General features: G+C 42.1%; 2 protein-coding genes and 1 long non-coding RNA gene across 14 annotated transcripts in view; 1 reads left to right on the forward strand and 2 right to left on the reverse strand.

Moving 5' to 3' along the window:
* Nucleotides 1–9638: 9638 nt before the first annotated feature.
* On the reverse strand, nucleotides 9639–21354 carry LOC129855676 (uncharacterized). Of its 2 annotated transcripts, XR_008759536.1 has the most exons (3): nucleotides 21141–21354; nucleotides 12016–16833; nucleotides 9639–11800 (listed from the first exon to the last, which is right to left on the reverse strand). It is a non-coding gene; the product is annotated as an uncharacterized LOC129855676 (long non-coding RNA). The 2 variants fall into 2 exon arrangements; XR_008759537.1 differs by having other exon boundaries at nucleotides 9639–16833.
* LOC129855675 (apoptosis regulator BAX-like) lies at nucleotides 19795–28552 on the forward strand. Of its 4 annotated transcripts, XM_055923587.1 has the most exons (7): nucleotides 21411–21696; nucleotides 21858–21888; nucleotides 22216–22368; nucleotides 24324–24491; nucleotides 25099–25243; nucleotides 25340–25444; nucleotides 25711–28552. In XM_055923587.1, exons 4-7 carry the CDS (start codon nucleotides 24328–24330, stop codon nucleotides 25852–25854), a joined length of 558 nt encoding a protein of 185 aa, XP_055779562.1. In that variant the 5' UTR covers nucleotides 21411–21696; nucleotides 21858–21888; nucleotides 22216–22368; nucleotides 24324–24327; the 3' UTR covers nucleotides 25855–28552. The 4 variants fall into 4 exon arrangements, with proteins under 4 accessions (XP_055779561.1, XP_055779562.1, XP_055779559.1 ...); XM_055923586.1 differs by lacking the exons at nucleotides 21411–21696; nucleotides 22216–22368 and adding an exon at nucleotides 19795–20179; XM_055923584.1 differs by lacking the exon at nucleotides 22216–22368.
* Nucleotides 28553–29963: 1411 nt separating this feature from the next.
* Nucleotides 29964–72089, reverse strand: part of LOC129855672 (potassium voltage-gated channel subfamily C member 1-like) — a 116279-nt gene continuing 74153 nt past the window's right edge. The window contains exons 3-5 of one of the 8 annotated variants that reach the window (XM_055923577.1): nucleotides 71253–71456; nucleotides 68236–68361; nucleotides 29964–34463 (exon numbers count right to left, since the gene is read on the reverse strand). In XM_055923577.1, the coding sequence (XP_055779552.1) occupies nucleotides 68246–68361; nucleotides 71253–71456 (320 nt within the window). In that variant the 3' untranslated portion in view covers nucleotides 29964–34463; nucleotides 68236–68245. Of the gene's footprint in view, nucleotides 34464–40687; nucleotides 41046–41882; nucleotides 43105–62202; nucleotides 65217–68235; nucleotides 68362–71252; nucleotides 71457–72089 lie in introns of those variants that run through there. The other 7 variants (XR_008759535.1, XM_055923582.1, XM_055923578.1 and 4 more) reach the window with 7 other exon arrangements.

Consider the following 72089-nt stretch of genomic DNA (forward strand, 5'->3'; position numbering starts at 1 on the left):
CTCAGGGGTGCGTGCTCAGGCCCCTCCTGTACTCCTTGTTCACTCATGACTGCATGGCCTGGCCAGGCACGACTCCAACACCATTAAATTTGCTGATGACACAACAGTGGTAGGCCTGATCCCCGACAACAATGAGACAGCCTATAGGGAGGAGGTCAGAGACCTGGCCGTGTGGTGCAAGGACAACAACCTCTCCCTCAACGTGATCAAGACAAAGGAGATGATTATAAACTACAGTAAAAGGAGGACCGAGCACTCCCCCATTCTCATCGACAGAGCAGATTGAGAGCTTCAAGTTCCTTGGTGTCCACTTTACCAACAAACTATCATGGTCCAAGCACACCAAGACAGTAGTGAAGAGGGCACGACAAAACCTATTCCCCCTCGGGAGACTGAAAAGATTTGGCATAGGTCCTCAAATCCTCAAAAGGTTTTACAGCTGCACCATCGAGAGCATCCTGACTGGTTGCATCACTGCTTGGTATGGCAACTGCTCGGCCTCTGACCGCAAGGTACTACAGAGGGTAGTGCGTACGGCCCAGTACATCACTGGGGTCAAGCTTCCTGCCATTCAGGACCTCTATACCAGGCGGTGTCAGAGGAAGGCCCGACAAACTGTCAAAGACTCCAGCCACCCTAGTCATAGATTTTTCTCTCTGCTACAGCACGGCAAGCGGTGCCAGAACACCAAGTCTAGGTCCAAAAGGCTTCTCAACAGCTTCTACCCCCAAGCCATATGACTCCTGAACAGCTAATCAAATGGCTACCCGGACTATTTGTATTTGGGCGATTGTTGTTGGGCGATTAGGCCTGGCTCGCAGTCAACGTTCCAATTCATCTCAAAGGTGTTCGATGGGGTTGAGGTCAGGGCTCTGTGCAGGCTAGTCAAGCTCTTCTACAGCGATCTCGACAAACCAATTTTCTGTATGGATCTCGCTTTGTGCATTGTCATGCTGAAACAGGAAAGGGCCTTCCCCAAACTGTTTCCACAAAGTTGGAAGCACAGAATTGTCTAGAATTTCATTGTATTCTGAAGCGTTAACATTTCCGTTCACTGGAACTACGGGGCCTAGCCCGAACCATGAAAAACAGCGACAGACCATTATGCTTCCTCCACCTTGGCACTATGAGTTCGGGCAGGTAGCGTTCTCCCCGATTTGTCCATTGAACTGCATCTATTTTCTGTTATTTATTTCATTTCCATGATCATTGCAGAATAAATGTGCACCTTTTCTGACCATGATGAGATCATATTACCAAAGTAGCCATACAACAACCATGGCATTCTCATTTAATTGCGCCTATTAGATTGGCTATTATAAGTTTTTTTCTCTATTATAAGTTTTTGCATCCGAAAGGGAGCGCGAGTTTATAACATAACAGTAGATTTTAACGGGTGAACAGACAATTGATATTTTGCATGGAAGTGCATAGGCTACCACTGAAAGTAGGACTATACTGTATTAAAAAAACAAAAAACATTTTGTAGACAATGTTTCATTATTCCCAATAAGCCAGTCAGTTGCGTTGTGACAAGGTAGAGGCGGTATACAGAAGATAGCCCTATTTGGTAAAATACAGAGTCCATATTATGTCAAGAACAGCTAAAATAAGCAAAGAGAAATGACTGTCCATCATTACTTTAAGACATGAAGGTCAGTCAATGCGGAAAATTTCAAGAACTTTGAACGTTTCTTCAAGTGCAGTCGCAAAAACCATCAAGCGCTATGATGAAACTGGCTCCCATGAGGACTGCCACAGGAAAGGAAGACCCAGAGTTATCTCTGCTGCAGAGGATAAATACATTAGAGTTAACTGCACCTCAGATTGCATCTCAAATAAATGCTTCTCAGAGTTCAAGTAACAGACACATCTCAATATCAACTGTTCAGAGGAGACTGCGTGATTCAGGCCTTCATGGTCGAATCGCTGCAAAGAAACTACTACTAAAGGACACCAATAATAAGAAGAGACTTGCTTAGTCCAAGAAACACAAGCAATGGACATTAGATCAGTGGAAATCTGTCCTTTGGTCTGATAAGTCCATAATTTAGATTTTTATTTCCAACCACCGTGTCTTTGTGAGACGCAGAGTAGGTGAACGGAGGATCTCTGCATGTGTGGTTCCCACCGTGAAGCATAGAGGAGGAGGTGTGATGGTGTGCTTTGCTGGTGACACTGTCAGTGATTTATTTAAAATTCAATGCACACTTCACCAGCATGGCTACCACAGCATTCTGCAGCGATACGCCATCCCATCTCGTTTACACTTAGTGGGACTATCATTTGTTTTTCAAGAGGACAATGATCCAACACACCTTCAGGCTGTGTAAGGGCTATTTGACCAAGAAGTAGAGTGATGGAGTGGTGCATCAGATGACCTGGCCTCCACAGTCACCCAACCTCAACCCAAATGAAATGGTTTGGGATGAGTTGGACCGCAGAGTTAAGGAAAAGCAGCCAACAAGTGCTCAGCAAATGTGGGAACTGCTTCAAGACTGTTGAAAAAGCATTCCTAGTGAAGCTGGTTAAGAGAATTTCAAGAGAGTGCAAAGCTGTCATCAAGGCAAAGGGTGGCTACTTTGAAGAATATAAAATATATTTTTATTTAACACTTTTTTTTGGTTACTACATGATTCCATTTGTGTTATTTCATAATTTTAATAGCTTCACTATTTCTACAATATAGAAAATGGTAAAAATTAAGAAACACCCTTGAACGTGTCATGCATTTCCCCGGTACTGCTACTCATTCCGTGCACCAGTTCTGGAGGTCTGCGTCACTGGCGTCTCTAAACTGTTTCATTACGCGCACCTGGTTCCCATTTCCCCTGATTAGTAGTTGTATATATGTGACCTCTGTTCACCATTGTCTTGTCCATTGGTCTTGTGAGTACCTGTGCTTTGTTGTTTTGGCTTTCGTGCCGCGTGTATTGTGTACTCGTTATTACTGATCTCGTCCTGTGTATTTATTAAAGGTTTAACCTCACTCTTTTGTTTGGGTTACATCCCTGTTGTATACATGATTGTTTTGGGCTTCATCCCCGTGCCTTTTCATAGCATGTTGTATTTTTGGGTTGAGTATTTAAACCTCATACTACGTATTCCTGCGCCTGTCTCCAATCATTTATACAATGTGACAAAATGAGTAGATATGTCAACTTCTGACTGGTACATCATTACTTATTTTAAGGTTGTTTTGATTAGTATGTGGGTTATAATAAATTGAGATATTTGTAGGGGGTTGATGCATTTTCATCAGGGAAAATCAGGTTTGTGATAGAAATTTCAAACTTCAGTCATGTGTCAGCTGAGCTGTTGTGTCCTCAGCTTTTGGTCTGGTAATTTCTGGGTGAAGTTAGAAAGTTGGATGTCAGAAGTATTACAATGGAAATGTACTTTTAATCTGTCTGTCAGCATATTTCAAGATATTTTATGAGGTTGCAGTGTGATACCCGATTGGTTTTCTTGAGAAAACATATTCTTAACTGGAAATCAACCAATCCTCTGTCATTAACACATTGGAAAGGTAAAATCTAAATGTTGAAAGTGAGTGGGTGACAGAGAGAAACAAAATGGTGTGGTTAGAGGCCATGTGTTGGAGGGAGATGCTGGAGATGTTTGCGTGAGCATGTGCGTCTGAGCAGTGGCGTAGTTATGTTTTTGTGAAGTTGTCGTTTGTATGTGTGTTTTGTATTGTTAAAAAAAATATCGCAAAAAAATATTGGAAAAATTACTTGCAACACAAATCTGATTATTCATTATGACTAGGATTTATTTCGTTTAAATTCTTTATTGTGACCACAATGTCACAAGTAATTGAACACACACCCATGAGCAGATTAACTTGGTCAAAATCAGAAAGAATATTGGTGCTTATCTATTTTGATCCAAAGCAACTCAGCTTTATGCTGACAAATATTGCTTTGTGGCAAAATAGCCTGCTAAATAGGCCAAGCCTAAACGTAGACATTAAATTGCCTAAATGAAATATTAAATGTATCAAACCGCAAGTCTTGAAAATATGGGCAACCTTTTTCCATCTGTATCTTCACTGGACTCATTCAGTTTCTTCATATCAGCGAAGGACTCCATGGGTGTTTCTCAATATGCATACTACCGTGCTCGTCTCATGTTCCAAGTGCATTCTCCGACGACGTTCTCTTGAGTTCGTTCTTGTGAGGACGAGAGCGTGGTGTGAATGCAGAAAACATTACATTTGAGAAGCCCTCGCACTCCCTCTACTTTATTACCTCACGCTTCACCTCCCCATTCACTGAACCTTTGTCCAGCCAGGAGAATGGCAACAATAGATGAAACAAAATATACGCAAAGCAACATTTTTTCTTCATAATTATCAGCTAGATATGTGAATTGTAATAATCTACCTAACCAGATATATTATTTTTGGCTAGCTAGCCACTTATCCCTATTGACCTACAGTGGTTCCTCCTTTAAAAGTTGCGAGCTTACACCGCGGGACTTAGAGGTACCCAGCGTCACAGCTTCATTGCTCCAAACCACCACAAGGGGGAGTTAGAGCACTCATTATGCGTTTGGGTCCCAAGGTTTTTATATGACCAATCATATCGAGTGGTTCCAATGACGAATTTGACGCGAGCCACCCGTCCCTGTTGACTTTCTTCAGCAAAGATGGCTGACAAAACATTACGGTGGAACCTAATGTAAGTAATGATAATGTCATAACGAGTCAAGCAAAACATTTACAATTGAGAGGAATGTTAATGTAGAGGCAAATGATTGTGCATATTTTTTTGTCAAAGTTCATTTACGAAAATTGCTATTTAGCAAGTTAGCTAACATTAGCCAGCTAGCTAGCTGGTGTTATGGCATGAGTATGACATTGCAATTCGTGCAATTTGCTATGATTGGTTAAGACCACCCAAATGGTTAGGTCATGGTCAGTTTGATCCTGGTTGGCGATATGTGAACATGCCAGTTATAGCTAGCTAATAAAGAGCTACGTTAAGAAATATCCTGTAGTACTGCATTTTATTATTTTGTACAAAGTGTGCAAAACAAGACACTAGTGAGGGAGATAAGTGTTTTCAGTTTCAGAGATTTTTGTAGTTCATTCCAGTCATTGGCAGCAGAGAACTGGAAGGAGAGGCGGCCAAAGGAAGAATTGGTTTTTGGGGGTGACCAGAGAGATATACCTGTTGGAGCTCGTGCTACAGGTGGCTGCTGCTATGGTGACCAGTGAGGTGAGATAAGGGGGGACTTTACCTAGCAGGGTCTTGTAGATGACCTGGAGCCAGTGGGTTTGGCGACGAGTATGAAACGAGGGCCAGCCAACGAGAGCGTACAGGTCGCAGTGGTGGGGAGTATATGGGGCTTTGGTGACAAAACGAATGGCACTGTGATAGACTGCATCCAATTTATTGAGTAGGGTATTGGAGGCTATTTTGTAAATGACATCGTCAAGGATCGGTAGGATGGTCAGTTTTACAAGGGTATGTTTGGCAGCATGAGTGAAGGATGCTTTGTTGCGAAATAGGAAGCCAATTCTATATTTAATTTTGGATGGGAGATGTTTGATGTGAGTCTGGAAGGAGAGTTTACAGTCTAACCAGATACCTAGGTATTTGTAGTTGCCCACATATTCTACGTCAGAACCGTCCAGAGTAGTGATGTTGGACGGGCGGGCAGGTGCAGGTAGCGATCGGTTGAAGTGCATGCATTTAGTTTTACTTGTATTTAAGAGCAATTGGCGGCCACGGAAGGAGAGTTGTATGGCATTGAAGCTCGTCTGGAGGGTTGTTAACACAGTGTCCAAAGAAGAGCCAGAAGTATACAGAATGGTGTCATCTGCGTAGAGGTGGATCAGAGACTCACCAGCAGCAAGAGTAACATCATTGATGTATACAGAGAAGAGAGTCGGTCCAATAATTGAACCCTGTGGCACCCCCATAGAGACTTCCAGAGGCCCGGACAACAGGCCCTCCGATTTGACACACTGAACTCTATCAGAGAAGTAGTTGGTGAACCAGGCGAGGCAATCATTTGAGAAACCAAGGCTATCGAGTCTGCCGATGAGGATGTGGTGATTGACAGAGTCGAAAGCCTTGGCCAGGTCAATGAATACAGCTGCACAGTATTGTTTCTATCGATGGCGGTTAAGATATCGTTTAGGACCTTGAGCGTGGCTGAGGTGCACCCATGACCAGCTCTGAAACCAGATTGCATAGCGGAGAAGGTATGGTGGGATTCGAAATGGTCGGTAATCTGTTTGTTGACTTGGCTTTCGAAGACCTTAGAAAGGCAGGGTAGGATAGATATAGATCTGTAGCAGTTTGGGTCAAGAGTGTTCCCCCCTTTGAAGAAGGGGATGACCGCAGCTGCTTTCCAATCTTTGGGAACCTCAGACGACACGAAAGATAGGTTGAACAGGCTAGTAATAGGGGTTGCAACAATTTCGGCAGATAATTTTAGAAAGAAAGGGTCCAGATTGTCTAGCCCGGCTGATTTGTTGGGGTCCAGATTTTGCAGCTCTTTCAGAACATCAGCTGACTGGATTTGGGAGAAGGAGAAATGGGGAAGGCTTGGGCGAGTTGCTGTGGGGGGTGCAGTGCTGTTGACCGGGGTAGGGGTAGCCAGGTGGAAAGCATGGCCAGCCGTAGAGAAATGCTTTTTGAAATTCTCAATTATAGTGGATTTATCGGTGGTGACAGTGTTTCCTATCCTCAGTGCAGTGGGCAGCTGGGAGGAGCTGTTATTATTCTCCATGGACTTTACAGTGTCCCAGAACTTTTTTGAGTTTGTTGCAGGAAGCAAACTTTTGCTTGAAAAAGATAGCCTTGGCTTTTCTAACTGCCTGTGTATATTGGTTTCTAGCTTCCCTGAAAAGTTGCATATCACGGGGGCTGTTCGATGCTAATGCAGAACGCCATAGGATGTTTTTGTGTTGGTTAAGGGCAGTCAGGTCCCGGCACAGCCAGAAGAGGACTGGCCACCCCTCATAGCCTGGTTCCTCTCTAGGTTTCTTCCTAGGTTTTGGCCTTTCTTGGGAGTTTTTCCTAGCCACCGTGCTTCTACACCTGCATTGCTTGCTGTTTGGGGTTTTAGGCTGGGTTTCTGTACAGCACTTCGAGATATTAGCTGATGTACGAAGGGCTATATAAAATAAACTTGAGAGAACCAAGGGCTATATCTGTTCCTGGTTCTACATTTCTTGAATGGGGCATACTTATTTAAGATGGTGAGGAAGGCATTTAAAAAAATAACCAGGCATCCTCTACTGACGGGATGAGGTCAATATCCTTCTAGGTTACCCCGGCTAGGTCGATTAGAAAGGCCTGCTCGCTGAAGTGTTTCAGGGAGCGTTTGACAGTGATGAGTGGAGGTCGTTTGACCGCTGACCCATTACGGATGCAGGCAATGAGGCTGAGATCTTGATTGAAAACAGCAGAGGTGTATTTAGAGGGCAAGTTAGTTAGGATGAGGGTGCCCGTGTTTATGGCTTTGGGGTGGTACCTGGTAGGTTCATTGATAATTTGTGTGAGATTGAGGGCATCAAGCTTAGATTGTAGGATGGCTGGGGTGTTAAGCATGTTCCAGTTTACGTTGCCTAGCAGCATGAGCTCTGAAGATAGATGGGGGGCAATCAGTTCACATATGGTGTCCAGAGCACAGCTGGGGGCAGAGGGTGGTCTATAGCAGGTGGCAAAGGTGAGAGACTTGTTTTTAGAGAAGTAGAAGTTCAAATTGTTTGGGTACAGACCTGGATAGTAGGACAGAACTCTGCAGGCTATCTCTGCAGTAGATTGCAACACCGCCCCCTTTGGCCGTTCTATCTTGTCTGAAAATGTTGTAGTTAGGGATGGAGATTTCAGAATTTTTGGTGGTCTTCCTAAGCCAGGATTCAGACACGGCTAGAACATCCGAGTTGGCAGAGTGTGCTAAAGCAGTGAATAAATCTAACTTAGGGAGGAGGCTTCTAATGGTAACATGCATGAAACCAAGGCTATTACGGTTACAGAAGTCATCAAAAGAGAGCGCCTGGGGAATAGGATGGAGCTAGGCACTGCAGGGCCTGGATTCACCTCTATATCACCAGAAGAACAGAGGAGGAGTAGGATAAGGGTACGGCTAAAAGCGATGAGAATTGGTCGTCTAGAACGCCCGGAACAGAGAGCAAAAGGAGGTTTCTGAGGGCGATAAAATAACTTCAAGGTATAATGTACAGACAAAGGTATGGTAGGATGTGTGGTGGTAAACCTAGGTATTGAGTGATGATGAGAGAGATATTGTCTCTCGAAACATCATTGAAAGCAGGTGATGTCATTGCATGTGTGGGTGGTGGAACTGAAAGGTTGGATAAGGTATAATGAGCAGGGCTAGAGGCTCTACAGCGAAATGAACCAATAAACACTAACCAGAATAGCAATGGACAAGGCATATTGACATTAAGGAGAGGCATGCTTAGTCGAGTGATCATAAGGGTCCAGTTAATAGTGAGGTTGGTTGGGGTAACGGCGATTCAGACAGCTAGCCGGGCCATCGGTAGCAAGCTAGCATAGGATGGAGGTCTGTTTTTAGCTACCTCGTGCGTTTCCGTCGGTAGATTAGTGGGGTTCCTTGTGGTAGAGGGGATCAATCCAATTGGAAAAATAGATATAGTTATAGTGACCCAAGAAATAAATTGTCCGATAGACCTATTCAGATAGTAGCCGATAAGACAGCTAACGGTTAGCGGGCCGCAGATGGGCGTTCAGGTAACGTCGCAACGGGGGGGCCAGTTGGATAACTCCCTCGTGCAGATAACGTCGGTAGTCCAGTCGTGAAGGCCCGGTGGGGCTCCGCATTGGCAGTAAAACGGGTCCGGATAGGTGATTGTAGCCCAGGAGTGGCTGATGGAACTCTTCAGCTGGCTAGCTCCGGAACAATTGATGTTTGCTCCGGGATCGACGTAAGCCAATAGTCACACGGATAGCAGCTAGCTGCGAGATCCAGGTGTTAATGTCCAGAGCTTTCGGTTGAAATCCGGGGATATGGAGAGAAAAATAGGTCCGGTATGTTCTGGTCTGAGTTGCGTTGTACAAAACTGGCGTTAGCTTTTCGAGCTAAAGGATAGCTGATGACCGCCAACCGTGGTTAGCTGAATACTAACATTAGCCAGTAAACTGGTTAGCTTCTGGCTGGCTTCTGGCTAGCTTCTGGCTAGCTTCTGGCTAGCTTCTATTGTGGATTTCAGATTTGAGGTAAGTAATACTTTCTTTTTTTTTTTTTATTGGTGAGGCGGGTTGCAGGAGAGTGTTTTGAAGTTGAGTTTTTTGGAAAAAAAAATATATAAAAGATATGCAAAGAAAGTTGAAAATATATATATACACGGGACACGACAAGACGAGGACGTCTGACTGCTATGCCATCTTGTTATACAATGTATGTATTACAATTATACACTTCAGTGTTTACTTCTCCTGGGACATCAATGATTACACATTGTAACTATGCAATAGACTAGAAACATATAGACTAGAAACATGATTTACGTAAAGGCTGATTTGTAATTCATATATACAGAAATACACCTATGCATTTCTAACTCCCTTCATCTGCATTAATCTGAGGACACAGGATAGGTGTATTATTCCAATGAAATACTTAATTTCAACCAGTGGAGAATGTGAGACACTTTATTGAAAGTTCATTATCCAGGTGTTATAAATACATAATACATGCATTATAAATAATTGTAATATTATATTATAAATACAAGTTCAATCTGTACTTCAATGCACATATGGTGTGCATTATAAAGAAAGAAGAGGTGGGTAGTGAGGTGTAGAAGACAGAAAAGGAGAGGTAAAACAGAGGAGCAGGGAAGACAGCATATGATTAACTTCTCTAGGGTAGGGGGCAGCATTCGGAATTTTGGATGAAAAGCATGCTCAAATTAAACTGCTTGCTACTCGGGCCCTGGAGATATGATTTGCATATAACTGGTAGATCTGGATAGAAAACACTCTAAAGTTTCCAAAACTGTTAAAAGAGTGTCTGTGAGTATAACAGAACTGATTTGGCAGGCAAAAACCTGAGAAAAATACATTCAGGAAGTAGTTTTTTGTTTTTGTAGTTTTCTATTCAATGCCATTACAGTATCCATTGACTTAGGACTCAAATTGCAGTTCCTATGCCTACCACTAGATGTCAACAGTCTTTAGAAATTGTTTCAGGCTTGTATTTTGAAAAATGAGGAAGTAAGAGCAGTCGGAATGAGTGGACCCTAAAGTGTCACAGAGCTTTTTCATGCGCGCGACCGAGAGAGTACCTTTCTTGTTTACTTTTTATATTGACGACGTTATTGTCCGGTTGAAATATTATCGATTATTTAGGCTAAAAACAACCTGAGGATTGAATATAAACGTCGTTTGACATGTTTCTATGAACTTTACGGATACAATTTGGATTGTTTGTCTGCCTGTTTTGACTGCGTTTGAGCCTGTGGATTACTGAAGAAAACGCGCAAACAAAACGGAGCATTTTGGATATAAAGAGACTTTATCGAACAAAAGGAACATTTATTGAGTAAATGAATGTCTGCTGAGTGCAACCATATGAAGATCATCAAAGGTAAGGGATTCATTTTATCTCTATTTCGGACTTGTGTAACTCTTCTACTTGGCTGGTTAGTTTGTAATGATTTGTCTGCTGGGCCAGGTTCTCAAATAATCGTAAGGTATGCTTTCGCCATAAAGCATTTTTTAAATCTGACACCGTGGTTGGATTCACAAGAAGTTAGTCTTTAAACCTATGTAAAATATGTTTTGTTTTCGGAATTTTTATAATGAGTATTTCTGTATTTGAATTTGGCGCCCTGCAGTTTCACTGGCTGTTGAAGAGGTGGGATGCTACCGTCTAACGTACTCTAGAGAAGTTTTAATGAATTACAGTGTTACCCTAATATTCTCTCAGTTCATAACAATTACATAGTGTCTCTAGTGGTGTCTCCTAACCAGCCTTGGGCTCCCAGTCAGCCCGAAGGTTATCTTAAGAGCGGGTGAGGTGGCAATGACGGGACTGGTTTCCTCTCTCACATCAAAACATACCTGCAGACGAGAGACAGATGGATAGAGAGAGAGCATGATCACTTTTTTTTAAAATTCTAACAGTCAGTCATCATAATCATCAGGAAGTGAAATGCGAAACTGACCTTGGATCATTAACTCTGGGACTACTACATCTCTATCTGTATTTCAATGTAAAGCATATCTTTAATAATACTTCCTGTATAGTATAATTGTAATATCCCTTATAACAAATCATGATAACATTAGATAGACCCCTTTGAGTCCCCAGGAACAGGACTGAGAACTGTTGCTCTTCATTGGGCCCTCTTAATCTGCAGACAGGCTTTCACAGCTCTCTGTATCTGAGGACAGAACCTCACAAATAGACTACACAAATATAGACTACACAAGTACCTGCTCTATCCAGAATAGCCTACTCTCTCACTTTGACACCTGGGCCTGCTATCCTTTCATTCTCCTCCAAAAAATACAAATGTTTGCCATTATCAAGAGTGGCACTGGAGCTAAAACAATATCCTACATAGTGTGGGAGGACTGCACCTAAAAAGGCTGGAGACTCATAACTAATTGAAGAGCATGTATGTGCATGTCCTGACCAAAAGATGAGGAGTCAGTAGTAGGGTTCATTTGACATTGCAGCACAGCAAGATTCTCAGTAGACAGGGGGCATGGGATGTCAGGAACAATAACCCCATTGTCAGTGTTTCCAGATTATCCTCTTGATAACGCAGGTCCTCCACCTGCTGATTCTGGAATGCTCAAAAGAAAGAAATCTGTATTAGTGACGATACATTTGGCAGCAACGGGCTTGATAGTCCAGTGAAAAATGGCTGAGTTTGTGGTGTAAATCTTAAAATTAGCAGCTGATATCTTAAGGATTTTTAAATTAATGCATGTGAGACAGGTTCCACGTACAACAAGACAGGCAGAGAAGAAAAGAGAGAAATAACACAGAACAGTTTACCTCTGGTTATGGACACTTGCCAGCAATAAAGCTTCCATTTTCTGCTCCCCGGACAGTGAACATACATCTGACAAAATCTACATTTTCAACCCCTTGATTAGCTCGCACTCTGAAAGTAAAGAAAATTGCTTATTTTTTGTAGATTTTAGCAGCCAGTTTCGTTTATTAGGTACACCCATCTAGTACTGGGTCGGAGCATTCTACAAGGTGTCGTAAATGTTCCACACGAATGTTGGTCCATGCTGACGCGTTGGCATTGCGCAGTTGCTGCAGATCGGTCGGTAGTACATTCATGCTGCGAACATCCCGTTTCATCTCATTCCAAAGATGCACAATTGGGTTGAGGTCTGGGGACTTCGCAGGCCACTGAAATGAACTGAACTCGCTGTAATGTACCAGGCAATGTTTTTTTGTTGGTGATCCGGTGCCCACTGGAGCCGCTTCTTCTTTTTATTCTTAGCTGATAGGAGTGGAACCCGGTGTGGTCGTCTTCTGCAATAGCCCATCCGTGACAAGGATCGACGAGTTGTGCATTCCGAGATGCCGTTCTGTACTGCACTGTTATTTGTCTGTGGCACGCCTGTTAGCTTGCACGATTCTTGCCCTTGTCCTTCGACCTCTCTCATCAACAAGCTGTTTTCGCCCACAGGACTGCCACTTGACTGGTAGTTTTTTTGATTGTCACACTTTCTTTGTAAACCCTAGACACTGTCGTACGTGAAAAGCTCAGGAGGGTGGCTGTTTTTGAGATACTGGATCCGGCGCACCTAGCATCAGCGATCATAACACGTTCAAAGTCGCATAGGTCACTCGTTTTACCCATTCTAACGTTCAACCAAACAGTAACGGAATGCCTTGACACCTATCGGTCTGCTTTATATAACAAGCCAAGGCTACGTGCCTACGTGTAGGAGCAATCCATTTTCATGAATGGGTTGGTGTACCTAATAAACTGGCTAGTGAGTATACTTCAATTGTCTAATTGGACATGACAAATTAAGACAACAACATGACGACTACTCGTGCTGAAACAGAAGGCCTAACCTATCTGGCACGATTGAAGATTCCACAAAACAAGGCAACTACAGTATACATAGGCCACAAAATAGCTGAGGAATGCTCAACTCTGTTCTCTTATATCGAGGCGGAGTTCAGTATTGATAACTGGTTGCCCGATTTGCTAGCAAAAACATTGAGCTACCGTCAGTCAAATATTATTTCTGAAAATGCTTACCTGTACCTATATTTGTCCTGTAAGACTGTGGTCCTTACGCGGGGTGCTGAAAGTTATACTCTTAATAAAAACTTTTATCAAATACAACCAATTCTTTCCTTATTTGTGTAGCTCAACTGGAGAGGTAGCAGCCTTGACATACTAACGTAAACTCACGTAAACTCGTACATCGCCTTGGTCCGTACAGTTTACCTTATTTTAGTGCCCCCAAAACGTAATACTTCCAGATCAACTGTAATTCCAATACCATTGTAAAGCACAATTTCTCCCCTTTCCAACAGAATTCATGCCGAGACCTTCACGCTGCCCGTTTCTGCATAATTCAAGAAGGCAATGAGCTCCTTCAGGTCTTTTTAAAAATGGCGGGTGGGGAAGCGAAACTAATGCGTTATAGTGAGAAGGACAGATGTCGTGTGGGAAAATTGCTTTTTTCACTCAATCTGTCCAACTTATCACCTTATCGCCTCTAAAATGTAAATAAAACACTATAAAGAGTTTATATAATGTGTCATTACATACCTATTTGAAGCTTTGTGTCGAATTTGAAATCGGGTTTTTAGGGCGGTGCTAAAGTGATCTTAGAAGTATACAGCGGCTTTGAGAATGATGATCGCATGCAATGATGACGAAAAAAATGACTGGGTATCCCCCCTTACCCCCGTCACTGTCCATTTGTTTTTAAACGATGAGAGAAGTGCTACACCTCGTGGAGAGAGATTGTAAGACAGAAATAGTTGCTTTATGCGTGCTGTACGTTACGACATGACACGTCAAGATGTAACGGAGGGTCAGTTTTTTTCAACTTTTCTCCAATACTATAGAGCCATTACCATGTCGATCAAAGCTTGAATAGAAACCTAGTTCACACCCCCGATTTAAGTCAACACAGTCGCATTAGTTTTCTTTGTAGCCTCGTTTGAATGTCGCAGTCACGCATATTTGTACGGAATGGGGTGAGTTTACGTTACTTAAGCAGAAATACCGCATTCACGCGGAGCTGAGGGGGGGAAAAAGTCGGTTGTATTCAATATTAGTTTTTATTTAAAAGCGTGAATTTCAGCACCACGCAGAAGGACCACAGATGTACAGGTAAGCATTTTCAGAATTGACATTTTACAAGTATCGATTGATGGCGAGTGTTGACTCAATGTTGTTGCTAGCAAATTGCGTGACCAGTTATCGATACTTATATACTGTTGAGGTGGAGTTAAGGGAACGGAGTAGAGCATTCCTCGACGAGCCACAATACAATATTATTATACTCGTTACAGAATACTTTATCAAAATGAGGTGATGAGGACATTGTTGGCATACCATTTGTCATTACCGTCACAAAAGGTCTAGAGGACATATTGCCCATCTGCTCTCCTTATAAGCCTTGCTCAACTTTTTTTCCTTTCACACAAGAGGAACTCCTGCCGCAGGACTGGGCCCAAACAAAGCATAATTGGGGGTGCAAACATAAAATGAGGAATTTAGTAGCACTGTGCAGTGTAAAGAAAGCCAGTAGCTGCCTGGCGCTTTACAGTGGGGAAAGAATTTAGAATCAATCAAATTCATGGTACATTATTGAGGGGGTCAAAGACCCCCCAGCAGGTTACTCGCATAAGTCTCTTAAAAAAAAAAAAAGAGCACATGATATGATATTTCATTTTTAAGGACCACGGGGATGTCCAGAAAGCAGAAAAGAATGTCAGGGAAAAGGCTTCGTGTGTGGTTTCTAGGAGTAAAGAGATAAATGGAAATAGAATCAAACATGAAAATCGTACATAATAGACTATACAAGGATTGTGTATTCAGACCCCTTGACTTTTTCCACATTTTGTTATGTTACAGCCTTATTCTAAAATGGATTTTTTTTAAATTCTCTCCCCTCAATCTACTCACAATACCCCATGACAAACTAAAAATAGGTTTTTATAAAAATGCTTTTTTAAATCACATTTACATAAGTATTCAGAACCTTTACTCAGTAGTATTTAGAACCTTTGCAGCACCTTTGGCAGTGATTACAGCCTCGAGTCTTCTTGGGTATGACGCTACAAGCTTGGCACACCTGTATTTGGGGAGTTTCTCCCATTCTTCTCTGCAGATCCTCTCAAGCTCGGTCAGGTTGGATGGGGAGTGTCGCTGCACAGCTATTTTCAGGTCTCTCCAGAGATGTTCGATCTGGTTCAAGTTCGGGCTCTTGCTGGGCCACTCAAGGACATTGAGACTTGTCCCAAAGCCACTCTTGCGTTCTCTTAGCTGTGTGCTTAGGGTCATTGTCCTGTTAGAAGGTTAACCTTCGCCCCAGTCTGTCCTGGGCGCTCTGGAGCAGGTTTTCATCAAGGATCTCTCTGTACTTTGCTCCATTCATCATTCCCTCGATCCTGACTAGTCTCACAGTCCCTGCCGCTGAAAAACATCCCCACCGCATGATGCTGCCACCACCATGCTTCACTCTAGGGATGGTACCAGGTTTCCAGATGTGACGCTTGGCATTCAGGCCAAAGAGTTGGCTTGGCATTCAGGCCAAAGAGTTGAATCTTGGTTTCATCAGACTAGAGAATCTTGTTTCTCATGGTCTGAGAGTCCTTTAGGTGGCTTTTGGCAAACTCTAAGCAGGCTGTCATGCCTTTTACTGAGTAGTGGCTTCTGTCTGTCCACTCTACCATAAAGTCCTGATTGGTGGAGTGCTGCAGAGATGCTTGTCCTCCTGGAAGATTCTCCCATCTCCACAGCGGAGCTCTGTCAGAGTGACCATCAGGTTCTTGGCATCTCCCTGACCAAGGCCCTTCTCCCCCGATTGCTCAGTTTGGCCGAGCGGCCAGCTCTAGGAAGCGTCTTGGTGGTTCTAAACTTCTTCCATTTAAGAATTTAAGGTCACTGTGTTCTTGGGGACCTTCAATTCTGCGGATTTGTTTGCTGTTGGTACCCTTCCCGAGATCTGTGCCGACACAATCCTGCCTCAGAGCTCTACAAACAATTCCTTTGACCTCATGGCTTGTCAACTGTGGGACCTTATATAGACAGGTGTGTGCCTTTAAAAATAAAGTCCAATCATTTGAATTTACCACAGGTGGACTCCAATCAAGGGTCTGAATACTTTCTGAAAGCACTAATTGCACACAAGTTACTAAATATAAATGGTTCTTAACTGCACACAAGGCCTAGATTCAATCAGATCAAGTGTTAGTCGGCGATAGCAGAACTGAGCATAGCGGATGTTTAGGCAGTTTCGGGGGTGGAATGTTGCTGGAGCCATCAAATCAGTAGCGGCTCTTGCGATCAACGTTACGAAGCCACACCTGCCCCACCCGTTAAGTTCAGAACAAGAAAGTGTAGGCTATATAGAAATTATATTTTTATTACCCTAATCAAGGTGTACATTACATCTCACATTCCAGTGTGAGAGAGAGCGAGAGAGCGAGAGAGCGAGAGAGAGACCAGAACAAGGTAGCACGTCCGGTGAACAGGTCAGGGTTCCATAGCCGCAGGCAGAACAGTTAAAACTAGAGCAGCAGCATGACCAGGTGGACTGGGGACAGCCAGGAGTCATCAGGCCAGCTAGTCCTGAGGCATGGTCCTAGGGCTCAGGTCCTCTGGAAAGGGAGCGGGAGAGAATTAGAGGGATCATACTTAAATTCACACAGGAGAATTACACCAGATATAACAGACTGACCCTAGCCCCCCGGCACAGACTATTGCAGCATATATACTAGAGGCTGAGACAGGAGTGGTCGGGGGACACTGTGGCCCCGTCCGACGATACCCCCGGACAGGGCCAACCAGGCAGGATATAACCCCACCCACTTTGCAAAAGTACAGCCCCCACACTACTAAAGGGATATCAACAGACCACCAACTTACTACCCTGAGACAAGGCTAAGTAGATGGCTATGAAGAGCTCCACCGCACAAGCCCGAGGGGGCGCAAAACCAAGTTCAGTCAAAATCAGGCCAGTGGTGGAGATATCACGTGGGTTAGCTAGACTCATATCCCTGAGCATGTGTGCCAAATTTCATCACTGAGTCAGATCAAGATCAAGAGATCAAGAGATACAAAAATGTCTCCGTTATAGCACCACCATGTGGTCAATGAGTTCTTGCATATGTTGAGTCTTGACAGTATTTGCAACATGTGTACCAAATGTAGTTACAAAACGAATATCCTTGACTGATTTATTTGCATTTATGTGCCACACCACGCAGACGTGAATGTTTATTGGCCAATAGCATCCATGTTGTTTTAGGTACTAGTCTGGGAAAAATTGCAAGAGACCTGTGTCCATAGATGCCGCAGATCGGTCATTCGGTGACAGAAGAGTACCGTTTTAAGTGTTTATCAAATTCAAAATGACAATCCATCAGGGCGGACCTTATGGGTCACTGAGGCAAATTTGTTTCTTGAGGAGATTGATGCATGTACCAAATTTTTTCATGACTGTAGGTCAAATGGGGTGAAGGGCGTGACCTTTGAAATTTGCATTTTCAATCTCTTGTTATAGCGCCACCATCTGGCCAATCAGTGTAATTTAGTAAATGTCAAAACTCTATTGCATCATTCACTTAAGTTTCGTAAACAATTGTCCGGTGCTGTCAGATATCGCGTGTGACTATCGTACTAACGGACGAAAACTGATCCACAGTCCCCTCCCCGATTTCATTGTGGAGGACTACAAGGCTGCATGGGATTAATGTTAATGCGACTCCGTGTAGTAAATGGCAATGTCCGCTTTAGTTATAATGCCAGTTGCACCAACACAGTTCAACCTCTGACACTGCCAAAACAACTGCTATGCGAATGTCAGCTAAAGAGGATCTGATTGAAGAGCCCTAAAGCTAAACCTACATGAAGCTAAACATGCATGATTGCAGTGCCTGAATCACATACCAATATACCAACATGGATGGCTAAATTGTAAGCAGGTCCAGATAGAGGCTGAAGATGGCCTGATGGCATACCTGACATGGCTAATGTTATGATAAAGCAATAGGCCTGGAAATGACCAACGTGGGAAAGGCACTGCCTTGTAGCATACAAATCTAAACAGTAAATTAAGCACTATCAGCACAATAATGAAATGTGAGAGAAGGACATTAGACAAGGGGGTCTGCATGTAGCCTCAGCATTAAGTACATAGAGGATGAGGGCACAGAAGCCAACAGTTCAGATGAGCTCCAGCAAGCTGTTTTTACCAGATTTCAGAGCCCAACAGTTTTTACATGCCTCGAGAGGAATAGGCCACAATACAATATTATATTCGTTATAGAATACTATATAAAAATTAGGTGACGAGGACATTGTTGGCATACCATATTTCCTTGTTACCGTCACAAAAGGGAAAAGAGTGAAGACATATTGTGCCTCTGTTCTCCCTACAAGGCTTGTTCACCTTTTTTCCCCTTCACAAACCAAACTTCTACCTCTGGACCAGGACCAACCAAAAGCATAATTGGCAGCAGAGAGTTTCAAACGTAAAATGAGGAATTGAGCACACACACATACAAATGTAGAATTGAGTAGCATTGTGTGGTGTAAAGCCACAGAAAGCCAGTAGCTGCGTGGCACTTTACAGTAGGGAAATAATTTCTAATTAAAGACACACATATAATGAGTGTACCAAATATTAGGAGCACCTTCCTAATATTGAGTTGCAACCCAGCCCCCGCCCTTTTTGCTCTCAGAACAGCCTTATTTCATCGGGGCACTGACTCTACAAGGTGTCAAAGCGTTCCACAGGGATGCTGGCCCATGTTGACTAAACTGTTGTCCTTTGGGTGGTGGACCATTCTTGATGCACATGGGAAACGGTTGAGTGTGAAAAACTCAGTGTTGCAGTTCTTGACACAAACAGGTGCACCTGGCACCTACTACCATACCCCATTCAAAGGCACTTACATTTTATGTCTTGCCCATATGTAAACATTAAAGTGGCATTATTAAAGTGACTAGTGTTCCATTTATTAAAGACGACGTCGTCGATGCACTTATTGATGAAGCCAGTGACTGATGTGGTGTACTCCTCAATGACATCGGAGGAATCCCGGAACATATTCCAGTCTGTGCTAGCAAAACAGTCCCGTAGCTTAGCATCTGCTTCATCAGACCACCAAGTCACTGGTTCTTCCTGCTTTAATTTTTGCTTGTAAGCAGGAATCAGGAGGATAGAATTATGGTCCTATTTGCCAAATGGAGGACAAGGGAGAACTTTGTATGAGTGTCTTTGTGTGGAGTAAAGGTGGTCCAGAGTTTTTCCCCCTCTGGTTGCACATTTAACATGCTGATAGAAATTTGGTAAGACGGATTTAAGTTTCCCTTCATTAAAGTCCCCGGCTACTAGGAGCGCCGCCTCTTGTTTGCTTATGGCGGAATACAGCTCATTCAATGCGGTCTTAGTGCCAGCATCGGTCTGTGGTGGTATGTCGACAGCTACGAAAAATACAGATAAATTGTCTAGGTAGATAGTGTGGTCTACAGCTTATCATGAAATACTCTACCTCAGGTGAGCAATAGCTCGAGACCTCCTTAGATATCATACATCAGCTGTTATTTACAAAAATACATAGTCCACTGCCCCTTGTCTTACCAGACGCCGCTGATCTATCCTGCCGGTACAGCGTATAACCAGCCAGCTGTATGTTGATAGTGTTGTCGTTCAGCCACGACTCCATGACGCATAAGATATTACAGTTTTGAATGTCCCGTTGGTAATTTAATCTTCAGCGTAGGTCATCTATTTTATTTTCCAAAGATCGCACGTTTGCTAGCAGAATGGAAGGAAGTGAGGTTTATTCTATCGTCTACGAATTCTCAGAAGGCAGCCCGCCCTCTTGCCCCTTTTTCTCTGCCTTCTCTTCATGTAAATGACGGGGATCTGGGCTTGTTCCGCAGTATATCATTCACATCGGGCTTGTTAAAGGAAAAAAAGGATTCTGCCAGTCCGTGGTGAGTAATCGCAGTTCTGATGTACAGAAGTTATTTTCAGTCATAAGAGACTGTAGCGGCAACGTTATGTACAACAACTTAAAAAACAAACAACCAACGCAAAGAAACAAAAAAAACACAAAAAAAACTTTTGTTAGTTACACTGATCCGTTACATCAGCTATTGACAGAGTAGTGAGGTCAGGGTACATTTTTCAGGGTGGGTATAATTTGTGGAACATTCCAACAGGAATGTGTTCCAAAAACTTTGTAAATAACAATGTTGCCAACAAACAACACATACAAAGTTGAATAGCGGGCAAATAAGATACCGGGTAGGGAGTGGGCTATTTCATTAAATTTTCACTCACGTTAAATACGAAAAATGTCTGTCCTCACTTTGGTAACCTATGGACAAACATTAAGAATAAACTACGTGGTGAGTTGATGACTATTCGGCAGCTAGTTAGCTAGGTGAATTGATCGCGCTATTTTGTATGCTTTGTTTGTTGGCAACCTTGTACTTTACGAAGTTATTGGAACAGATCCCATTTGGAACGTAACACAAATTATACCCACCCCACTTTTCACCAGTTCCAAGCACATCCTACAGCACATAATCTAGCAAAATATATATTTTTAAAATATAATCTGGACATGTTAGGTGGTTAGCTGTTGAAAGAGTCAGACTGCTGTTCTTTACAGTAGATCCCAACCGACTTGACCCAAGGCGTGTCTGCCTCCTGAGTTAGTTACAGTAATAAAGTTCACATGGTAATATTCTGCTAACATAAGTCCTATTATCTAAGACATGGTGTAAAGCGTGATGTGAAAGAGAAATGTTATATCATTACATGGCTGATATTCTAACACAGTGTTGTTTCATTTCGAGATTTCACCTCAAAATGTATTTTTTGTCATACTTAAACATATGCAACGAATATCTAGACACTTGTGCAACAAATACATGTTTTTGTTTTTACCTGAGCAGTAACAGTGCTGGAACTACTCGGTCCGTACTCCATTGACTGAAAGATATTGTGTTGGTGGTGCTTTTAACTTGTTGAAGTAACTTTTAACTTGTGTTGATCATCAGCATGATATTATGTATCAGACACCCCCACCACCTTCACTAGCCGGACAAAATCAACTAGCTATCAGCTAGCATGTTGTGTACGGTAGTCAGTTTCCACACGGACACATTAGCGTGTGGACCCATATTGACAATGCGCACGCGCGGAATGTCTGTCCGCTGCTCTCGGCTTTTATTCGACTGTCCAGACTTGTTGTCGTCTGTGGCCGTTCCTAATTTTTTGTGTTTATAGATTCTGCATATTATCTCAAAGGAATGTCATATTTTCTTAATAGAGATAAAACAGCAGCGACGATCGCCTGTCAAATAGAGCTAGAATAGTTGTATCCTGTTATAAGAGAATAACTACAATTACTATACTGAAGTTTTCTGAAGTTACAGCTCGCAAGCTAACGTTATCGTTCGGGCTGGGTGTGGACTGCCAATGGCGTGTGTAGAGACATCAGGTAGCTAGGTCTGCCAGTGCAATTTCTCATCACTGCAACAATGTAACCAAGTTATCAGTACATTGTTATTGCTAGCTATCAAGATTCTGTTCTATTTGACATTTAGAATTATTTTTATGTTGACTAGACCTAAGCTGATTTTTTATTTATTTGTTCTACAGATGACAGAGTAGGAGAGGTCCTGCTGAAAAGGTGAGTTCACTTTCACAGATACTCAAAACTAACCAAAGATGCATCATATGGACACACCTACACTACCGGTCAAAAGTTTTAGAACACCTACTCATTAAAGGGTTTTTCGTTTTTCTTTATTTTTTACTAGTTTCTACATTGTAGAATAGTAGTGAAGACAACTATGAAATAACACATGTAATCATGTAGTAACCAAAAAAGTGTTAAACAAATCCAAATATATTTTATATTTGAGATTCTTCAAATAGCCACCCTTTACCTTGATGACAGCTTTGCACACTCTTGGCATTCTGTCAACCAGCTTCACCTGGAATGCTTTTCCAACAGACTTGAAGGAGTTCCCACATATGCCAAACACTTGTTGGCTGCTTTTCCTTCACTCTGCGGTCCGACTCATCCCAAACCATCTTAATTTGGTTGAAGACGGGGGATTGTGGAGGCCAGGTCATCTGATGCAGCACTCCATCACTCTCCTTCTTGGTAAAATAGCCCTTACACAGCCTGGAGGTGTTATGGGTCATTGCCCTGTTGAAAAACAAATGATAGTCCCACTAAGCCCAACCCAGATGGAATGGCATATCGCTGCAGAATGCTGTGCTAGCCATGCTGGTTACGTGTGCCTTGAATTCTAAATAAATCACAGACATTGTCATCAGAAAAGCACCCCTACACCATAACACTTCCTCCTCCTTGCTTCACGTTAGGAAAAACACATGTGGAGATCATCCGTTCACCCACACCGTGTCTCACAAAGACACAGTGGTTAGAACCAAAAATCTACAATTTGGACTGCAGACCAAAGGACAAATTTCCACCGGTCTAATGTCCATTGCTCATGTTTCTTGGCCCAAACAAGTCTCTTCTTCATATTGGTGTCCTTTAGTAGTGGTTTCTTTGCAGCAATTTGACCATGAAGGCCTGATTCACACAGTCTCCTCTGAACAGTTGATGTTGAGATGTGTCTGTTACTTAAACTCTGTGAAGCATTTATTTGGGCTGCAATTTCTGAGGCTGGTAACTCTAATGAACTTATGCTCTGCAGCAGAGGTAACTCTGGGTCTTCCATTCCTGTTGCGGTCCTCATGAGAGCCAGTTTCATCATAGCGCTTGATGGTTTTTGCGACTGCACTTGAAGAAACTTTCAACGTTTTTGACATTTTCCATATTGACTGACCTTCATGTCTTAAAGTAATGATGGACAATCATTTCTCTTTGTTTATTTGAGCTGTTCTTGCCATAATGTGGACTTTGGTCTTTTACCAAATAGGGCTATATTCTGTATACCCCCCTACCTTGTCACAACACAACTGATTGGCTCAAATGCATTATGAAGGAAATAAATTCCACAAATTAACTTTTAAGAAGGCACACCTGTTAAGTGAAATGTATTCCAGGTGACTACCTCATGAAGCTGGTTGAGAGAATACTAAGAGTTTGCATAGCTGTCATCAAGTTAAAGGGTGGCTATTTGAAGAATCTCAAATATAAAATATGTTTTGATTTTTTTGACCACTTTTTTGGTTACTGCGTGATTCTATATGTGTTATTTCATAGTTGTAATGTCCACTATTATTCTACAATGTAGAAAATTGTCAAATAAAAAAGGAAAAACTTGAATGAGTGGGTGTTCTAAAACATTTGACCGGTAGTGTAGCAGTAAACCTGTGGCTGCTTCCAGTGGTGGGAAAAGTACCCAGTACCCAAGTACCCATACTTTTGTAAAAGTAAATATACCTTAACAGGAAATGACTCGAAGTAAAAGTGAAACTCACCCAGTAAAATACTACTTGAGTAAAAGTCTACAAATATTTGGTTTTAAATGTACTTAAGTATCAAAGTAAATGCATTGCTAAAATGTACTTAAGTATCAAAAGTAAAAGTAGAAATAATTTCAAATTCCTTATATTAGGCAAACCATACAGTACAATTCTTGTGTTTTTTTTTAAATTATGGATAGCCAGGGGCACACTAACACTCAGACATAATTTATAAACAAAGCATTTGTGTTTAGTGAGTCCACCAGATCAGGGGCAGTAGAGATAGCCATGGATGTTCTCTTGAAAAGTGTGTGAATTGGAGTAAAACGTTTATTTATTTATTTATTTTTTGGAATGTTGTGAAGTAAAAGTAAAAATTGTCAAAAATATAAATAGTAAAGTACAGATACCCCAAAAAACGATTTAAGTAGTACTTTAAATATTTGTACTTAAGTACTTAATACCACTGGCTGCTTCCATGGGGTTGGGAATTGACAAAAACAGAGAGCAAAAAACAATGTATTCTCTACATTATCAGCTAAGTGCAAGGAAGAAATGAACACCGTCAGACACCGTGTGTCGTGACAACAGTTGTTTAGTTTGACACACAGTAGGCTACAGCAGGCTATGTGCTCTAAGAAGGAGTGGTTCTGAACCAGAATGTTCTCTCGTCCCCAGAGTGATGCAGGAGCAGCTGGATGAGGTGTTGTCATCAGAAGTCCCGGTAGTGGTCTCCACAGAAACCCAGGAATTGGAGAGTGAGCAGGAGCAGAAGATGGTGTTACAGCTGGCTGTGATGATACGTACCATCGGAGACGCCTTCAAGGAGAACAGGGAGCTGGACGAGTCAGTTGATATTAGAGCCATTGCCTTGTGTTTTACAGTACCTGTTAAATTTCTCAAACTGTTATTATGTGAATTCACATTGATGAATTTGATGCATAGACTACCCAGCAAATCGGGAACATTCTCTGAACATTATCGAAGATTCACATTAAGTTTAAGTTAAGGTTTAATCTAACATTAGCATTTTTTTTTCGGAAAATGATTTAAATGAAGTGTCCTTGGAATGTTCTAATGTTCATTCAAATGTTATGCACAACATTTGTAATAACCACAACAGAACATTCCCCAAATGTTCTCATTAGGTTTCCAGTTAATGTAATAATAAAAAACGGACTAAATGTGTTCTGGGAACATTCTTGCAACATCAGGCGAATGTTTTATACAAACATTGTTTAATTATCAGCACAACTGAAATTTTTTTGTGTAATGAGAACATTTGCCGCAACCTAACGAATGTTCTGGGAACTTTCTCAGAATCAATTTTGGTTTGCTGGGTAACTAAACAAATATGAATATAGAGTATGCTTGTCTATCTGTGTGTTAGTTTACAATGGTCTAAGTCAGTAGTCTAATTCCTTCCCTACCTCCCTCAACCCGCCTGTCCAAGCAACAGTGTGATAGATGGAATGGTGGGGCAAATGACCAGCAAGCCCAGCTACTGGAAGTTGGTAGAAAAGGTATTTGAGGACGGTCAAATCACCTGGGAGAGAATTGCTGTTCTGTTCTACGTAGCAGGGAGGATAGCTGTCAAGGTATGTTATACGGTGTTCTTGTTACTTTGTTATTATTATTGGATGTACAGTACAATCACTGTGTGTGTATTAAATCACTCTTTTCATCTCTGCTAGGTGGTGATTGCTAACCTCCCCGAGTTAGTGAAGGACATTCTGAAGTGGACTCTGGAGTACTTCAGAAGCAAATTACTGGACTGGATCCAGAAACATGGAGGATGGGTAAGATATGGATCCCATCAGAGGCTGTCCCCGAAGTGTTTCCCCTTTTGTATTAAAGTAAACAGAATGGGCAATATTCTACATTAATATAAACTTGGTCTTGGTTGTTGTGTATGAGGTGGTATTAACTATTGTTAAAGAAAACTGAACTGGGATTGTCATTGATTTCTCTCTCACTTTCTGCCCTTCCTTTCTCCATTTTCTTTCTCCCCCCTTTCTCTCTCCTCATCATTCTTTGTTCCCCCTCTTTAACTCTCTTTTCCCAGATGAACAGTTTCGCTGAGCTGGCACGTGTACAGGTGGAGAGGATATCCTCTATGAGCGCCCGGTCCTCAGGACTCATCCTGGTCTTCCTCGGAGGTGTCATAATGGGTAGTGTTATCACCTGGAAACTGGTCAGGAGGACCTGACACACACACACACACACACACACACACACACACACACACACACACACACACACACACACACACAGTCCCACTCCGGTTCAAACGCAATTGTTTGACATGACATGCAAACGTGTGGGCGTGCACACACACACACACACACACACACACACACACACACACACACACACACACACACACACACACAAATACATTTGTTTACCTAGTCTATGTATTATTAGTTACCTACCTTCTGGTTTGCTCTGGATAAATAAGATGACCAGATGCTGCTGGAAGTGGTGTTGGAGAGCTAGTAGGAGGCACTCTTTCCTCTGGTCTAAAAAAAAATATCTCCCAATGTCCCAGTGCAAAGATTGGGGACATTGCCCTCTGTCGGGTGCCGTCTTTTGGATGGGTCGTTAAAACGGGTGTCCTGACTCTCTGTGGTTAATAAAGATCACATGGCACTTATTGTAAGAGTAGGGGTGTTAACCCCGGTATCCTGGCTAAATCCATCTGGCCCTCATACCATCATGGCCACCTAATCATCCCCAGCTTCTAATTGGCTCATTAATCCCTCTTCTCTGTAACTATTCCCCAGATCGTTACTGTAAATGAGAATGTGTTCTCAGTCAATTTACTTCAACTTAAATAAAATGAAACTCAGTGCCTTCAGAAAGTATTCACACCCCTAGACTTTTTCTACATTCTGTTGTTACAAAGTGGGATTAAAATGGATTGAATACTTTTTTTGTCAACGTTCTACACAAAATACTGTATTACATCTCTGCACTTAGAAAAAGAGAGCCATCTGCACTGCTATTTTAGTTTTCTGTTAATCTGATTGAATATTCTCTCATCATTGATTTCATCTACTTATCTCAGCAATTTCAGGGTTTTCTGTATAGTTATCTAATGTTGGTGTGGCATATTATTCTGTTTTAATGTTACTCTTGAATCACAAAAAAATCTTAAACACTACTGTTGCTCACAGAGTGAGTCCATGCAATTTATTATGACTTGTTAAGCACATTTTTACTCCTGAACTTATTTAGGCGTGCCATAACAAAAGGATTGAATACTTATTGACTCAAGACATTTTTAATTCATTTGTTTAAAAAAAATCATCTAAAAACATAATTCTACTTTGACACAAAATCTCAATGTAATCCATTTTAAATTCAGGCTGTAACACAAAGGGATGTGAATACATTCTGAGGGCACTGTATATATTGACCTACAGTAATGAAACCAAAGTGTTGGGGCAGAGCTCAGTACATTTTGTGTCACTACCCTTGCGGGAAAAAACATGAATTTCACGTGTTTAACATGTGATCTTATGGGAAGTTAATGTGTCAACACGTAAAAGCAACATGTGATAATATGAAATTGCACATTTGCAAAATTTCAACATGTGATACCATGAAACTACACCTCACAACATTTGAACGTTTTTCACATGTGAAAGTCGAAATCTGATATTCACATGTGAGGTGAAAACTATTCTCACATGTGAAAGGTGGTGTTAACATGTGAAATCTGTATTGAATACATGTGAACAAATAATTTCACATGTGAACAACTGACCTCGCATGTGTCTCTTTTGTTTTCAAAGGTGAAAATTTCAGCTCAACATGTGAACAGGTATTTCATGTGTATATACAATTTCAAATGTGAAAATGTGATTTTCACATGTGGAACTGCAAATAAAATAAAACTGTATATCATCAAATGAAGTGTTCCAAAACCACATGGTTTCAAATGATTTCAAGTGAAGGGAAATGTGAAATGTTTTCTCGTAAGGGTATATCATCATGTTTGTTGGTATCCTGCTAGACTAGGGAATCTGTGCCTGAAATGAGAAACCAGTGTAAGCCTAACAGACAGCCAATCATGTTATGTGATTTTTTTTTTTTACAGAAAGGTCATATTATTTTTCAATACAATATTTTACAGAAATAACACATGAATACCGATTTGATATTTTTTACGTTTATGAAAATGTATGAAACATGTATTTTGAATAAAAATCATTTGGGATGTTTGACTTGAATGTATTAAATGTGCCATTTTATTAGGATAAACAAAATAAATATGAGTTGACGATGTTTGTGCTGCAATAATCATGTTTTAACTATGACCCCTAAAAGTCCTCAACATGAGCATCAGTCAGTAAGCTCCATAATATCAGTCATGATAGGAATTGTTAGGTAGATGTACAAAAAATGCACAGGACACAAATAGAACATTTTTGGCATAAGCTTTTAATATTTTTATAGAGTTTTTGATGTTTTCTCTTTGAATTGGATTTGTTTGTTTTTCCAGTTAATTTTGTGGGGTTTTTTTCATTTTATTATTCTTGTTTTATTTTCCTATCTGCAATGGAGAAGAGTTTTTCAGTTTAATTAGCATTCACTTTCAAACTTTCATACTTTTAATAATAGAACTGTGTTTAAGTCTCTTTTTTCACAAACTTGTTTGTTAAATTATTACTGTTTATTCATCTTTTTTCTTTACACGTTTCAAAAATATAAAAGGTAAATTATAAACATTCCATTGAAATATATTTTATACAGTTCTTGATTCTTTTTTTTCCTGTGTTATGACATTAAAATTGTATCCAGTAGCAGTCTTTATAGCATAAACCCCATTCAGTGTTATTGTAGTAACCTTCTCTTCTTCCGTCTCTGTCTTCCCTCTCTTTCTCCCCTGATAGGAAAGTGGCACGGCTGCACCCAGTGCCTTATTCCCTTAGCGGCGATGTAGTCACAACAGTTGGCAGGACCAATAGAAACATTAGCTGCATTGGCGCTAGTAGTGCAATGTTCTTTCAAATGTAAAAATCATAACACAAATCAGCAACAAAAACACAAATCAGACAAAAGAGTCATAAACAAGTCACCAAATGATAAGAAAATAAATAAAAGCACCAAATAAGGAGAAATAACAGATAAAAATTAAGTAAAGCAATGATATTGACATATCTGTATCTAGAGGGGTAGATTAATAGATAAATAATCTACTGTTATAGACAGAAGAAGTGACTGGCAAAATTATATGTAGAGATGTACAGATGCAAAAGACAGATGGACATGTAAAAATATAACAGAATGGACAGATTGGCGCTATGTTACTAGCACTGCTGAGATATCCCGGACTGTTGTATGTATCAGGAAAGATATCGGACTCATGAAACTGAGCCTATTTCACCTCCCAAGTGCAATACACATAGAAAGATAGCCAGTGTATTTCTACCAATTCAGTCAAGCCACACTGCAGTGAACCAAAACTATAACAAAAAAATGTACATAATAAAAAGTGATATAGATTCTTTTTTTGTAAAGAGTATGTTTCAGTTTGCATATCCCCCCCCCCTCCCCATCCTCTCACCACTGGCTGACAGAGAAAGAGGAAGACAGAGATTGCCGGCGAAAAGAGAGTTACTTCATTCTGGCCATTCACAAATAAGTCGTCTTTTTTTTCTCCCACGCATGCATTAGAATTGAACTTCAAACAATATGTTAGAAAAACACAAGAACACAGATGCAAAAAGAGCTTCTTCCTCAAACGTGTGGAGGGAGAGAAAGAGAAGGGGATAGGAAACGGGGATGAGAGGGAGGAAGACGTCGGGGAAAGAGAATTTATGACAGCGGGGTTTCTGGTTTTACTCTGCTCCTCTCTTGATATGTTTTGTATTTGGGTTTCAAGTAAAGTTATGCAAGTGTTGAGCTGTCCATCCTCTAAAGTGGGTGTGGCCAAGTTCAGGAGCTGGATCACACACACACCCCCACCTGCACAACGTGTCTTCAGGTAGCCCCCACACACAAACACACACACACACATTCCTATTGACACACAGTCAGACTCACAACTGTGGTAGTACAGTCATTCACATAAGGTGGCAGTTATTCACAGTATATTCACCTGTTTTGCGAAAACCCATCCCAAACCTCAGAGACTAGATGTGTATGCATGCTATAAAATCAAGATGAAAACGTTTTGTGTGTTCTTTTTTTTTGGAGGTGGTAAGGTTACTTTGACAGTAAGTTTAGGTAAATGGCATTGGACTCCCCCACAAAATTGAGGGTTTGGAAGAAGTTATTGCTCTGACAATATACAATATACCCCCCCCCCCCCCCCCCCCCCGGCATTTAAAATGGAACGGTCTGTGTGGGTTGTGCTACCAGAAGGATGGTGGGGGGGTATGATCCATTCACCTCTGTCTTTGGCTGTACCTAAGCCAGTTGTGCCCTTCCCCTCTTCTTCCCATCCACCTTGCACCCGATCCCTCTCCTTCTCTACCCCACAAACAATCATTTACATATTCAGAATGAAACGTCTAGTAGTGATGCATCCTTCCATAATCTATGATTACTTATGTCTCTATCATTTCAAATCATTCTTTTGGTAACAAACATAGTGCCATAATAAACTTTTTTGGAAAGGGAGAGAGTGAAAGAAGGAGTAGGCAGGAGTTGAAAGAGGGAGAGAGGGAATGAATATGAAAGGGATGGGGGTCGAGGTGGAGGAATCAGACAAGGTGATGAATGACAGAGATCCAGTGTATCAAATGAAAACTGCGAGGACAGGGACATAACCGTGAGTGGCAAACTCCAGGGTCTTCAGGGGAGCCCCTATTCTAATTACTTTAACCCCCACACCCCCATTTACTTCAGTAAACAATGCACCATGCTAGATATAGTAGCTGCCCCTTTTTCCCCACCATTACCCTGCCCCATTCTTGCACTGCCACACAACAGACAGACCCAACACACTGAACTCCTTTGGCACAATGAAACACTGAAGTATAATCATATGCTACAGTCAAACTCTTGCATAGGTAGTTGCTCAGTTCTCAGTACAGTTAGCCCCCAGTATCTCTGGAACATCATCAAAATCTTCATCATTGCGTAATAACAAATAAAACAAACAAAAACAAAGCAACAGTTTTGGCAAGTTAACACTCATTTGAGACAAAAATATAAACTAGCAATATGCAAATGAATGTGACCCAAATTGTATTTGACACGGTCTGTGACGTAATTTTAACCCCCCACCCCCAAACATAATTAACACGCCTCCTCCTCCATGTAACATTAAATACCACCATTGAGATGAATCCTGCTCTGCTGGAACACTCGGCTAGACCAGAGTGTCACCAGAGACTAACCACGGCTCAGATGATGACACTTCACTGGGGGGGATAAACTACATCCCGCGCAATGCACTGGAGCCCAGTAGAGGGCGACAAAGAGTAGGCTACATCAGCAGCATATTATCTAAACTCTGATGTAGGCCTAGCTAAGGGTTTGCGGTGACTGGCGAGATATGACCTATACATACAGGCCTAGAAACTGAACATAGCAACATTAGTTTTCACTTGAAAATAAACATGGAAAAACAGGGGGAAATAAAACCAAAAAATCTGTTGTTGAGTGTGGTGAGGTGCCTGGTGCGATGCATCCAGCCATACTGCAAAACAGGCCGTGGTGGTGGAAGGTCAACATGAGCTTTTGTTCATCAACAGAAACAGCAACAATTTATCTAGATAAGCTCAATATGATAGCATAGATAGACCGTTCGGCGTTCCCTTCATGCATATTTGAACAGCAGTTTTCCTGGAAATATGCTATCCCCACCTGAGGAAATGGAGCAAAGATGGCTGCTTCACCAACGCCAGGGTCACCAGTATGTGTAAAACAAACACTGTTGACCATCACAAGAGCTGTATAGTTAGCGAGCTTGGGGGGGGGGGGTGTATGTTAAATGCCACAACGACACGTTATGCACATCCCTATAATCACGGAGATAGGCCTACAGTACATTATGTCATAGCAGTACAAAGCTATGCATCGTATAGCTACAATATCAGAGCTGAGCTAATATGACACTATCTGGCCAGTCAGTGCAGAGTGCTACAGGTGCTAGCTAGCTACAGTACAGGGTCAGAGCTACAGTATTATTGGGCGACACGATCCAATCGATGTAATTTCTTGTATTAGGTCATCGCGAATCTCGTTCACTTGATCAGATACTTTCTCCCAATGCGCTGTAGGCAATTAGCCTGGGGACGGTGTGAGGTTTGATCTCCGCTAGGTATCGCTACACTGCTTTAGTTAGCCGAGATCTTATAGTCTACAACCGCGTCCTGGTGGTGAAGCTGCCATCTCCCACCTTGAGCACGAGACTGAAAGAACAACAACAGAGTCCATCATGGTCGTATTCATTAGTGCACACCGTAGCAAACAGCTTTGCAGCGGAAAACGTGTTAGACAAGTTCAGGGATAGTCCCTCCCGTTCCGAGCTGTTTGCTTCCGTTTGGATCCTAGTGAATATGACCCATCGCATCTGAGTACAGTACAACTAAACATAGTTATACAGACAGACAGTGGAGAGGGGACCTGGATGGACAGTGGGGTGGAAGACAGAGAATTGGCAGCAGGGGACGCAATCAGGGCGGTAGGACCAGAGCGTGAGAGCAGTAGACGAAGAAGTAGCAGAGCACAAGAAGAGTAGTCATCAAAGGAGTAGTAGAGTAGTTGTAGTATCAGGGGAAGTTCATCGCATAGTTCATCTCTGGTAGATTTGGTGGTGTTTGTATCTTATTTATCTAAGAAAACATTGTTCAATGTGTATCTTGCAATCCTATTTTTTTTTTCGTTATTCCTTTTTTATTATCCCAAAACAAAATATAGATCTTTTTTTTAATATAATCCTGCTCTTTTTTATTTTTTATTAGTTGCATATAACATAAATATTTTTTGTTTCCTCTCGATTTTGTTAATTTTTTCAATTCCTAGCCCTCTTTTTTTACGGAGGGGGTGGGGTGAGGGCTTGCAGAAGTAGACTCATGCAGAATAGTCATGCTGGTAAACAAAGTAATAAAAATGCATTTTCACTTTTTTCCCGGAATTGTTTATCAAAGTTCACCCTGTTCCCGCTATTTTCTCGCACTTCCTTGTGAACCTTTCTGATCCCCCCAGAGGTGCAGTGCTCTTTGATCATCCTCCTTTCTACAGAAAGGAGAGAGACCTTTACAGTAGCCACTCTCTCAACGAGCAGTTGACCATTTGTTATCTTGACACTTGCAAATAGTTACCAATTGGATATTTTTGAAAAAGGTTGATGTGACAATGATTGTTTGGTTTAAAAAATAAAGTCTCTCTGGTCTCTCTCTCCATCCTTTTGTTCTCTACGTTTCGTTCTTCAGGTTTTTTCGATCATGCCATGCAGTTTGCTACGGAGGAGGAGCAATGCTGAGATGCAGAGGGGTGGAGATAAAGAGAGGGAGAGATTGAGAGCGAGAAAGTGAGGGCAATGTATGTCCTTGTTTTCCAGCTGTCGCTTCCGTTCTTGGCATGCGCGTTGTGGTCATGCTTCCAGTGTCTCTCCTTTGGCGTCCTCCTCAACTCTTCAGCACACACACGCGCACACGCACACACACACTGGTTTTCTTTAGGTCCAAATCCTTCAAAGTGGTCGATGAGTAGATCTGTTAGGGTCAGCCGACACACTCTCATGCAACACGAGTCAGCATCAGTCAGTCAGGGAGTGTATCGTATTTCAGATCTACGCACAGGTTTATATGAAATGGCCAATGGCCTGGTATACTATATGCCTGGTTGCTCTACTATTGGGGCCCATAATTCAGCATCTTCTGAAGTGTGTCTCTTGTGAGAGGTAAGAGGAGGGCTGTCAATCAATGAAAACAGTCCAACAAGTGTGACTGACTGAACATAAGAAGGTAGTGTCACCATAGTGGGCCGACTCAAGAGTCACTGGACGCAATGGTTGTTCAGCCTCATAGCTTTGCATAGTGTTTGGCTGTAAAACAGTAGAATTACTGTTATGTAAATGTATTTTGCCATTGGCTAGCACCTGGCTCTCCTTTTCTGTAGTCACATCCACGCTGACTATGTTGAGTAATCTCAGACCACTGCAGTAGTTTGTTTATATAGCCTACCCTACCATATGTCCGATCTTTGAAGTACTAAATAGGAAGATTTAAAAACAATTGAATATACTATATCTGAGAGCCGGTAAGATGTAATTTGTCTAAGGGAACATTTGACAGTGGGTTAAAGCATACATTGTCTATGACACAGTTGGATGACAACCAAGTTGTGGAACATTGTCCTACTATCCCATAACCCTTTGGCTCTTTCCTAGGGGCATTCTGTTCTATTGTTTGTTTCTTTTATTGTTTTTCTGGGATTTCCATGTCAATGACTTAGTATAATAAGACTCTGTAAAGTATGCTGACATAAGGTATGTGTTTCAGTGTGATGCTTTTCCAGGTACTCAGAGTCACTGTAAGTAAGTCTGTCACATTGGTCTGGAGTTTGTTTTCTAAGGGATGGTGCTGATTGAGGAGTCCACAGGAACGAAGGATGCTTCTGGCGTGGAGGGATGAACAAATCTTTTTGACTCTCTTTGTCTTCTATCATCCGCTCATCATCGCCTTCAGTTCTCTCTTTCTTTCGTTCTCTCGCTCTCTCTCCTTTTTTTTCTCTCTCTTTCTCCGGTTACGTATCCCTTCAGCCTACAGTGAATCCAGTAGGGAGTTCTGGGTGAATTGTGTCCTAAGGTTGTTCCTCTTCTTGGACAGAAAGGGACATTTTAGAAACTCAACACTGGAAAAAAAGAGGAGAGAAACAAGGAGAAGAATCAGTGGAAGTTCCAGCAAACCTAGAAAATCAACCAGCTACGACTGGATGTGTAAAAACCTACATGATCCAGGGTAGTTTAGTTGATATGATTAACCTAAAATGAGCTTGAATGGGAGTTTGAATTCATTTCACATTTTCAATTGTTATAGTCAAGTGTTTGATTGTATGACTGGATGGGTTTACTTATGATGAGTACAACTGTTCAAAGCAAATTATTCAACTGATCGATAGGCGATAAAGCAAAATAAATACCTGTTTTTTGAAAAGCACATCTGGCATGCATGTACACAAGATACGAAAAGGCAGAAAAGCCTGTAAGTTTTGCACAGACACACACACAGACACCAATACAATTGGCGTGGGTGGTTTCAGTTCTTGTGGGCTGTTAGGTCTGCTGGTGTTTGCCTACCTCTTAATTCATTGGTTAGTCATAATCCAATAGGGTGCTTTTCCAGGAAAAAGGACAGAGTCAGTCATTTTGAGGTCAATCCCATACAGGACTACAGCCCACCAGGAATGTTAGTTTAGCTTAACACAGACCAAGAGCTGAGAGCACTTCAGAAACTATTCATACCCTTTGACTTTTTCCACATTTTGTTGTGTGACAGCCTGAATTTAAAATGGATCAAATTGGGATTTTGTGTCATTGGCCTACACACAATACCCCTTAATGTCAAAGTGGAATGATGTTTTTAGAACATTTTACAAATTAATAAAAAATGAAATGCTGAAATGCCTTGAGTCAATAAGTATTCAACCCCTTTGTTATGTCAAGCCTAAATAAGTTCAGGAGTAAACATTTGCTTAACAAGTCATATAATACGTTGCATGGGCTCACTCTGTGTGCAATAATAGGGTTTAATTATCTGTAAGGTCCCACAGTTTGAGTAGTACATTTCAAACAGATTCAACCACAAAGACCAGGGAGGTTTTCCAAATTGGTAGATGGTAAAAAAAAGACATTGAATTTCCCTTTGAGCGTGGTGAAGTTATTGACTACACTTTGGATGGTGTGTCAATAGACCCAGTCAGTACAAAGACACAGGGATCCTTCCTAACTCAGTTGCCGGAGAGGAAGGAAACAGCTCAGGGATTTCACCACGAGGCCAATGGTGGCAGTTACAGAGTTTAATGGATATGATAGGAGAAAAGTGAGGATGGATCAACAAAATTGTAGTTACTCCACAACACTAACCTAAATGACAAAGTGAAAAGAAGGAAGCCTGTACAGAATAAACATATTCCAAAACATGCATCCTGTTTGCAATAAGGCACTAAAGTAAAACTGCACAAAATTTAGCAAAGAAATGTACTTTGTGTCCTTAATGCAACGCGCTATGTTGTGGGCAAATCCAACACACACATCACTGAGTACCACTCTTCATATTTTCAAGCATTGTGGTGGCTGCAATCTGGTTATGGGTGTGCTTGTCATCGGCAAGGACTAGGGAGTTTTTTGGGGGGATCAAAATAAATGGACTGGAGCTAAGCAGGCACTGGGAGACAAATTCACCTTTTAGCAGGACAATAATCTAAAACACAAGTCCAAATATACACTGGAGTTACTTGCAAAGACAACATTCAATGGTCCCGAGTGGCCTACAGTTTTGGATTAAAATGAGTTGAAAATCTTGAAAATGGCTGTCTAGCAATGATCAACAACCAACTTGACAGAGGTGAACGATTTTTAAAAGAATAATCTGCAAATATTGTATAATCCAGTTGTGCAAAGCTCTTAGAGATTTACCCAGAAAGACTCACAGTTCGCTGCCAAAAGGGATTCTAACATGTATTGACTCATGGGGTATGAATACTTATGTAAATGACATATTTCTGTATTTTATTTTAAATGAATTTGCAAAAAAATCTAAAAACAGGTTTTCACTTTGTCTTTATGGGGTATTGTGTGCAGATGGGTGAGATTTTTTATATCTAATGCATTTTGAATTCAGGCTGTAACACAACAAAATGTGGAATAAATCAAGGGGTGTGAATACTTTATGAAGGCAGCCTACACACACACACACACACACACACACACACACACACACACACACACACACACACACACACACACACACACACAGATAGGCAACATGGAGGAAAAAATGAGACATGAAACAGCGCGAAGCACGGAAGCACAAGACACACACGCAAACACAAAACACAGTTACACACACACACACACACACACACTGCGAAAACACAGAGCGAAACAGCACACAGAAGACAAAACACATTCTTACACTGAGAAGTGATCAGCTGCCTTCCTCCTCTCATTTAGTATTTTTCTTTCTTCCTCAAACTGTCCTCCATTTCATGGTTCTTCCTTTGATGACAATCCTTTTTTAATATACAGTTCCTACTCCCCCCCCCCCCAAAACATCATACGTAATGTCTGACAGTCTTTCTGTCCATTTCCTATCCTCGGGAGACGTTTGTAATCCACCTTTAGGGAAGATGGAACTTTAACGTTTATGGTGGGGTTCTTTTCATTTTCCCCAAAGTCTGTTGTTTCATTTTGGGGTTTTGTAATGGAAGCAGTAGAGATAGCACATCTCAAAATACCAATTAAAAAAAGAATAGGAGAAGGTGGAGAGGTCGAGATGGGGTGAAACGTGTGTGTCGGAGGGAGAGGAGAGTGGAGGGATAAAACAATCTCAGAATCACATAACAGGGTACATACTGTAGGTGAGCTGGGATGAGGACACAGGACATACAATATTTACAGGTCCATACATACAGTAGAGAGGAAGCAAAACATTTCAAACCTTCTCTCTGTTCGGCTCTGATAGACATTACGTCTGGAAGCACTGATTTAAACCAACATAGAGAGAAATATACCTGAGTTGTGAATGGAGGGAGACTGATGAAGAGAGGGAAAGGGGAAATGTGGAAAAGGGGGAAGACAGAGGTGTAGTCAAAAACATTGCACTGATGATATTATTAAATTAATTTCTACTTCAGTTGATGGCTAGACTACAAACATCCTCCATTTTAGCATCTTAAAGTAATTCTCCATTCTTAGGATTGGTAAAAAAGTGGCTAAAAAACTTCTTCCCAGAGTTTTTTTTTTATCTGCAATGATTGAACAAGAACATGCTATGATACACAGACCTGAACATCACTCTACTAACTGAAACTACTAACTAAACCATCAACTTGCCCATCAATAATGAGCAAAATAACCACCTATCACAACAACCTCTACTGATCCATTCTAGAATGTCACATGCTCACCTCCTACTGCTTGTCAAAGAGCAGCACCCTCCTGTCCCAGTGACAATGGGGGAAAATTCACCACCCATCGGGGCACAGACGATATCTATTCCACGTTGTGCCCAGTGGGTATTGACTATTCCTATCCCCTATAATAGGGCTCTGGTCAAAAGTAGTGCACTATATAGGGACTAGGGTGCCATTTCAGATGCATCAAAGTACTAAATAGGGAGCAGGGTGCCATTTCAGATGCAGCAAAGCACTAAATAGGGAGTAGGGTGCCATTTAAGATGCAGCAAAGCACTAAATAGGGAGTAGGGTGCCATTTAAGATGCAGCAAAGCACTAAATAGGGAGTAGGGTGCCATTTAAGATGCAAACTAAGTTTAAAAAATGTGCAGGATGCACAAGGATGTAGCATAAGTATTTTTGTTGAGTCATGTATCTGTCTGTAGCCTACGGTTGGTTACGTGTGAATTCTACCTCCAGGGGGGAAGTATAGTCTATTTGTAGATTGTTAGTGACAGTTGAGGTTCGTTTTGCTATCTTCTTTGACTCAATATGTGTCCTAAACTAATAACCTGTAACCTGGGATATGATGTGCATTTAAATGTTACTTCGTTTTGCTACACCTTGTGGTTACTTATTATCAAAAGAAAGGATCACTAATAATGTAGATGTTGTGTGAGCTTTCCCTTCACATAGGGGAGGTTAGGGGAATTTGGGACCTGCTCAAAAGTAGTAACGTCTGTTACTTTCAAACGCTAAACCCCTAAATGTTGGGTATGTACTGTATCTCAGGATATTTCAAGCAAGAGGGGGCCAGGAGAGGATGGACTGATGGAACAAGAGAGAGGGAGAACAGAGAGGAGAGAAAGTGATGAAGTGTGTTGAAAAGTCTGTCAGGTTTGGGTGGTCTTTGGCCGATGTGGTTTCACCGGAGGGGCAATTGAGTTTTGAAGACGTTTTCTGATTAACGTGGAAAAAGGAAGAAGTAGATGATTTTTTTCTCTAATATTAATTCACAGTTACTGCTTCTTTTTGCATATACCTGATAAGCACTGGGCTCTCAGAATAGTTCTCTGTAAAAAGATAACAAAAATTAGAAATCATAAAGTAATTATTATTACCAGTTAGTCTAGTAAGGTCTATAAGAAATAACAGAGCAGCTACACAAGACCACTGGTTACCCTTCCCCATCCTTAAAAAATACAACTTTCCCAAACCCCCTCCCCATTAGGGTACCAATGGTCTCTTCCGCCCTATAACATCTTAACATGCATATATAAGCTCAACTCTTCTCAGACAAAACTGTGAGAGGCGAGTAGTTTTTCCCCCTAATAGCATGCTGTTAGTCTATATGTTGTGTATAGAAATATACACATTCATATGCACTTAATATATACAGTAAATATATACACAATCATTAAGCTCATGATCAAATCTGATGTCTTCTCAAATCATATTTCCTTGATTTTGAATATAGACATATCAATTCCTTATTGCTTGCAATGGAACCCCATGCAGATTGAAATAAGTCAAAACTTTACAACTGTACAGAACATTTGGACCAATAACAGGTATAAGAAGAATTCCTATAATTAAAGAACAAACACCCAAAGCACTAGATCAAGGGAGAAGACAGGGGAGGAAGGGAGGGATGTAGGGATGAAGAGAGAACATTTGAAAATATTGATTTTGTAGTTTGTAGACTGGTGTCTGGGTGTCAGCAAAACCATATATAGGGAATATATCTATGTATACTACCATATATAACTATATTATCATATATATTACTCTAGTGCAAGTTGGGGTGAATTCCATTTATATTATATCAACTCTGGAGGTGAATAAAAATGCAAACCATGAATTGAAAACAATCCGACATTTAATATAATAGGCCATTTTCAATTAATGAATTGAGATTCAATGCATCTCCTGAATTGACTGCAATCAAAATGGAATCCACACCAACCATAGTTACAGGTCAAGCTGTCACCCTCCCTGACACTCCCACCTCAAACTCAAACTCTACACAGATGAAGGCTTTTCAGATTCTCGCGCACTACTATTAGATTAGCATGGTCCCAGATCTGTTTGTGCTGTCTAGCCAACTCCTATGTCATTGGCAAGCTAATGTGACAATGAGTGACAAAGACTTGGTAATAGAGCACGAACCGACTGGCAATCAGGTCTACTATTGGATAAGTACAGATGCAGATATGGAGCTATGTCATGTGACTCACGACAACAGTTCATATTCTAATCTAATAAACGTCAAACCTCCTCACAGAATCACTTGAGCCTGTAGAGGATACAGTTCTCAACCTAATGAGTCCTGAGCTTTGAATTATCTAACGGTTTTGTCTTACTGTATTTTTTTTGTTGCTTCGCTCGCTAAACGAGGTTGCCCTAATAGCCTTTTTAGCTTAACGCTATCTAGAGTGTATACAGTCCACACCTGTATATGGCTAATGCTAATGTTGGTCATAGAGAATGCCCTTTCTGCGAAATGTGAAAAGATTTCACCTTCAGTCCTTACACAACCCTCTGTCTCTAGTGAGAGAGGAGCAGGTGGCAGAGTGAGAGATGAGGAGGGGGAGAAATGGGAATGTCAAACCCCAAAAAATCACATAAAATCAAACTGACAAGTTTCAAGCAACAGAACTGGATACAACCAGTTAGAGACATACGCATTCCCTTAATAGATTGCAACATTCGATGCCAATAAATATCAATAATAAAATCGACGGTAACATTGGAAAATACAAAAATAAACATTTCTGTAAATCAACCGCTTAAATGAAAATATACAATCCATAAGAATGACAATAATTTAAATGTCGACATTGGGTATATCAAGATAGAATGTTTTTAACATTGTCACTATAACCTCGTCATCTTCTACATTTCAACAAACAATTTCAAAAGAAATCAGGATTTTAAGAAGTTTTGGTCTCTTTTTTTCTAATGTCTGGTATGGAGGGAAAACATTTGTCCTCCTTCAACACTTAATTTTCCCTCCTTTTTTCCCAGAAAACAGTGAGAAAGAAAGGAATGATCTGTAATTCTGATGAATTGGCACTCTTGCATCTTGGGCCAGAGGTAGATGCATGTCTGTGCACACAAAACCACACAACTCCCATGTGTGCCACAGATATACAGCATACAGCACATCTCCATAGGATTAACTATACATAGATACAAATATATTTCTATACATTGCATATTTCTATATATGTATATTGCCTTTTTTGTTCATTTTGTCATTGATTCGTTCTGTTCTTCTACCAAGCGCTGTCAGTCCATCCTCCATTCACGGTGCCCTCTTTTTATTTGAGGTGCGATGGTTCAGCAGCCAGGACCGGGAGGTGGGGGGTGGGAGGAGGGTCAAAAAGGACAAAAGAGAAAAAGAAAAAAGAAAACTGAAAAAATCACTACACTCAAATCATAAGAGTCATTGTGAGTGTGGCAATGTGGTGAAATGCTCGATACAGGAAGACAACGAAGGATTGAGGAAGTGGAGGGAGATCGTTGATGAAGATGAAAAAGACCGAAACTGATCTCTCGTCTAACGGGTGACCCGAAGCCACTTCTGATTATAGCCAAACCCTCCTGACACTGACATGTGCAGGCTGTATAGTTTGATAAGTGTACAGATTGATTTCTGAAGAGCCATATTTAGAAAAAGAGAAAGAAGCTACATTTAATTTCACGCACCTGCATACAAGAGGGCAGGCAGGGCCGGTATATGGTCAATGATGAGAAATACTGATCTCTGCTTCGGTGGCCCCGCCCCTTTTACTGCTCCCGACCAATGGGAATGAGAGAGTCCACCCCCCACCCCTTCTTCTCTACCACCCCTAACCCCGCCCCCTAGAGAAAGAAGAGAGAATCCCTCCATCCCTTCTAATCCTCACAACCATTATAAAAATAGTTTGTTATTATGTCCAACCTCTCTGCGGGTTAGGATGCTACTCGGAACCTCTTCTTTAAAACAATGATGGTTGTTGTTCAGGCTTTCATCAGAGTCTGTGTATTGCACAAAAGCCCCAGAACGCTTCGCGTTCTCTCCAGCTCTCTAAATGGCACTGATAATATCAATAATGATAATAATAATAGTAGTGAATGAACGCTAGAATAATACAACTCTCTAGCACCCCCCCCCCCCCCCCAGCTTTTAAAATGATACATTGCTGTTTGATCGATCGGTGAGTCTCTATAAGTGTGTGTGTATGATAAGGTCTATTTTCAGCGCACAGGAACACATTAAACGGTCCAATGAGTCAACTCCCCTGGGAGATCTAGCACTAACCAGTACATGGCTTGTTTTATGGGTGATACTGAAAAATACCTTTCTTATTTTGGGCTTGCCTCTTTTCTTTTCAAAGATTTTCTGTTAAATATAAGAATTTCTTTGTGTGATTTTTATTCCTACTGTTTTTCGTTCGATTTTTTCTTCAAAAAACAAATGCATGCATTTTAGTATATATTAGATATTTTGTTGGTGTTAGTTAGTGTAAGTGTGTTCTTCTCCCAAATACAAGAGGTGTGTGTGTGTGTGTGAGTGGATGGGTTTGCTGTTGAGGCTTGATGACGTGTGGGAGGTGTAGAGTATTAGAAGAAGTCTCATTTGACTAAGGAGCTCTTTAGGATTAGTGGTAATATGGAGTGCAAGAACAGCACACATTTAGTATAATACAGGGAGGCCTGCTATTGTAGCTCACTACATTATTTATCAGTCTAAATCGCTAACCTACACTCAATCCCTGTTAATAAGGCAGGTGTGTGAGAGTATACGTGTGTGCGTGTTTGTGAGAGAGAGAAAGAGAGAGAGAGTATACGTGTGTGTGTGTGTGCGTTGATGAGTGTGTGTGTGCGTGTGTGTGTGTTCTCATTGCTCCATCAGGTGTAACATTGCTGGAGACTAACACCGAATATCTCTTAACATTTTGCTTCGGCTTAACATATTGCACGTTGCATGTGGTGGGAAAGTGCATGTAGTCTTAGAATGAATAGCAAAAATATCCACTAAGTCCCTTATACACTGGATGCCCGCCTCTACCTGGCTTTCAATAAAGAACATTATTACATGTGGCTAAATGGCACCCCCTACAGTTCATTATCATTATCACTATAGGACTAATATCAGTACTGGGATTACAGTGGTATTGGTATGTCTCTCTTTCCTGATGCTCCTTCTGTAGTTGACTTGTTGGCTTGCTTCTCCACATCATGACGCTACAAAATGGAGGGGATGGGGGAGTGACAGCGGCGGAGGTTGGTTCCCGGGGGCTCGAAAGGGTTGGTGATGGGGGTGAGGCGCATGGGGGCTCCTGACATGCCGGAAATGTTATTGAGGCTGTGGGACTTCTCATAACCTGTCGCTGTGGTGACCGGGTTGTCATGTTTACAGGGTTACATTAGGTTAGAGGTCAAGAGGTTACCGTAGAGGTGACAGAGGTTATCAACAGTGGTGTTTTGGGGAAAGTAGTATTTGGGTTAAAAATAGTTTAAATGCAGGACATTTGGTACAAAATAAATATTAAGTAAAATTGCATAAATGTTTGTGGTTAATTTAAATGTTTTAATGATTATTATGTTATTTGTTCATGTTTAAGGAGGACATGGATATCATTTGGATGACAAAGATGTGGTGTTAAAATATATAATGGGTTAGAAATAGCAAAGAATAACAATTGTTATGAATAAAAAGGTTTCAAAAACAAAAACAATTAAAACCCAAATCAAGTCAAATCAACAGTTAAACCAAAAATTCAAATCAAGTTTTAAGGCCAAAGTAAACAAACAGACAGACAAGGGACAGAGAGAAAGACAGACAGAGACAGACAGACGGGAGAGACAGGACAAAACAGGAAAATGAGTTATGAAAATATGTCATCAAAATCTTGCCACATCAATACAAAATGGTGCTCTCTGTCAGTAGTGCCAGCATACACAGTACAACACAGTAAAGTACAACACAGTAGAGTACAGTGGAATATAGTAGAGGGGAGAGTACTGATGGATAAAACAGCTGGTGTCAAGCTCCAGTGACTTTTAGCTCCCTCTGGCACACACAAAGAGAGGGAAGAACACTCATGTGTCTCTTAGAAAAAGGAGAGAGAGAGAGAGGGCAGACTCAGCATCCAGATGTTTTAGCCTCCAACACTGAATTCTAAACCTCCAGACAGACAGAGGGACAGACAGACAGACAGGGCAACAGTACATACAGTCAAAGCTCTATTCAGCACCTCCCCAGAATAACAACGTGACCAACTTGGACCTGGTGAAGTCGTCAGGATTTGGGAACAGAAACATAAGCAGAACATTTACTGTGTGTGTGTGTGCTGTCTGAAGACCGTATGAAAACACTGACAGCTTCACCGGGCCCAACAGAACCTGGCTGCCTCTCCCTTATTCACCCTTTACACCTACCTCTCAGAGCCCCCATCACAGTAGTAATGATCTCGTATTAGTTTGACCTTTCGATCAAAACAAATCAAATGAATAAGATCATATTTGACTGTCCAGAGGTGACCTGATCAGAGATCAGCACTCCTACTCTGAGACGGTTTGTGAATGCAGGACCATACTTCCTCTCATGGTCCAAGCCTGCCTTCTTCCCTTCCTCCTCCTCCTCCTCCTCCTTCCCAGCGATGTAGTAGAACGCAAACATAAAACACAGTTTTTGCACCTTTTCATGTTGTGGTTAGCCTCTATGCACATATTATTATGCTAGATTAGGGTCTGAATTTGCATTACTCCCAACTAGTCATTGTGGCTGGAGTTCAGAATGTAGTTTTTGTCACTACTGTACATCTCTGCTTCCTCAGCATTTCCAACAACTCGTGTCGGTCTGTTTGACATTTTTAGAGAACAGATGTCATTAACCTGGAGAATGATCAGGTAGGGTCAAATATATCAAGGCTTGACACAAGCTCAAGCTGTTGTTGCATCTTCCAAAATCTCACACCACCCCTTTAAGGGTGAGCCTAAATTCAACCACCTTTTAAGAGTGAGCCAAATTCTAACACCATCCCTTTCAGAGTGAGCCAAAGGTCGCATTCCCCTGCTCGGACGTTGCATGCATCAACCAATGGTTGCGTGCCACATCATTGGCGGTGCTGTCAGCAACATCTGAGCAGGGGAACATGACCAATATCTAACACCACCCCTTTAAGAGCAAGCCAAAATCTAACACCACCCCTTTAAGAGTGAGTCTCTCTCTTTTCAGATACAATTTAGACTAAACTTTGTGTGTGTCTGTGTTTGTTGTGAAGTTACAATAGAGCAGCAATCTGGATATAAACCTCCCCACACATGACCAAGCAGTAGAATCCTCAGGTTAGGTGGCATAATAGGTTAGGTTTGATCATCCTCTGTTCTCTAAACTCAAAGCAGCCATATCTCCTCCTAAGGTGTCCTTTCTTTGTGTTGTTTTTGTTGTCGTGAATGACTTTGTTCCATCGTTACTGGTAATAGAGAATGTGTTCCCGGGCAGGAGAATGAATGAGGGCGGAAAGACAGTCACAGCACATGTCATCAAACATGAAATTGGGATCCAATTCAATCAATCACAGATAAAGAGAAACCACACCGTGGTTTACGCTGTATACAAGGTCTCACAGACATTGTCATTGGATATTTTGATTTCGTAAAACCACATCTACCCTTAAAATACAGCATCAACATTCTGTATGAAACCTGCAGACCTGCTGAAATAAACAGCATAGACCAGCATAAATTTCAAGCTGGTCTATGCTGGTCCATACTGGTCAGTGCTGGTCGGATGCTGGTCTGACCAGCATGTTCTGGTTCTGCTGGCGGACCAGTGTGGTCTAGCTGGTTATGCTGGCAGACCAGCCTTTGTTGTGTTTCCGTTCTGTTTTCGCTGATGACCAGCCTTCATTGTGTTTTTGCTGGTGACCAGCATAAGCTGAAGCCAAAACCAGCATCAAGTGACATTTAAGCTGGCTTACAAAGAGATGTTTAATTCCTATTGGAATCCAACCAGAGTGGATTCCCACAGTCTGCACTCAGAATGACTGCCAGGGTTTTGAAGATGAGGGTTGTTCAAAATTGTGACGCAGTTGTCAAGTCAACACGTCCGTCAGTGCTGCTGTGAACCGCATCACAAGAGACGTCCCAAATGGGAGATGTATATATATATATATATTTTTTTTAAAATCTCAACGTTTGAGTTGCTTTGTGAATCACTAAATTAGCTCGATGTGATTTTACTGCACCGCTGCTCATTGCATCCGAGTTGCTTCTTGACATAGGCGTTTCAAAGAGCTGTCAGTCAAGTTGAGCTCATGAATATAAGCTCCCCACCCACTCATCATGTCTTTTAAAACTTCCTGGTAGTTAGCCATGAGAGAAAAGGTACTTTTCAGAATGACTGTTCAGGACCGTTGGGTGCCATGTAGAACCCTTTGATTTGTCTCTTTAGGGGAACCTTTCGATTTCCATTTAGAGCCCTCTCATTAAGAACCCTCTGGTTCCCGGTAGAACTGATGACAGGTTCTACAGTTATACTTATAGGATACTACAGATGTGCCTGAAGTATCCTATAAGTATAAGTTACCTGCTACTGAGTTGCAGTAAACATACAGTGGGGACATACTTGTTAACATAAGCAAGCATTTAATGTTAAATGGGTTCTCATGCACAAAATGTGTATCAGCCAATGAAAAGTGTTTATTTACTTGCATGTGACGCAAAATTGTACTGGTCCCATCAGATAACATAGCACATGTTAGCCCTATACTAACCTCAACAAATCGTACTGATTATGTCCTGGCACAACTTCTTCATCAACCTATAAAAGATCTTAGACTTTATATCGACTGACCAATGTCATTTCTTAACCCTGGACACTAGAGGGATATTTTAAACCTACAAATTCGAGATTTACTACTGTAACAAAATGTTGTGTGCCAATATTGCAGTGATGCATCCTTGATTAGGCTACTAGCTACTACTAACGTAAGACACCCTTTTCACGTTTTCGCATATATGACAAAACCCGGCGTTTTTGTTTACCAGTTTCACACACATCCATGTGCTTTTATGGGGAAAATATAAATGAGGTCCTTACAACAACAAAAACCTGTTCACTGCCGGTCCTTGATGCTCGATTCAAAATGCATGTGATGAAGTGGATGATTCTAATAATGCACAGCCTACTAAACATTGTAGCCCTACATTTAGGTGTACACGTCCATGTAATATAGCCTATGCAATATGATTATTAGACAATAGCAGTGTGTTCGTGTGCAGGCTGAAGAAGGTAGCTCCTTATTAAATTCAATCATAATCTTAATTGTCAAACTGTTGTCTGTACGTCCCTTTTCAACACAATAGCAGTGCTTGACTTGGGCAGGAGCTCACCAGAACTGAGTACTTGCACCTCAAATGTTCTAATGCTTGAGTTCCTGCACCCCTTACCAAATATTAGCTCAAAAGTATTGTACAGTTCCTGTGTAACGGATGTGAAATGGCTAGCTAGTTAGCGGGTACGCGCTAGTAGCATTTCAATCAGTTACGTCACTTGCTCTGAGACTTTAAGTAGGGTTGCCCCTTGCTCTGCAAGGGCCGTGGCCTTTGTGGAGCGATGGGTAACGATGCTTCGTGGGCGACCGTTGTTGATGTGTGCAGAAGGTCCCAGGTTCGCGCCCGTGTCGGAGCGAGGGGACGACGTAAAGTTTATATCTGTGACATTGATGCTGTTGACCCGGATCACTGGTTGCTGCGGAAAAGGAGAAGGTTGAAAGGGGGGGAGTGTAACGGATGTGAAATGGCTAGCTAGTTAGCGGGTACGCGCTAGTAGCATTTCAATCAGTTACGTCACTTGCTCTGAGACTTTAAGTAGGGTTGCCCTTTGCTCTGCAAGGGCCGCGGCCTTTGTGGAGCGATGGGTAACGATGCTTCGTGGGCGACCGTTGTTGATGTGTGCAGAGGGTCCCTGGTTCGCGCCCGTGTCGGGGCGAGGGGACGACGTAAAGTTATACTGTTACACCTGCACTTAAATATATACAGTACCGGCACCCAAAATGAGTACCGGCACCTATTTTAGTCCAAGTCAAGCACTAAACACTAACACAATACATGTAAATCAACATTTCAAAAGGGGGGGAAACTCATGTGAGATTCAAACCGTTGCCACAATCTGTGACAATTACGTGGACTAGGCACTTTACACAGAGAGCAATTTGACCAGTCAGTCAAATACACGTGATAGTTGCTTTGACGATCAGATCTTTTGGACTTAGTTATGTTAAGGACACTTCCATCCATGAACAAGTGTTGGAACGCGTCCAACTACTTTGACGATTTTAATTGGCTGACGCACCTGTGCCAGGATATAATCAGTACCACCTGTTGAAGTTAGCATAGGGTTAATTTGTACCATGTTATCTGGTGGGACCAGCTACAATTTAGCGTTTGATCACATGCAAGTAAATCAACGCTTTTCATTGGCTGATATGCATTTTGTGCATGAGAACCCATTTAACTTTAGACGCTTGCTTTTTTACAGTTGAATTAAGGTGTTATTGTTGTAAAATGACTTGTTTACCTTACTTTCAAAGCACTTTGAAATGTAGGTGGGGGCAATGTGCTGGTGAGGCTCATTAGCATATTTGGAGGCATGGTCTAAAATATGTTTTATTTGTGCCAATTGTTTGTGGAAGTATTGTACCAAGTTTAAGTGTTTTATCGTTATGTTGATGAAGGTTGAGGTAGAACTATCATACAGTGCAGTGTGCCGCCGCGATCACTGCTCAATGAGTGCAGTCCATAGACATTGAAAACCGGTGCAATCATCTAGGTGTAGCGTGTGGTGTCTGGAGGTTGGAAAAGATGGCAAGTAGTGCAGACGAAATGGAGAAAAGGTTGGTAAAGCAAAAGCTGTGCTAGAATGCGAACAATATGGGTGTCGGTTCTGATGGTATGGAGCGGGAGGATGAGGGTCAAGGACTGAAATGGTCTGTAGTGGGAAAGACATAGGAAGAAGAGAGATCATGATACTGAAAGCAGTGGAGTGTTTAGTTAAGAAAGCATAAAGAGCGCCAAGGTAGGTAGAAAGCAAAAGTAATAATGTGTTGGAGTGGAAAGCGGTAATAGGGTTTTATGAGACCACAGGGCCTCATTTACACCCTGACTAACTAATGCCGTAGGAAAAGAGGTAGGTCAAATTAGCTCGGTTCATTGGAAATGGTACAGTTGAACTCAGAAGTTTACAGACACCTTAGCCAAATACATTTAAACAAAAATTTTCACAATTCCTGACATTTAATCCTAGTAAAAATTCCCAGTCTTAGGTGAGTTAGGATCACCACTTAATTTTAAGAATGTGAAACATCAGAATAATAGTAGAGCGAATGATTTATTACAGCTTTTATTTCTTTCATCACATTCCCAGTAGGTCAAAAGTTTACATACACTCAATTAGTATTTGGTAGCATTGCCTTTCAATTGTTTAACTTGGGTCAAACATTTCGGGTAGCCTTCCACAAGCTTCCCACAATAAATTGGGTGACTTTTGGCCCATTCCTCCGGGAAAAGCTGGTGTAACTGAGTCAGGTTTGTAGGCCTCCTTGCTCGCACATGCTTTTTCAGTTCTGCCCACAAATTTTCTATGGGATTGTGATGGCCACTCCAATACCTTGACTTTGTTGTCCTTAAGCCATTTTGCCACAACTTTGGAAGTATGCCTGGGGTCATTGTCCATTTGGAAGACCCATTTGTGACCAAGCTTTAACTTTCTGACTGATGTCTTGTTGCTTCAATATATCCACATAATTTTCCTACCTCATGATGCCATCTATTTTGTGAAGTGCACCAGTCCCTTCTGCAGCAAAACACCCCCACAACATGATGCTGCCACCTCCCCCTTTTTCCTCCAAACATAACAATGGTCATTATGGCCAAAGAATTCTATTTCCGTTTCATCAGACCAGAGGACATTTCTCCAAAAAGTACGATCTTTGTCCCCATGTGCAGTTGCAAACCTTAGTCTTGGCTTTTTTAATGGCAGTTTCGGAGCAGTGGCTTCTTCCTTGCTGAGCGGCCTTTCAGGTTATGTCGATATAGAACTCATTTTACTGTGGATATAGATATTTTGTACCTGTTTCCTCCAGCATCTTCACAAGGTCCTTTGCTGTTGTTCTGGGATTGATTTGCACTTTTCGCACCAGAGTACGTTCATCTCTAGGAAACAGAACGCGTCTCCTTCCTGAGTGGTATGACGGCTGCGTGGTCCCATGGTGTTTATACTTGCATACTATTGTTTGTACAGATGAACGTGGAACCTTCAGGTGTTTGGAAATTGCTCCCAAGGATGAACCAGACTTGTGGAGGTCTACCATTTTCTTTCTGAGGTCTTGGCTGATTTCTTTTGATTATCCCATGATGTCAAGCAAAGAGGCACTGAGTTTCAAGGTAGGCCCTCAAATACATCCACAGGTACACCTCCAATTGACTCAAATGATTATCAGAAGCTTATCATAAGCTTCTAAAGCCATGACATAATTTTCTGGAATTTTCCAAGGTGTTTAAAGGCACAGTCAACTTAGTGTATACAGTGAATTATAAGTGAAATAATCTGTCTGTAAACAATTGTTGGAAAAATTACTTGTGTCATGATCTAAGTAGATGTCCTAACCAACTTGCCAAAACTATAGTTTGTTAACAAGAAATGCGTGGAGTGGTTGAAAAACGAGTTTTAATGACTCCAACCTAAGCATATGTAAACTTCCGACTTCAACTGTAGATTGTTAATATTGTGTGGTAGCCAGGCTCAGCAAGAGAAGATTCTGAAAATGGAAAAGCATAATGGGAAGAAGATTAAAAGCCATGTCACTGGTGCTTATGCTGGATTGAGGGGAGTCATCACTGGGGTCCCAATATATATGTCTATAGATGATATTAAAGAAAATGTGAAGGGAGGAAGAGTGATTGAGGCCAAAGTGTTGAGCAGTAGGAAAGAAGGTCAAAGAAGTGAAGCCTATCAGTGCTGCTGAGGTTTAAGAAGGTTATGCCTGGGAAAGTACAGATAGGATTCCTTAGTTTCAATGTCGTGGAATTTGTCCTGTCCCCATTGCGGGGTTTTAAAAGTCAAAGAATGGGACTGATAGCACATATTTTCCTTCCTTTACATTGAACAGCTAAGTGTGGAGGGGAACATGATTACTGTAAATGTGGGAGCAATGTGAAGGTTAAGTGTTGTAATTGTGTGGGGGAACATAGTGCAGCATTCGGTGGATGCCAGGTGCAGAGAGAGGCTCGAGAGGCTCAGAAATATAAAATGAGTCATGATGTATCGTATGCAGAGGTGCTAAAACAGATTGGGGGAGCTACAGTGTGGAATGATGCCGCTTCCGTAGCTGCTCATGTATTAAGTGGACCTAATGTCGGGGGTGGTGTTTCTGATGGTCCTGGCATGGTTTCAAGGCCTGTTCAGAAATCTTGCGCTCATGAAAGTGTGGTGTCAAAGGACACTTTGATAATGAATAAAGTTGACATCATAGCTTTTATTGGTAAGGTTATCAATACGACCCGGGTTGTGGAAAGTAGGTTATTGTGGAGAGGGCAAAATAGATATTGGGGGTAAGAGATGTTACTGTTGAAATGGTTGTTGACATGCTGAAAAATCCAAAGGGTGGAGTGTTTAAGCATGATATAGGTAAAGATTAATGGGGTAGGTTGGGAAGGGGTTTTGGGAGAGGGGCAGGGTGTGGTAGAAGTTAGTAGGGATTTATTTGGTTTTTATTTTCATGGTAGTACAGAATTGGAAAGATCATGATTTGATCGTACATTCCAGCACAGTAGGTAACGGCATGCACTTAAACGTTGGTTTGCGGACTGCCATGATATCATAGAAGATAAAGGTTGAGCGCCTCATTTGTCATGTCTCAGTTCTACATCTTTGTAAGAGCTTGTGACTATCAAGAGCTGCGCTGTAACGAGGTTACTGTGCATTTTCCAGTAACTTAATGGCAGTTTTTCATCAGGAAGTTCATGTTTAATTTTCGTTAACTTACTGTCAGCTTGCTGCAAGCAGTTATTGTAAAATTCACAGTAACTTACTGTGGCTGATCTCTGTCACGCTCACTGACCTGATGGTGTAGCAGGAAGGTCAGTTTGCTACCAACCAAGAGGTTTTGGCAAGGTGAGGCTGGTTCCCACGTGTGCTCACCACCAGGAATGCTGAGCGTTATTCGCTATCTTGTAATCAGTTAGGTTGCCAGTTAAGGTGCCAGTAAGAAACTGGCAGTTAGTTGCCAGTGAGTTACTAGCAGGTACTAGCTATTAAGTTACAGTGAATTTTTACAATAACTTACTGACAACTGGTTGCCAATTAGGTAACGCAGAATTCAAAGCAACTTCAAAGCAACTCATTTCCATTAAGTTCCTGTAAATGTAGTCATGTTACGTTTGATACCGGAGCTCCGAGGCATGCGTTGAAATTGCTAAGCAGCTAACTTCGAAGCAGTGTGCCGATGGGTGCATCACTTTATCAGTAGTACATCATCAATGACATCCGAGACTTCGTTTGATTCCATGCTTTTTGAAACCGTGTGTTGCAAAATGTGAGATCCCACTGATTTCGCCGCGGTTCAGATTATGAAAAATAGTCAACTTGAAGGCAGAAAAGGGAAGCATGATGAAAGATACAAACCTGGTATTCCAACTGATTATATGAGTTTTGATGAAAACAGTGAAAAAATACTTCCATCTGATTATCACACGCTGCTATTTATTGCTGACCAGCAGATGTCAATAATGTACATTGTGAACAGATAATGAAGCTCTGAGTAATGAACCATTTTCCGGCACAATTTGGTGAATGCGCTGAAGCCTTCAGAAGGCCTCAGTTTCCCATCACACCCCCTTAAACTGGTACAACACTTCAACTGGCGGTTGGCACAAACACACATATATACATTCCCCCACCTACATTTCAAAGTGAAGTGATGATTGTACCTTATATTCAAAATATTGGTTAGAAAAATGTACCATTATACTAGATTATCCATACATGTACCCTCAAAGGAACCAACCAATACCATGTGAGTTCCTATGTGTACCTCTGAAGGTACCTGAAGGTCTACCTTTGAACTTTTTGTACTCCAGGGAACAAGACTGTACTCTAACTGTACCCTAATTTTGAGTGTGGGGATATATGTTCTTGGTAATAAAGATGCTCCTGGTGGAAATCCCCAAAGTATTTATGCACACTTTACAACAAGCACTGCTATTTTTTCATTGGTGTTGTCAGATAATCTGACAATTATTGACTTGGTTCTTGGAAACTTTTAGCAAAGTGCAGAAATGTATTCTTGCCTTTAATCTGTGGCCAATCTCTGTCATGCCCACAGACCAGGTGGGGTTAGCAGGACATTCAGGTCATTAACAACCAACAGGTTGTGAGTTCAAATCCCAAGTGAGGTATAGTCTCAAGTAACCAACATTCAGCAGCATACTGTCCTTTTACAGCAATAACACCTTACATTTGTCTGAACCACACCCATCATTATCATATTTACAAGCATACTGTCACGCCCTGACCTTAGAGATCCTTTTAATTCTCTATTTGGTTAGGTCAGGGTGTGACTAGGGTGGGCAATCTATGTTATCTATTTCTTTGTTGGCCTGGTATGGTTCCCAATCAGAGGCAGCTGTCTATCGTTGTCTCTGATTGGGGATCCTATTTAGGCAGCCTTTTCCCACCTGTTGTTTGTGGGGTCTTGTTTTTGTGTAGCTGCCTGTGAGCAGCCCAGAACGTCACGTTTCGTTTTCTTCTGTATTGTTTTTGGTGAGTTTCATATTTATTAAACATGTGGAACTCTAAGTACGCTGCGCCTTGGTCCATTCATTCAGACGAACGTGACACATACTCTATTGCTGTCTGTTTCAATATATGTTTTTGCATGTACATTGATTGATTAATTAATCAATTCATTTATCTTATACAACACAAAGTAGTATACTACTATCTTATACTAAATATTTTTCTCAACTAATCAAATCTGTTATTTGGATTTATTTTACCCGTTACTGAAATGGTTGTTACAGTTTAGATGGCTTAGGTAGTCTCATTCATACATTTTTCTAACCATGGCATTTGTGCTGAATGCAGATTTTGAATGAGTGAATGAATGAAAGGTCCAATTATTGGATATCCTTACTCAGTCTGGATTCCAATAGGAATAAGAAATCCCTTTTCAAGCCAGCATAATGTGACTTGATGCTGGTTTTGCAGGTGACCAGCTTATGTTGGTCATCAGTGTCAAAAACACAACGAAGGCTGGTCACTGGCGAAAACACAACGAAGGCTGGTCACCAGAGACAACGCAACGAAGGCTGGTCACCAGAGAAAACGCAACGAAGGGTGGTCTATGCTCTTTTTCTTCAGCAGGTAGTGCGGTTTCTTTCAATATCTGTGGTTGAATAGATGTGGGCCATAGTCGCCAACAGCACATGGAGAGGTTGTAGGCTCCCACCCCTCTCCTCACACTGCCCCAAACTAACAAACAAAACGAGAGACAAAACATGGCTCATCACAAACAAATCAAAATCTGAAACTAACACAAAACAAAATAATACAACGCTGAATTACTATCACAAATACCAGGTATTAATGTCATTACTATACTTCCAGATTAGTTGGGCCTGTGTCTGGAATTTAGAACTTAGACCTAGAACTTAGAATACCACACTGAGGGGCAGGTTTGGGGTTGGGGAGCACTGGGCTAACGTTGTCGCGGCCGGATGAGTTTGTTTGACGCCAGGTTCTTACATTAATGCATTGCCTATAGGAGCCACTCAGTCATGGGCTGGTGCTGTGAACAGGAGGCATGCTGGGTAATACTGCCTGGGTAGTACGCTACAGCTATGCGACAGATCTGGGTCATCGTGTTCTTCACAACCTGACCACTCCTCTTTGGCAGAGCGGGTGTTATGAGTATGTGTGTGTGTGTGTGTTCATGTGCATGTCTGTTAATGGTTTTTGTGCCTGTTTGAGGGTACAGGAATTTCCAGGATTCTGTATTAAATCTTGAGCATGTACTGTTAATGTCTAAATTGATGATGTGTAAATATATGTGCATGTGTCTACTTTCTAAATACAATATATTTATGCATTAGCATGCATTACTGTTTTCATGTCTTTACACATGCATCTGACTAGCATCACTTTATGTGTAGGGTACAGCACACACATAATTACAGTGATAAGGTACAGTGCATGGCTGTGTAGGATAACCTCCTGCGTTGTTCTCTCTATTCAAACTCTTTGTGTTTGAGACGTCGACCCATGTAACAGCCCACATCAATCCCAGCCCTGCAACTCTTAGCTGATTAGGAAGAGTAGGTGTGTGTGTGTGTGTGTGTGTGTGTGTGTGTGTGTGTGATCTTAGGGTTCCACAAGCAGTAGGGGGTGGTTTGATTGAGATCGATTTCTCCCAAACGGTTGGCCTATCGTGTCCTACAGTAATGACATGTTTGTTTTCAGGCTTTAAAGAAGCTTCGCTTAGCTCAGCTCAGCTTTACTCGCTGAGACCAGGACAGGACAGGGACCGGGACGAAGGCCCTGCTCAGGAGAGGTTGAGGTGGGAACGAACAACGTGGTAAACATGAGTAATGGCTGGTAACCGTTGGACGGATTCCAGGCATACCTAGCGTAATGATTCATTTGTGGAATTGTAATGTCATGAAACAGGGCTGGGAGGTTTTCCTTGGTCAGGTCACAGGGTTGGGGAAAAACTCTGGGCCCTCGTTATATAACTCTGAACTAGAGCCTTGGGTTTTTCTTGGTCGGATCAGGTGGTCTGGACAACTCCCGGCCCTATATAATGACTTAGAACTTGGCTATGTGTAAATACAATGGATAGATAGGTGAATATGTGGTTGGTAGTGACAGTTTGAGTGGCAAATGGCTATTGGCCGTACTGTTCATCTAACATTACCCAGATCACCTCCTTCACAGCATCCAACACACCATGCAACATGCACCTTACAACTAGGAGGTGACAGAGAGAAAGAGACAGAGAGATAGAGATAGAAGTACAAGCAAAAATAGTTCATTAAGTTATCACAAAAAATGTCAAACCATAAATATCAACAAAGAGAGCAAAATAATAATATAATAATTATAATAAATTAGCCAATAAACAGTACAAATATAATCTCTTTTTGAATACTCTACTCTCTTTTTTTATTGACTTTATCAGGAACTCCTATTGTTTGATTAGCACTCGGGAGAACTTAACTCTGTTTCATAGCTTCATTTTTGACACATGCATACTGTATTCTCACACACACACTCGAACACACACACACACACAAACATACACACACACACACGTGCGCCATAAAACAAGATGATTTAAAACTGGCCTGCTAGTATGTGATCTATATGCATTGCCAAAGATTTCTTGCTGTAAAACATGCATTGTGCATCACTATCAAAGACTACCAATGCTATTAGATCTCAGAGTATAAAAAAATCTACTTGAATTCACTTTTAGATTTGTAAAAACGAATGTATGTAATTCTACTCCATTCTTGCATTACATCCTTACATATATCAGGTTGAACACATTCACGCCACTCTACATGGCTTTACAGCAAAGCCTGGTTGTTTAATGCAGCAGAATGCAGCACTGTTCCTGCCAAAGCCGTGACATACCAGCTTGTTCCTCCTATACCCTTTTCACACTACCGAGCCAAACAGAGCCGAGTCCAACCAAGCTGTACTGCGCTGGCCTGGTTAGTGGTTACGCATCCCACTACAGTTGCTGGAACTCTGCTGGAATGGACAATGTGAAAAGTAAAGAAGTAATCTGAGCCAGCGCAGCATGGTTCGGGTCAGCTTGATAGTGTGAAGAGAGTGTTACAGAGGAGGAGGGCAGGAAGCTAGTCGGTTGTACGTACCTCAGGTCAAACTTTAGTTATGCTACGCAGGTGCAATGACTGGGGATGTCTTGGGGATGGGATGGAACGGAACATGGAAGTTAGTCTGAGAGGGGGAGGGAGGGGAGGGGGGAGAAAGAGGGGAGTGAGGGAGGAAAACAAGGGGGTACAAGGGGACAAATATTTCCCCCAGCGCAAATCTACATGTAGATAAAGTTTCCAAGATCAGAGTTGTTATATACTTTGTTATGGCAGCCATTTTGTATTATATCTAGTGTTTGGATCGTTGGTAGTGGATGTAAATAAATATGCATGCTCAGGTAGTTGATGTCAGATACTGTATAAGCTATATACACCAGTATTGTGCAGTAAATGCCTTTGTAGCAATAGAGTTCAATAATATGTGTGCTGTAGAATTACTGTAGTACAACTGTAGTATCACTGCAGTATTAGTGTAGTATCACTGTAATACAACTGTACTATCACTATAGTAGTATCACTGTAGTATCACGGTAGTATTACTGTGGTACAATACCACTGTAGTATCGTACCACTGTGGCATTAGTGTAGTATCACTGTAGTATCACTGTGGTATCACTGTAGTAACATATCACTGTAGTATTACTGTGGTATACTGTAGTATCTATCACTGTAGATTCACTGTGGCATTAAATACAAGCAGCTTAAATACATGAATATATACAGTTGTCGGAAGTTTACATACACTTAGGTTGGAGTCATTTAAACTAATTTTTCAACCACTCAACAAATTTGCCAAAGTATAGTAAATTTAAATTTATAGATTTCATTTGCATAAATGTTTCTTATTACTTTCCCACTTTTTTAGTATCATATATAAATTATGATATATTTGCATTGGCTGATTATTGTTATGTCACATTACGAAACAACATGTAGATTTGTAATCACCCGAGGCAATATTTGAAACGCATTTTCCACATTTATGGATGTATGACAGACAACAACACAATTGACACAGTAACCATACATACAGATGTTCTCCTGTATGTATCAGACATAGCATGACAAACTGAACCCCGTTTTAACACACAAGCACCATATTATCCCCATAGAACATTGAGTTGATTCATAGGAAACCACACTGGGGCCTAGATGGCCAGCTCTCTGCTATGTCACATGGACACATATATGAACACACATGCTGAACACACATTACTTATGATGGGGAGAGGGAGAGGGGCACTATAGATGAATGAATGAGTCTACTACATCTCCTCCTGAAGAATCTAATTCTACTGTTCTTTTCCTCATGCATATTGCATGTACCTTGATAGTGGCCCATGATGGAGAGAGAGAGAAAATGAGAGAATGAGAGAGAGTGAGAGAGAGACAGAGAGAGAGAATGGGGGCGGAAGAGAAAGAGAGAGAGAAAGAGAGAGCGAGAAAGAGGAGGGAGGGCAGAAAAGAGAGATTGAGGGAGAAAGAGAGAGAGAGGGAAAAAAGAATAAAATGGAGAGAAAGAGAGAGAGGGACAGGACAGACAGAGAAAGAGAAATATTCCCTGAGGTGAAAAGGGTTAGTTCAGTATTATGGTAATATTCGACGCAATCACATCTAAGAAACAAGAAACAGTTTGCTGTACTGACACTGCTACACTGAACATAGCCCTTAGATGTATATTACACATATATGTTCTGTATATACAGAGGATAACCAGAGTATATACAGTAGAAATTATTTCATGTTGGCGTCAATGACCGAGATATGACAATACACACACACACACACACACACACACACACACACACACACACACACACACACACACACACACACACACACACACACACACACACACACCCCCTCCAGGACTCACTGTCACATGCAGTATATCCCAGTCTATTTGTTGACATAATGCAGACTCTATGTCACTGTCACATGCGATCTGTTTACCGTCTGCCCTGGTTGTCTCCCCCTGTCTGGTACAGGTACCCCTCCCCCCCCCCCCCCCCCCCCCCCCCCCCCCCCCCTCTCCTGAGCCTTCACTCGTCTCCAGCACACAAGCACTGTTGGGGCGAGTGACTCTGAACTTACAATGGCTAGCCCCATGTAGTTATATATTTTTTTAAATGATTGTGCATTTTGCTATTTGCCTCATGACTCCTGCATGCATTGTTGACTACGAACAATGTTTGTTCCCACACTCGGGACTCTTACACACTCGGGACTCTTATTGGTTACACAGACGTTTGGCCTCCCATCCCATTCGAACTACCTCTAGCCGGTTTTGTATTCATGTTACCTGATGAAATTGCTGTACAATATGATCTTGTTGCCATCTGATGCACATTCAGAAGTCATAAATCATCATTGCAGAGCTCTCCCTGTCCTCTGCCTTGCCTGATTGTATTACTGCTGATGATATCTGGAAATGTGCATGTACACCCTGGCCCATCTACTGTTGCTAGCCCCAATTCTGACTTGTGCTCTGACATCTGCTTCACTGATTTCTGCTCTTGTAAAAGCCTGGGTTTTCTGCACGTTAACACAAGAAGCTTATTACCTAAAATGGATCAATTGAAAGTGTGGGTTCAAAGCTCCTATCCAGATGTGTTGGTCATTACTGAGATGTGGTTAAGGAAGAGTGTTTTGAATACTGATGTTAACCTTTCTGGTTATAACCTTTTTCGGCAAGACAGATCTTCCAAAGCAGGGGGAGTGGCAATCCTTACCAAGGATCACCTTCAGTGCTCGATTGTCTCCACCAAGTCTGTCCACAAACAATTTGATTTGCTGGTTTAAAGTATTAAACTTTCAAATAGCTCTTTGTTGACTGTTGCTGGGTGCTATCATCCTCCATCATCAGCAGTCTGTACCCTAAGCTCTCTCCTGGCCCCTTACACTAAGTCTGAATTTGTCCTGCTAGGTGACCTAAACTGGGACATGCTTAAACCACCTGACCAAGTCCTAAAGCAATGGGACTCCCTAAATCTTTCTCAGATTATTACCAATCCCACAAGGTATGACTCCAAACACCCAGAAAAGGCTACTCTTCTTGATGTTATCCTCACTTATAATACTGACAGGCATCAGTCTGGTGTTTTCTGTAATGACCTTAGTGATCACTGTTTTACAGCCTGAGTTTGCAATGGCTGCTCAGTGAAACGACCTGTCCTGACTTGTCATAGACGTTTGCTAAAAAACTTTAATGAGCAAGCCTTCCTTCATGACCTGGCCTCTGTAAAATGGTAAAGAATCAGCTCGATCCCCTCTGTCGAAGACGCTTGGACCTTCTTTTTGATATTTTCTGTAGTATTATTAACAAACACCCCCCATAAAGAAAATGAGAATTCAAAAAAGGTTCAGCCCCTGGTTCGACCGTGATCTTGCAGAGTTATTACTCCACCTCAAGAATTGCATTTGGCAAAAGGCTCGGCACACGCATACTCAGGCTGACTGGCTCTCGTTCAGGCAAAATGAGAAATAAGTGCACTCAGGCTATCCGGAAGGCCAAAGTTAGTTACTTTAAGGAGCAGTTCTCTCTCTGTGGGTCTAACCCCAATAAATTCTGGAAAACGGTTAAAGACCTGGAGAATAAACCCTCCTCTTCATAGCTACCCATGTCCCTTAAAGTTGATGATGTGGTTGTTACTGACAAGAAGCACATGGCTGAGCTCTTTAATCACCACTTCATTAAGTCAGGATTCCTATTTGACTCATCGCCAAGCCTGTCTCTCCTATCTGGGGATGTTCCCATTGCTTATTTAAAGGGGGAGATCAAGCTGATCCTAACTGTTATAGTCCTAGTTCTATTTTGCGCTGTTTATCAAAAGTGTTGGAAAAACTTGTCAATAATCAACTGACTGGCTTTCTTGCTGTCTATAGTATTCTCTCTGGAATGCAATCTGGTTTCCGCTCAGGTTATGAATCTGTCACTGCAACCTTAAAGGTCGTCAATGATGTCACCATTGCCCTTGATTGTAAACAATGTTGTCCTGCTATTTTTATTGACTTGGCCAAAGATTTTGATACGGTAGACCATTCCATTCTTGTGGGCCGGCTAAGGAGTATTGGTGTCTATGAGGGGTCTTTTGCCTGGTTTGCTAACTACCTCTCTCAAAGAGTGCAGTGTATAAAGTCAGAAAATCTGCTGTCTCAGCTACTGCCTGTCATCAAGGGAGTACACCAAGACTTGATCCTAGGCCCCACACTCTTCTCAAATTTACATCAACAACATAGCCCAGGGAGTAGAAAGCGCTCACATCCATTTATATGCAGATGATACAGTCTTATACTCAGCTGGCCCCTCCCCGGATTTTGTGTTAAATACTCTACAACAAAGCTTTCTTAGTGTACAACAAGCTTTCTATACCCTTAACCTTGTTCTGAACACCTCCAAAACAAAGGTCATGTGGTTTGGTAAGAAGAATGCCCCTCTCCCCACAGGTGTGATTACTACCTCCCGAGGGTTTGGAGCTTGAGGTAGTCACCTCATACAAGTACTTGGGAGTATGGCTAGACGGTACACTGTCCTTCTCTCAGCACATATCAAAGCTGCAGGCTAAAGTTAAATTTAGACTTGGTACCTCTATCATAATCGCTCCTCTTTCACCCCAGCTGCCAAACGAACCCTGATTCAGATGACCATCCTACCTATGCTAGATTACGGAGACATAATTTATAGATCGGCAGGGAAGGGTGCTCTCGAGCGGCTAGATGTTCTTTACCATTCGGCCATCAGATTTTCCACCAATGCTCCTTATAGGACACAATACTGCACTCTATACTCCTCTGTAAACTGGTCATCTTTTCAGTTCGCTGCAGCTAGCGACTGGAACGAGCTGCAACAAACACTCAAACTGGACAGTTTTATCTAAATCTCTTCATTCAAAGACTCACGTGGACACTCTTAATGACAGTTGTGGCTGCTTTGCGTGATGTATTGTTGTCTGTACCTTCTTGCTGTTGTCTGTGCCCAATAATGTTTGTACCATGTTTTGTACTGCTACCATGTTGTGTTGCTACCATGTTGTTGTCATGTAGTGTTGCTACGTACCATGCTGTGTTGTCATGTGTTGCTGCCTTGCTATGTTGTTGTCTTAGGTCTCTCTTTATGTAGTGTTGTGTTGTCTCTTGTCGGGATGTGCGTTTTGTCCTATATTTATATATATATTTTGTATTTTTATACACAGCCCCTGTCCCCGCAGGAGGCCTTTTGCCTTTTGGTAGGCCGTCATTGTAAATACGAATTTATTCTTAACTGACTTGCCTAGTTAAATAAAGGTTAAATAAAATAAAGTATATCCAAGTCTATTTGTTGACATTATGCATAATCGTGCCTGTCTGATTTTGCATACAGTATTTTCACCTGCTGATTCTAAAAGACATCCTATTGGTTTAGATCGAGGGGGGTTGAGCGCGTATTGTCATGTACAGCATAATTTTTTAGATTAGCTGTTGTTCAATGGTCAATATTAGCAATATGAGTGCAATATTATCTTTGCCTTTAATCTGCAGTTTTAACATCACTGCAGCACATACCCAGCTATACAGACCTCCGGAGGGGGGGGGGGGGGGGGGAAAGAGGGGGGGAAAGGGGGGGGAAGAGAGAGGGGGAACAAAGTGGCAAAGAGGGAGAGGGAGAGTGAGAAGCAGAGAGAGAAATAGGGAGAGGGGAAGAGAGAGAGAGAACACCATTGTGGAACGGCATCTCCTTCTGTCCATCAAGGATTCCGAGTGCAGCACAGAGAGAGCAGCAGCCTAATGGCGGTGGTGCTTTGTGTCTATGGGGGAAAGTCAATGGTAGAAGAGATCAACTGGAACAGCGCACATGAGAGAGATTAATTGAACGGACCACTAATTCTTAACAAACCCACTCCAGTCAAATATGGCACCCTATTCCCTATATAGTGCACTACTTTTAACCAGTGCACATTGAGGGTAGTGAACTTCATAGGGAATAGGGTGCCATTTTGGAAGCACTCCTGGACTACTCCAGTGTTTTAAAAGCAGAGCCTGACAGACTGTAAGTGCCACTCAAGATGCTCTCAGGGGAACACTATGGTCCTGGATCAGCTCTTACAGGACAAAGGCAGTCTGCTCCACTAGGAATCCTTAAGGAGGAGATTCACCCTGGTCCCGGATCAGCTCTTACAGGACAAAGCCACTCTGCTCCAATAAGAGTCCTGAGGGCTGATGCTGCACTACTGTCTGCTTTAGGGTTAATAGGGATAGGATTTGTCTTTCGCCAAATAATACACTCTAATTAATAGTACATGATGAGAATAAATACTAAAATGATAAACAAACACTGTAGAATAAATAATAATAATAATAATAATACAACTTGAACTCAGTGCATTGTGGGAGCATGGTTTGATGACTACATGTAGTATTATCTGATTTGATTACTTACTAGTACAACATATTTACATATTATTAAAGTGAAAGAATTATGCAATCATTCATTTGAATAATCTAACCCAGAATGCTTTGCACAAAAGTCCCAGAATGCTCTCTTCCACTGTTTCCTTGGCAACAGTGGGAAATAAGGAGAAAGGGGAGACAGAATGAGAGAGCGAGAGTATGAGAGGAAAAGAGGAGGCTCGGTAAAGATGAAGAAGGAAAGGAGGTGAAAAATAAAATAAAACTCACAAGAAAGAAAACCCCAGAATACATTACAGACAAGAAAATAACAACCACCAAGAAACAAATTATACACACATCATTGTACATAAAACACAACACAATATCCACACACACCCTCAAACACACCAATTACACTATTACAACTATACAATATTTATCAGAGGAAAGTATTAAAGAGAGAGGGAGAGAAAAGCTGCTTCCCAATATGTCCTGTCTCCTGAAGTGTACGCTTGTGCTTCCCTCGGCGCATTTGAAAAGCATTGGATTTGTGTAACCATTGGATTTGCTCTAGACAGAGTTTCCACCATATGTTTGAGGCATACCAATCTTTTTCTTTTAAATCCATGAGGGGGAGTGAACAAGTGCACACTTCAGGAGTCAGGAGAGATATTGGGATGCAGGGTATAGACGTAAGGAGCCCAAGACTCCAAGCTTTAACCTCTCCTGACCTCTGCACTTTAGCATTTGTCAACAGAGGTCAAAGCTGCACGTGTTATAAAATAAACCACACTAAAATAAAGCCAGCAGAACCACTCTGGGCACAGAAACAAAGGAGAAGCGCCAGAAGGAGGACTAGGAAGAAGGGGAAGAAGGGGAGGTTTAAAGCACTATATCCCACTTTAAAAGCGGAAGGCCGGCAGCCATTTTGGGGCGCCTTTGGAGGATGTATTTTTTTGCTTTTAGAGTGTGGATGAAGCTTCTATTATTAATATTACAGGGCCGTCAGCGGCTGTGGCTCAACACACTAACCACCACTAACACCAGTCAGCTAGTCACCACAGACCGCACGGCTACTACCGTCACTTACCTAGCACTGCACGTAGCAGTGTGTCTGTCTGTCTGTCTGATGGTTGGTCCGTCAGTCGGTCTGGTTGTAAGTCTGTCGGTCGGTCGGTCAGTCGGTCTGACTGACTGTCTGTCTGCTTGTAAAATCAGTCCGTCTGCCAGTCTGTCTGCCATTCTGTCTCTGTCTGTGTGTAACACTGTATGTGTGGAGGGGTGCGCTATACACCTGCCCAGTGCCGGTAAGCCGTTCATTCCCAAAGTGTGTACAGGATCTAGACTAGACCTATACGTTTTGATCTAGCCTGGCCTTAGTGCTCTCCCACTAAAAGACTGAAGCACACCTTAAAAAGCACTAGACTCGTGAACAGTGTTTCAGCACAGCCAAATGCATCCCCCACTCCAGCCACTAACATTCATAGATCTACTGCTGTATAGACTAGGATAGCTTGTCAGCTTGAGTCAATGCCACTCGTATAGGGACATTTGTGGTGGTTGGGGATTAGGGAGCAGGCATAAGATCTGATCCAGAGTCAGTCTTGGTTTAGGGTTGTAAAGGAGAATGGAGAGGACTGACTCTGGACTAGCACATAGGGCCTGGGCACCCCCCTGGTACTGTGATGAAACAATGTTTTGGTCACCTCAGAGTGGAGGGCAATTCCAGAAAAGAGAGAGAAGTAACCAGCTTTCACTTCAAGAAATGAACCAGTACACACCAGTGGCCTTTACTCTGCTACCAGTTTATATCGACAAACATGTTCACACTGATTTGGTTCAATCATCTGGATTTAAATAAGTCACCGTTTTTTCTCTCTGAATTCTCCAATATTGTCTATGGATTATACAGTATCTTGGATTTGTGTATTGTCTGTGTGACTGTTTGTACACTGCTAAACATGGCAGTTGTACTGGTGTCTCTGAGTAAGGCGAGAGGAGACACCAGGGTAAAGAGCCACAGGAGTGAGAAGAGGACACGGCAACACAAAACAAAAAACGACAACAAAAACAAAGGGAGCACAAAAGGAAAACACAGGACACACCACGGACAGACAGATGGACGGACGGAGGGAGGGACAGAGACTGGGGAGAGGACAGCGACAGACAGACAGCCAAGTGTAACGCAGAGCAACAAGAGCCGACATACAAACGCATGACACGACACAACCTGAGGAGGGAGACAACAACAACAACAGACACGTCAGAAGACATGGCCCCCCTCACAACCCCAACCCTCCTCTCCATGGTGGTCCTCACACACATACGCACACGCACATTGCAGAGAACAGAGGGCTAGCACTGCAGCCGACATACACACACATACACGCAAACGCACACGCATTTGCACGCACACAGCGCTAACCGATGGACAGAGGGACATCCACAGCCAAACACAGGTACCGTAGCTCATTCACACCCACACACTCCCGATCAGAATCTTGAGTTATGTTGGTAGCGTTGCGTAGTGGCTTAATTGGTCAAATGGGTCATGAAGGGCTCAGTTTATGGTGTGTAACAGGCCTCTAAGACGGGGAGTCAAGGGGTAGGCTACAAGTACATGTGGTGAGAAATCCTGTGTGTTGTGTGTGTGGAGGAGTAGAGTTCTGAGAGGGTGAATTTGAATGGAGGCCTGGGCTGAGATTGCAGATGAGGTCTCTGGGAAGGAGGGAGCGAAGGATGGAGGGAGGGAGGGAAGAGATGAGGAGGGGGAGGTGGGGGTGGCCATCATATCGCTCACATCACGTTACATAACGCCATTTAGCCTCCCATTGCACAATTAAGCCCGGCTCCTCTCTTTCTTCCTCTCTCTCATCCTCTCTTTCTCCCTCTATTGGATCCAATGAGTCATGTAGGTCTAATCGGGCCCATTCGCTCAGGGCACATTCTCTCACCCCTCAGTGGAAAACGGTTGTGGCATTTTGGTGGTGAGAGAGAGAGAGAAGAGAAGGTTGAGTAAGAGAGAGAGAATAGAAAGTGGGGGAGAGAGAGAGACAGAGAGGACTACACTGGTCTGCAGGAACTGAGAGGGGGTTTGGGGTCATCCGGAGGGCAGAAAAGGAGGTTAAAGGTTGTGCATCTGTCTGTGTGTATAATGTAAGGTTAAGTGCAGAAGTTGAACTGAATGAAAGTGACCAAAAGCTAAGCCATAGTTGGGGTTGAACTGTGTTAATGTGGGGAGACGTAAACACATACATTTCCAAACATACGTTGATGTACAGTGCCCTCCTGAATGATTGTCACCCTCGGTAAATATGAAGAAAAAAGGCTGTGAAAAAATGTCATTGTTGTTTATCAGCTTGATTTTACACTCAAAATATCCTATGAATCTGTCCTGTAATTGAGTAAAAAAAACATAAAATAAAAATAATAAAAATTCATCAATAAATCATTATTTTATTCAAAAACATGTGTGTCACAATTATTGGCACCCCTAGAAATTCTTAGGAACAAAATCTAATTAATGTACTGTATATTCCGATTAAGATATGACTTTTTAAAGTTCATCTGACTCTTTGGGGACTCTTTAACTCTTAAGTGGTCCATCCATGACTTCCTATTTCACTGGGATATAAATATGAGGCGACACACAAGCTAAACTCCCTTAGTCATCCATCAACATGGGAAAGGCTGGAGAACACAAAAATTTAATTATATATATATTTTTTTTAAGTTGTTGACCTTCACAAATCTGGCAATGGCTATAAAATGATAGCTACAACCCTGATAATACACATTTCCACTATTAGGGCAATAATTAAGAAATGTAAAACAACTGGAGCAGTGATAATCCTGCTTGGAAGAGGACGCAAGTTTATTTTGACCCCACACAGAGTGAGAAGGATGGTTCAAGAGGCCAAAAAAATCTCCAAGGATCACAGTTGGAGAATTGCCGAAGTTGGTTACATCTTGGGGTCACCAACTCTCCAGAACTACAATTAGACGCCACCTCTATGCCAACAAGTTATTTGGAAGGGTCGCCGCCTCTGCTGTCACCAAACCACAAACGTAAGTGCCTGGAGTTTGCTATATGTCATTGGAACTTTGATTGGAACCAGGTTTTGTTGTCTGATGAGACTAAAATACAGCTTTTTGGCAACAAACACCAGAGGTGGGTTTGTTGTAAAAAGAGCCATAGTCATACAGAAAATAACCTAATCCCCATTGTGAAGTATGGTGGTGGATCTGTGATGTTGTGGGGATGTTTTACTTCCAAAGGCCCTTGGAACCTTGTTAGGATACATGGCATCATGGACTCCATCAAGCACCAGAATATTTTCGGCCAAAACCTGTCTGCCTCTACTAGGAGGCTAAAACTGGGTCATCCGGCAGGACAACGATCCAAAGCATACCTCTGAATCCACACTAAAATGGTTCACTGACCATCGAATCAAGCTTTTGCAACGGCCATTCCAGTCCCCTGACCTAAACCCCATTGAAAACCTGTGGGGTGAGCTGAAGAGGAGAGCCCACAAGCGAGGACCATGGACTCTGAAGGATCTGGAGAGTTTCTTCCTATGTTTCTTCCTATGTGTTTTCCCAACTCATCAAACATTATAGGAGACGACTCAGAGCTGTTATCTTGGCAAAGGGAGGGTGCACAAAGTACTAAATGCAGGGGAGCCAATAATTGTGACATGCATGTTTAGGAATAAAATATTTATTTATTGATGACCATTTGTTTTTCTTTGAACCCTTTTAACTCAATTAAAGGTTCGATTCATATGATATTTTGAGTGGAAGATCAAGCTGATAAACAACAATTACATTTTTTCACTGCCTTTTTAAGTTCATAATTCAAGAGGGCACTGTATGCACACACAAACATGCACACACGCACCTGCGCACGAACACACACTCGCAAATACGCACGCACACACCCGCATCCGAGCACGAACACAAACGCACGCGCACACCCGAGCACGAACACGCATACATTTACCCTCCCACCCTACACTTAGCACCATAGCCAAGTGATTAACTGGCATGCGTTCTTAAACATACAACCTTTTAAGAGTGTGTGTGTGTGTGTGTGGGGGGAGGGGCATGTTACTTCATGTGTGTGTGTGTTTTGCTGTGGTTTGTGTGTGCATATGTGTGGGCGTGCACAAGCTTGCCATGTTACTGTCTTACTGTGTGTTTGCTCATTGTGCTTTCAACCAAACTTCTGTATGTGTCTTTTGTGTTACCTCTGATTCGCTATGGTTTGATCCAGGAGGAGGCTGAGTTTGCATTGAGGTCCTGCTGTAGCAGAGGCCCCTCCGGCTTGAACCACTCCTCTCCTGGGGGGGATGCCGGGCTGGCCGCTGCAGCGTCTGGTGTTTGTTGTGAGGGGAGTGTTGGAGTGGGGTTTGTAGAGGAGTGTATTTGGGATCGGGGACGTTAGGGGCAGGCCGGGCGGGGGGTTAGTTTTAGGTTGAGGTGGCGGTTCAAAATGGCAGGTGGAAGGGGTTGGATTGTTGGAGGTAGAACCATGGTGATGTCAGGTGAAATAAGAAGCAGGTGAGTGGTACAAGGTAAATAAAAAAGATGTCCAGTGAGAAAGCATGGAGAAATGGAGGGCAGGGGCAGAGGAGGGGAGAGGAGGAGGAATGGATGGGTGTAGCGATAGCAAGCAGACAGGGTGTGGAGAGGAGAGAGAGACAAAGAGGAACAAAGCATGACCAATAAATGAGAGCCAGAATGAGAGCCAGAAGATAGATAGATAGATAGATAGATAGATACTACATGACCAAAAGTATGTGGACACCTACTCTTCGAACAAATCATATCAACATTTATGGGCATTAATATTGAGTTGGTCCCCTATTTTCTGCTATAACAGCCTCCACTCTTCTGGGAAGGCTTTCCACTAGATGTTGGAACATTGTTGTGGGGACTTGCTTCCATTGAGCCACAGCGAGGTCGAGTACTGATGCTGGGCAATTAGGCCTGGCGTTCCAATTCATCCCAAAGGTGTTCGATGGGGTTGAGGTCAGGGCTCTGTGCAGGCCAGTCAAGTTCTTCCACACTGATCTCGACAAACCATTTCTGTATGGACCTCGCTTTGTGCACAGGGGCATTGTCATGCTGAAACAGGAAAGGGCCTTCCCCAAACTGTTGACACAAAGTTGGAAGAACAGAATCGTCTAGAATGTCATTGTATGCTGTAGCGTTAAGATTTCCCTTCACTGGAACGAAGCGGCCTAGCCCAAACCATGAAAAACAGCCCCAGACCCTTATTCCTAAGCATATGGGCAGGTAGCCTTCTCTGCAAGAGAGCACGTTTCCACTGCTCCAGAGTCCAATGATGCCTAGCTTTACACCACTCCAGCCGACGCTTGGCATTGGCATGGTGATCTTAGGCCTGTGTGCGGCTGCTTGGCCATGGAAACCCATTTCATAAAAGTCCTAATGAACAGTTCTTGTGCTGACGTTGCTTCCAGAGACAGTTTGGAACTCTGTAGTGAGTGTTGCAACTGAGGACAGACAATTTTTACGTGCTATGCTCTTCAGCACTGTGCAGTCTCATTCTGTGAGCTTGTGTGGCCTACCACTTGCTCCTAGACGTTTCCACTGCACAATAACAGCACTTACAGTTGACCGGGCAACTCTAGCAGGGCAGAAACTTGACGAACTGACTTGTTGGAAAGGTGGCATCCTATGACTGTGCCACATTGAAAGTCACTTCATTAAGGCCATTCTACTGCCAATGTTTGTCTATGGCGATTGCATGGCTGTGTGCTCAATGTTATACAGCTGTCAGCAATGTGTGTGACTTAAATAGCCAAATCCACTAATTTGAAGGGGTGTCCAAATACTTTTGTATATATACATACAGAGACAGAGACAGAGACAGAGACAGAGACAGAGACAGAGACAGAGACAGAGACAGAGACAGAGACAGAGACAGAGACAGAGACAGAGAGAGAGAGAGAGAGAGAGAGAGAGAGAGAGAGAGAGAGAGAGAGAGAGAGAGAGAGCATGACTACAGACAGTAGAAGACAGATTGACAGTAGAAGACAGATTGACAGCCAGATGCAGTGTGATAGCTATTCAGTCAGCGATCGTACTGTACAGATCTCGTTTCAGAACAGGCTGTGAAAATGTGCATTAAAGCTGAAGAAAGAAAAAGCAGAGCTAAACCGGTGGGTTGAAATAGAGTACCTGTAAGTGCATGTATGTCGAAAAACGATATTATTAATAATAATAATATATGCCATTTAGCAGATGTTTTTACCCAAAGTGACATACAGTCATGTGTGCATTAATTTTACGTATGGGTGGTTGAACCCACTATACTGGCGTTGCAAGCACCATGCTCAACCAACTGAGCTACAATGGAGCACTATTGATATGTATTGATATGTATTGATATGTACTGATATGTATTGATATGTGCTGATATGTATTGATATGTACTGATATGTACTAATATGTATTGATATGTACCAAACTCAGGCAAAAATACCTATATGTTATTTTACAACTCCAGTGTCCAGAACGGCAATAGAAAGCACCACAGCACATTCACATATACAGTAGTAGATGTGGGGTGCCAATGTAATTGAATACAGCATGTGGGAACTGGTCCAACAAAATATCAATCCATTGATATTTCACTTATGCCATAATGTGTCATAACCCAGTTCATATAGGAATGCCTGGAGCGTGAGACAGCTCAAAACAGCCTGTGGGTAGTGTGGGCGGGGTCTGTGACTGTCAGTCAAAATGATTGGTTATGAGAAATATGAGAAGGGGGAGGGGTCAGGGGAGAGGAGAGGAGAGGTGGTAGGGAAGTACCTAGTGTTTCCGTAGTGTGTGTGTGTGTGTGTGTGTGTGTGTGTGTGTGTGTGTGTGTGTGTGTGTGTGTGTGTGTGTGTGTGTGTGTGTTTATGTATGTGTGAATTTGAAGTCAAATTCTTCCAAGAGCTGCAGTTGATTACATTTGCCTGGTACGATGGAACCAATGGAATAGTTCCAAAAGCAAACAAAAAGCTCAATCAAACACACCTCAAATACTGTTAAGTTTAATGAAAGTATTTGACCTAAGGTGTGTGTATGTGTGTGTGTGTGTGTGTGTATGTGTGTGTATGGGAGTGTCATGAGCACACAGTGAGTGTTGAGCTGCTGAGTGTCGAGCTACTGAACCCTTGGGTATGGCGGAGCGCAGCCCCTGACTCTGACCCCGGCTCTAACCCCGGCCCTGACCCTGTCCTGGGCATACCTTTCCTCACGTTGCCGTCTGTAGCACGGAACTCTCCGGTACTGAGGAGGAAGCAGGCGCGGTCATGGGGATAGCGCTCACGGCTTCCGCCGGTGCCCAGACCCCCAGCAGCAGGACTCCTCTCCTCCCCAAGCACCATGTCTATGGTGGGGCAGTCCTCATTAGCCAGGGCTGCGTTGGCCGCATCGCCATTCTGCTTGGAATCTAGAGGGGAGAGGAGGAGGGGGTAGAAGAGGGGGGAGAGAGGGGAAGGAGGAGAAAGATAGGGGAAGGATGGGTCGGAGGGAGGGGGAAGACAAAGAGGCATGTAAGAAATAGTAAGGAGGGTCGACAGAGAAGGATGAGGAGGTGTGAGAGGGGGGTGGAGGGAAGAAAGGGTAGGGAGGGACAGAGGGAGAAATTAGTAGGGAAGAAGAAAGATAAGGTGAATGGGTGGGGTGTAAGGAATGGGGGAAGGAGAAGGGTGGGAGAGAGATAAAAGGAGAGGTAAATGGATGGAGAGGAGGAAGAGAGAAAATGTGTGGAAGGCAGGAGAGATAAAGTGAAGAGGAGGTAGAAAGAGGAGAAGGGGAGGAGGGGAGGAGGAAGAATGTGTAAGAAGAGGGGGATAAAATGGAGAGGAGAGAAGGCAGAGAAATAAATAAGTAGCAGGAAAAGGGGGGATGGGGAAAGGTATGACAACAAGATCAATTAGGTTTAAGGTGAGATAATAACAAGGAAGTAGAGAAGGACAGGAATGAAGAAGGAGACATAGAGGAGGGTGAGGTGTGAGAACGAGAGAGGGGGAGGAAGATAAAGGGTGAAATGAATAGAAGACGAGATGAGATTGTTAAAAGC

This window comes from Salvelinus fontinalis, chromosome 5 (assembly GCF_029448725.1).
Source record: "Salvelinus fontinalis isolate EN_2023a chromosome 5, ASM2944872v1, whole genome shotgun sequence".
Classification (NCBI taxonomy): Eukaryota; Metazoa; Chordata; class Actinopteri; order Salmoniformes; family Salmonidae; genus Salvelinus; species Salvelinus fontinalis.

Bases quoted from the DNA above. Each gene is read 5' to 3' on its own strand.
- LOC129855675 (XM_055923584.1), top strand. From the start codon at position 21,675: ATGGCGTGTGTAGAGACATCAG. The intron at 24,492-25,098 runs GTCAGTTGATAT...CGCCTGTCCAAG, and splicing joins GAGAACAGGGAGCTGGACGA to CAACAGTGTGATAGATGGAA. The intron at 25,244-25,339 runs GTATGTTATACG...CATCTCTGCTAG, and splicing joins CAGGGAGGATAGCTGTCAAG to GTGGTGATTGCTAACCTCCC.